This window comes from Manacus candei, unplaced genomic scaffold, assembly GCF_025592945.1.
Source record: "Manacus candei isolate 608988 ecotype Guabito, Panama unplaced genomic scaffold, ASM2559294v1 h1tg000043l, whole genome shotgun sequence".
NCBI lineage: Eukaryota > Metazoa > Chordata > Aves > Passeriformes > Pipridae > Manacus > Manacus candei.
Genome location: NW_026138091.1, coordinates 11,302,750 through 11,374,838, shown reverse-complemented (window position 1 = coordinate 11,374,838; position 72,089 = coordinate 11,302,750). Strand labels below are relative to the sequence as shown.

At 38.8% G+C, this 72,089-nt stretch overlaps 1 protein-coding gene across 4 annotated transcripts; it reads right to left on the bottom strand.

Annotated features, from left to right (window-relative positions):
* Window positions 1–23,006: 23,006 nt before the first annotated feature.
* Window positions 23,007–67,041, bottom strand: GXYLT1 (glucoside xylosyltransferase 1). Of its 4 annotated transcripts, XR_007905895.1 has the most exons (10): window positions 66,773–67,041; window positions 56,470–56,562; window positions 46,448–46,622; window positions 45,352–45,477; window positions 44,244–44,495; window positions 35,847–35,970; window positions 35,355–35,527; window positions 33,144–33,480; window positions 31,382–31,503; window positions 23,007–23,028 (listed from the first exon to the last, which is right to left on the bottom strand). XR_007905895.1 is itself a non-coding variant. In XM_051795545.1 (8 exons), exons 1-8 carry the CDS (start codon window positions 66,970–66,972, stop codon window positions 33,319–33,321), a joined length of 1,305 nt encoding a protein of 434 aa, XP_051651505.1. In that variant the 5' UTR covers window positions 66,973–67,041; the 3' UTR covers window positions 31,518–33,318. The 4 variants fall into 4 exon arrangements, 2 of the variants coding, with proteins under 2 accessions (XP_051651505.1, XP_051651507.1); XR_007905894.1 differs by lacking the exon at window positions 23,007–23,028 and having other exon boundaries at window positions 30,921–31,503; XM_051795545.1 differs by lacking the exons at window positions 23,007–23,028; window positions 31,382–31,503 and having other exon boundaries at window positions 31,518–33,480.
* Between the last annotated feature and the right edge of the window lie 5,048 nt (window positions 67,042–72,089).

Here is a 72,089-nt window from a genome sequence, read left to right as displayed (position 1 = left end):
AAAATTCCCCAGTATAACAATTTTTCATAGAATTACTCAAAACCAACAGCTTACTGAAGGTTTGAAAGGCATGTGTTCCTGGACAATGGTATTAGTGCATCGCATTGGCAGCTGCTGTGTTAGAGCAGCTGGTTTATCACTTTCCTTGCCCCATGTCAGTTCAGTGTACATGAAGAAAGAGATTTTTGAAGAACATTTTCTTTTAAGTTACTGCTGATCGGAGGCTCCAGAATAGGAAACTCGCATTGCAAATAGAGATCACACTGCTGGAGATCCATCCTTTCCACCATGTCTTCCACTGTGATGTTCCCCCAACCTACACACTTACTGTTCATCTCTTCTATTTGCTAATTTGCCTGCCAGCCTGAGAGTCATAAAAATTTCATTTGCACTCTTTGAAACATGCACATTCAGAGTTTTCTTCTTGCTGGGCAATGAAGTTCTCTTCCTAAGCTAAGTACACGCAAGCCTTTTTGTTCTGGGTCAGTGATCATATCTGTGACAGAGAGATCAGAAATCTTATCACTCAATCTTCTAACTCTTGCATTGCACCAAAAGGGCAGTCAGCAATCTGTTTGACAGTGGATTAAGAAGTAAGAACCTGAAGAGAGTCTCAGAACATAAATTTCAGTGCCCTGCTAGTATGCTTTGAAATAGGTCTCAGTGTATGTTTTCAGTCATATATTTTTAAAAATTCAATACACGTGGAGTGGTTTCTTTGCCCTTTCCTTACACACACGTGTTTATCTTCTGCTAATGGAAGTAGCAGAGGCATGAACAACATCTGTGCTGCAGGCACAAGGACTGTTCAGAGTCCTCAGCACTCCCAGCTGTGTTACTCACCGTTTTAGCACACTGCCAACAAAAACTCAGAGAATATTTCCACTTCATTCTGCACTTTTGCTTCAGAGGTGTAACGAACCTTCTTTCAGTCAAAGCCAAATATTTTACTGTGGATGCAAATTTTTTGCTAATGAATGAATAGCAGACATATATTTTTCATTTGATAAAGACATGCACTTAGCATTGTCATTTAAAAAATGTATATTCATATAGCCTTTTAAAAATAAGTGGCACCATTGTCATAGTTATCTTTTCATATGTTCAGCAGTGCCAGCAATTAACTATGAATGCAAATGTAATCAAGCACACTACACACTTCTAATAAATAAGGTAGCTTCTGTAACTCTATTGTGCTGAGAATGCTCTGTGGCTTGCTCCTAAAGAAGGTAAGGGGAGCCTTTTCCCAGCTAACAAGTGTGTTGATTCACTAGTGTACCACATTGTACTGTCTGCTGAAACTCATGGGGCAGATTGGCTCTAAAAAAAGGCATCCAACTACAACTATTGGAAGAAAAATGAGTATTTGTATGCATCCTCTCTCACAGACTTGGGGAGTAGAGGAACGTCTGAAAAGAGTGTGCAAGAATGGATTTCTTATTGCAACCTTTTATCTAGATGTCCCTTTCCCTGACCTCCTTGGTTCAGTCTTCACCTGTCAGATGAGACAGACTTTTGCTAATGATCTACGTGCTTAAGAAAAAACCCTCATAACCATGTGCACAATAGGAAACAGGACATACAAGCAAACCACAACTGACCATGACTTGATGATTTCACTTTGATCTCGCCCCAGTTTCCACTTCTCCTCATCTCACAGTGCCTCTTGCTTCTCTCAGATTCTCACCTCCAGGGAGGAGACCACAGGTCTTCTCAAAACCCCTGAGACTGTATATTGGCAAAAAGATACCAGAAATATCCAAGGTGAATTGCATAAAGGTAATATGATGTTGTTTCCTTACTATGTGTTGGAAAAATAAAAATATTTTCTTTCAAAATCTATTCGGCACTCTCACGAAATGCCCCATTGAGAGTCCTATTGTCCTTCAGAAAAGGCATAACACAAACAAGATTGGGCATACAGGCCCCTGCCTCAGACAAAACATGCTATGGAAGACTTGCATTGGGTTTAAACTAGCAATTTACTTTCCAGAGTTGCTTAGGTATTCCATATTTTTGCTGTGACAAGAGGATCAGTTAGCAGCCATGTGAGCACCTTGCCACCAGAAAAGGACTGATACAACTGACTCATTAAAACCAGGCCACCAGACACCTGTCACTTGGTAACAGTCTTCGGAGCAGAATAGGACTGGAAACTATGCTGGATTTTATCCAGTGGCCTGAGGGTAGAAGCACCCGTGTGTCCTGGTATTAGGTATTATTTTTCATTGATTTGACAGGAAGTCTGCTCTCTGTTCTGGCATATTGAAAAGCAAAGACTACACGAAAAGTTTCACCCTTGAATACATCCCACAGGGGTCTAAAGACCCAAGGTACTTGATTAGGCATGGCCAGCCAGCACATTCAAGTAACATAAATCACTGTAAGGAGCAAGTTATGCAAAATAGTTAAGTCCTTTATTATGAACTCTGTCTGTGAGGTCAAGATCATCACTGATTAAATTGTTCTTTTTTTTTTTTTTGGTCAGCAGGTTTTGTTTCTTCAGGTATATTGTCTATATCTCCCACAGCTCCCAGGGGTCATCAACAAGGTCACTGGCAGGTGATGAGAAGACTTCTCAGCTGGAGACAGATGCCAGAGTTCCTCATAAGACTCTTTGTGCAAATTCACTTAACAATTTTCTCATGAGGGATTTTTGTTTGTGTCTGATGAAAACTTCACTGTCAGTACCACCCGGACCAAAGACTTCAACTCATTTTTTATTTATCTGTGACCACAGAATGGAGGAATGCTTTTATGCACCCCTGCACCTCCTATTTTCAATCAGCTCTGGAACACAGTGAACACAACTTCTCCACTGCCATCTCTCCATTTCGAGAAGAGGACACATAATGACACATGAAAGAAATTCAGGCAGATTTTCCAACTGAATCCTATGCTTTTGAGGCACTAGCAGTAAAGAACATCTTCTCAATACTGCCATACACAAAAACGGTACAGGAATGATACCTTTTCTGTCTCTTTAGAAAAGAGAAAGAAAAAAGAAAAAAAGACAGTAACCCACAAATACTGACTCCACAACAGAGTTTCGTGTTTGATAAGAAAATGCCTAGAGAAATAGTGAAGTGCACAGTATCTTCTTTCCTTTAAACTTAGGGCATTACAAAATATCATTATTATTATTTTTCGTTAATGGTTTTGCATCATTAGTTGTCATCGTACTAGATTGCACTAACCAGTTATGCACCTAAATGTACGTAACTGGAAGCATGATGAGTAAATTTAAATTACTGCTTCCCTAATGAGCTCATCTATGTCTTCAGCTTGGTGAAATCAGTATTAACAGTCAGCTCAGGATTGTTTCCTTGGACTCCAAGAAATCTGAGTTGGTTCTATGCAGTATGTCCATTGATAGATGTAAAAACACTTTACTAAAACATGAAAATTCATTACTCAGAGATGTCTTGGTGGATACATATGTGTACACATGCCATGGTGTATTTTGTATGTATCAACCAGTAATTTTACTTTCTTAAAGAGGTATGAAGATAAAAAATAGTTTCAATGTCTGAGTTTATAGGTGTGCATAAAATGAATTGTTGGCAGTGCAATAGAAATTATGATAAGGTGTGTTTCCACATGTAATGGGATTTATACCATGTAATGGTATAAATTTTATGATTATGCATTCTGGCACATAAATAATGTATATTGTCCAAAGAGCCCTTGCAGATATCAGGTGATACTTCTCTGGTTTTGTAGCTTCCAGACTGCTATTGGATTGATGCTACTGTTGGAAAAACAGAAAACACTGCAAGAGCTGTTTTACTCTTTTCACTATTTTGCCTTTTGTACTAAAAAGACAGAGTGTGTGCGGAAACATTCAACTCTAGAGGATGAACCAAATGCATCATAATTTCTCACTTTTTTCAGTGATGATGCCTTAGAACTCTTCTCTGTCCAGAAATACGCATTAGAAATGTAGCAGTTCTTTAAATAAAAAGTTTTGCACAGATTATCACTACTGAAGAAATGTAATCTGCTTGATATTCAATATATATTTTCTCATGACAGTTTTATGGTACAATTAAATTTCATACTTTTTTCCTACCACTCTGAATACACATTAGAAAGCCAAGCATCATAATTCTAAATGAATTGGCTTGATTTGCTTGTTGAAATTCAGTTACTGCTTCTTTCTGTGCATTTCAAAGAAAGGTCATGGACTGTAACAGTATATTTAGAGTCAGCACAGCACATGGCCACTGAAGATCTAGGGCACATCAAAATTGTATTTCTAAGTCCAAGTTATACACTTCACATGGAAAATGAAATAATGTAGTTCTAAAATGGTTTATTGGAGTAACAAACTGTAGAGGAACAATAGAGCTAATAGAGGGTTACGGAGAGAGGCAGATTATGGAACACATTGTGTATTACCTGAAAATTATACTGATATTTAGATGGACATAATAACTTAGTGAGACTCATTTGAATGCAAAAGAATGAACATTGAATTGATATTAACTTTTAATGCTTGTCATTTTATGTTAATTTATATTTTCAAATTATAGTCAATTTTTTTGTAATCAGACTGGCTAATTATACCTCAAACATGTAAATTTGATATGATAGTAAAACCAAATTAAAAAAAATTCAACAAAGCACTTGGTTATAAAGACCTATAATTCACTAAACTGGATTCTGGCTTGAGTTTCTCCAACTACACAAAGCGTTATGCTTTGCACTAGCAAAATCATTCCATTTCTCTGAGATGATTTCTTTAGTTGGTTCACCAAGGTAACGTTGCTAGCACACTCTATTTGTATGACCTTTTCCTGATCACTGCTTTGGTAATTTTTTGAGAAAAGCCTTCATCTAACCTTGATATCCGCAAATGCAGTTTTCAAACATTTCCTCATTATGAAAGCATCATTAACAAAAACATATTTTTCTAGCACTGAAATGGTCTAGACTTGGGACTGTGAGCTCTGTTCCTAAACAGTTCTTAGCAAGTTATTTTTGCCAATCCTAAACATCTACTCACCTCCCAAAATCAAAATGGAGAACTAGAGCCTTATATTTTATATATCTAATTCCCTTCAGGGCAATTATTTTCCAATACATATTAAACAAAGTTACTGTGTCTAAGCATGCCAAATAGACAGGAGCTGATATGGAAGATGAGCTTTTTCTTTTCATAATTTACACTTTGGAGTTAGAGTTTATTTCATTTCTTTTCTTTTGTTTCCAGAATTGAAATAATAAATTCCTTCTGTCAACTCTGTACAGATAGTCTTTAAGTGATCATAACTCAAATGTCCTTACAAAACAAAAGTATTCTAGCTTGAATGACCTTCAAATTGGGAAATGCTGTGCGCAAAGCTTTATGTACAGTGTTGAGCTGATAACCTTGTTGCACCAGCCCCCTACTCATTTGAAGTTATTTGTTTTTTTGGTAAGTATTCATGTAATGGAACTCAACCATTTCATGAAATATTTTTTCCTTGTGTATGGGTGAGCAGATAAGATGATTAACATACACAGCAAATTGAAAATCCTTACTCCTTCATTAGGCCATTCTTTCTCCTCCTTCCACCTTTCTTTAGGGTCAGGACTTTATTCATGTTGTCTTTCACAACACAGATTGCAATAAAATCAGTAAGTTACATTTGAACATGGAAAATATTCACTCAAGCAAAACTCCGGTTAATTCAAGAGGGAGATTTCTGCTAAATAGGAATTGAAAGTTGAACTGTGGCTTTGTGGGTAAAAAATGCAGTTACTGCAAATAGCTAGGTTAGGTGAAATTTCTACCTCTGCTTCTATGGAAATGCTGAAGCCAGAGTCTGCTCACGCATTTATGAAGTATTTTACAATGCCATCATAATTCATCTTTACTCATCTGTACCTACAAGTCATGCAATGCCTTGAATGCACAAAATCGTAGATGGTGTCTCCTACAATGTCGAGAAAGAAGAAATTCTTCATTCTGCCTACCTATGAGAGCTTTCCAGGACAGCTTTCAGCAGTAGGATGTTACAGTACTACCCTTGCTAAGGCACTGCAGAGCTGAGGCAGACATGCTACAAGGTCAGCGGTCCTATGAGTTCACCAACTGTAGCCAAGAGCTACAGGGGCAGCTCTTCATTGGTGGGTTTCTACCACTGCCCACCAGGACAGCAGCAAAGCTGTGAGCAGCCTAAAAGCGATTCTCTTTCCCATCGGTAGCAAAACTGTCAGTCTGTGGCAGGAGCTTGGTCTGCCATATTTTCTTTAATCTTTTTATGTGTGTAGGTGGCCAAACTCACAATTGCAGCTAGATAATGATTACTGTCTCAGTCAATAGAGATTGTCCAAGAATCTGTATAAATGGCTCTGCTCTAGCATCTTTTATCTGCTCTCCAATTGGACCCATGAAATGCATGTAATCACACAGAGTACCCAGAAGGTTTCCATGCCCCCAGTGCAAAGCAGTGAAAATAGAATAATTTTGAAATTTGCAGATCATCCTTAAGAACAGAGCTTTTCAGCGGCTCAGAACTGATTTTTTTTATTAAAGAATCTTCCATAATAGCTAGTGCATACTTACAATGCTAGTTACTTTTTTGCAATTATGTTATTCAGAAATAATTGGATTTCTGAGGTTTAATTGGGCTCTAAATTAGCCATAGCTTTCATAAAAGCTATTACAGAGATTTCTAATAGCAGCTTTTCCTGCTATTTAAGCACAGAGTATTTCAATGAGAATGATTCACCAGTTTAAAAAGTCTTGGCTGTTGTGAACTCTAGCACAGGTTCAGATTAATTATGACAATTTAGGCACCATCCTTTTGTAATTAAACATTTGCTCAAAACAGTACCCAAAGTGCACAACTCTGTCAGACAACTGTTTGCCTTTTAGAAAAATACATTTTTGTTTTCCAACTCTTTGGAAGATTAAGAAGCTTTATGGCAGGTTGGCTCCCGAAGACCGAGTTCAGAGGCAGGGTCAGCGCCTGTTTGCTCTCACAGGTCTTTTCACCAGCCTACTTGGGAGGAGGCTGTGTGAGGTGTGCTGCTGATGTCCCTTCCCACCCGAGGGGTCCTATGCTCCATGTGCTGACCACTTCTGCATATGTGTGCTACCATCCCACTGCTGGAAAAAACAGAGAAGTAAAAATGCAGTCAGCTATTTTGGAGAATATCCTGGGGCAATTCCTTTGACTTTGTTGCAGATGACTGAGAGGTGATGATGAGGTGATTCAGGGTTAAGAGAAACAGACCTGACCTTTGTGCTTTCCTCTGGTTTGTGTCAGTGGCACCACTACTCCAGCGCAGCAGTATCTGGGATCCGCACAATCTTCACCATAACCTGTAGGCTAGGCTATATTTTAGGTATCACTTTGATTAAGGAAAGGTGCGTTGCCTTATCCAGTATCCCTCCCCAGGCTAGGACATAAGTGGGGAAGGCATCATTGTGGTCCAGGAGTTATGTTGTCTGGTAGGATAAGGACAGCAATCAAGCCACTGTGCACTAATTCCTGCTTACTGCCTCACCCATGCATGCCACGTTTGCTACACTACCTGGCTGAGAGAGGCTGGTTTTGCTCAGTCCTTCCCTATTTAGTCTAAGGTGAAAAACTAATGTTCTCCCAGATCCACAACTCAAGACTATGTTAATTGTCTAATACTGGACTTGAGGATGGAGTGTGACCTACCATGGGAAAACTCAGAAGGTTTGGGAAGGCAGACTGACTGGGCTTTGTTTTTTAGCGAACAAGTTAGCAAGTCTTTACCTGGTTTTTTTTTTCTTTGGAAAAAGGGTAATCTAAGAAAATTAAAAATGCATTGTGGTAAATTTGGCTCATTCTCTGACCCACTCACTCTTCTGATGAAGCTCACTCCTTTCCAGAGTATAGTGCCAAGGGAGACCAACCCTATACTTTTTAAATTATCACAGATAAACCAGAATACTCTTCCAGTGATTCATATAAGTCTGAAAAATATTTGCCCACATAGCAAAGGTTGGGATTCAGCCTCAGATTAAAACATAAGGATCTGGATGTCTACAAATGCATATTTACAGGTGAACTAGAGGGCCAAGCTTCCATCATATCTCTGCAGTTTTGGTCAATACACTCAAATGAGAAAAGGAGGATTCAGCCCAGTTTGCCATGCACTAAGTACAAATAAAACCTTACTAAATTGCAAGAGGAACTTGGTGAATTGAGTAAATTCACTAAGGTAAATGATAAAAAAAAATGTAATCGGAAGAGATATTAAAAACATTATTTCAGTATATGAACTTCTTTTGGTGCCTGTTTCATATAAGCAAAGATTTATCAATATTCATCAATAATATATTCACCTATGATGACTGTGAATAATGTGATGTTTAATATTCCCTAAATTTTCTAGATAACCTTAGTGAAAAGTCATTAATTATAATATTTATCTGTTACTCAAAAAATAACATGATATAAAAGGACACCTCAATTTTCCTCTTTGATGTTTCAAATACAACTAGGTCACATTAATCAATCAACAATGTGCTTATCATACACTGTAGTCAATTATGTCCCAACTATCAGTGACAGTTTTCTGGCTTGCAATCTGGACACATATACTGTCATGATAACTACGTTCTTTTCAGCTCTTTTGTATTTTACAACCAGTGCTATTTCTTGAGGCACATCAAAAATGTACAAAAAGGGCATCAGGTACTTCATAAGCCAAATTCCTTTCTGTGCTATTAGTGTATTTCCAAAGAATAAACTTTCAGTGCAATGAAATCCCAAAAAAATAGGATAAGCTCCCTTTCTCTGAAGAGAAAGTTACACATTAAATAAAACTGGCAGTACTACAAATAGAACATTTGCATTTGCTGATTGCAAGGTTGCAATTATAGCTCACCATTTTAATGAAGTCATAAACTATTTGAGCTTACTTCTTTGGTTTATTGCACCATGATAACCTTTTTATTTTGAATTGTAGACATATAAACTACAAATATTAATGATATCTCTGTGAAAGACATTATTATTACTGTTTGCCAGGACGTGATTTATATTCTGAGCTATTGGTAAAGATGAGTCAGTATCTCCCAAATGAACTTTGACACAGTTTCAAATAGAACTTCTCACCTTCAGACAAATCATATCAATCTTCACCTTCCTGTTTTTATTAAAATTACTCTGAATGAATGATACACTCATAGATCTTATGATGAAGTATTTCTTCATTGGAAAATGCTGATTGGCGAGTGGTGCAATTGCTTATTTCAACAATACCTCACTCTAATTCCCCTTGAAAAATATTTTTGATAAGAACAATTGAACATTTTCAATTTTGTGAAGGAGAATATTTAATTTTTCTTTTTAAAACAAACTTATTTTCAAATATTGAAAGTGAATTATTAACACAATATAAAGCAAAATTATGGGATAAACACTTCAAAAATACATTACCCAGAATTTTTATTTTAAGTTAATTTCCTGTTAATGAAATCTGAAAACACTTTTTAATATATTTGCTCAAAATAGGAATTTGTTTTAGATTGCGGAGTTTCCCATGAAATAGAATAGGCAGGTTCTGTGAGGCCACAAGCTCAGTCAGGCTAAGGACACAAGCACTGACTGAAGAACCTTCTTCCTCCCACAGAGGTGATGGCTTCTGCAGTACCATGCTCCAGGACTTCTTGAAAATGAGAGAATATGACATTCTCTATATATTTTTTTTCATCTTTCTTGGGTAAAGTTTGCTCCAACTGGCTCATAGATGGAGACTTGAGAAGGAAGAAGCTGTGTGAGTTCTCAGCCCTTCCAAGTGCATGATAAGACACATTTTACATCTTCCTTTTTAAGTGCCAGCAGCAGAATATGGAAACGAGAGTGAATTTGAATATCAAAAGTCATTCTCCAGTTTAACCACTCTTAAAACCTGTCACATAACATTCCCAGTAGTAATTAGCTACCCTGTTGCAACTCAGAAGCACAAGTACCACGGAGGTGGTTGAATGACCCTATCTGTTGCAAATTGTTAATTTACTCAGGATAAAAATAAAGAGAAAGGAATTTTTAAAAATGTTGTACACAACTAACAGTTCAATAATAGCTGTTTGCTCGGTTTTATTGTTTTTACATCATATTTTGATGCTCAAATACTCATTGGGATATTCAGAAGGTAATGCAGTAATAATTTATGAAATAAGAGGATCAGATATGCAACTGTTTTCCTAGTGGTGCATTTCCTATCATATTAGCAGTATAAAAATTGTAAAAAGCTGATGGTGGCAGTGGGTTCCCACTGAGACATACTCTATTACAGTGGTATCCGTGTCAGCTTTTTGCTTTTTAATCACAGCTTTGACATTCAGTCAAAGTGGTTTTCAGTGTTTTTCTTTTAAAAATCATATAAGTTTTCACACAGGAGCCCAAATCATTTAGATGGCATTCCTTCTCCTACATTAAAAACAATTAATGAAAGGAGTGCAGCAAACTTCCACTGAGGAAGATGCATGTACCAACACTATTTGTGTGTGCAGGCTGTAAAGAAAAAGTCCTTTCTTATAGCATAGCTTGAGTCCTAGTAGGTGCTGTGACAGGACATGAGAGGTTGTGAAGTATTCCTAATGGAATTTGAAGGTACATTTCTTTTGCCTTCACAAACATTGTTTTGCTATCAGTGCAGGAACACACATAAAAACTGCTAATAAAACCTGACCTTTTGATATTTAGTTAATGTAGTATACCCAAAACAAAGACAGGCAAGACCCAGAAATTCTGACCTATCCTTACAAAGGTAAGGTTAAAATGTTGATGAGAGAGATATGCTGATATGTTGGTCAGCTCAAATAACTGGACTTGGTGAAAAGTGCTCTTTCAATACCTTGAAAAAAAATCCTAATAGTTCAATATTTTTCTTATCAATTGTAAGAGAACTTTCTCTCAGACCTTTGCCATTGCCAACTGCCAGCAATGGCTCTTGCTCCAGAGTGGGCAGAAAGCTTCCTGTATAAAGCCTTGTTGGGACTGTAGTCATGCTTTGAAAGACATTGCATGCCCATAGGAGCAAAGAGTAGGAGGGGGGCTTTGACAGAATGGTGGTGTGAAGTGGCATAGGAACTGATTTAGAATTTCCTTATTTTCCACAATAATGCCTTTCAAGTTGAATCATCCTCGTCCTACAAAATCATTGGTTCTATTCTTCAACCTTTAGTTTCCTTTTTTTTAAACCATTCCCAGATATCTATTATATTACTACCTCCCATCAGAGACATCATCTTTCTTAGAGTAAACTGAAAATCACTGGTTATGACAAAAAGGAATTCCCATTAACAAGTCATCATCTAATCATTTTAGGATCTTTGTATCCTATTATCAGCTTTCTTATGAAGTACCATTTCTTAATGGCAGGGATTTGACTAATACCGTGTGAACTCTGCTAATAAAATTTGAAAGTTAGTAGCAAGTGTGTACTTATGGAATAAGGTATCATCTTTTTCATGCTTGCACATAATTTCAGCTTGTGATTTGATCAGATGCGAATGTTGAAAATTAATTTTCATGAAATCAACTGAGGAAGAAATAATAGAGTTACCAGCACTTTCTGCTGGATTAAAATGTACTGGCATTGAATTCAATAGGGCCTCAAAAGGAGTCAGATTTCTCTTCTCTGTGTCCACAAAATTTCTTTTGTGGGTGACAGGGGCAATCCATCCATTTAGTATTTTCTTTGAGGGCGATGGTACAGCTTGGATATGAAATACGTAACGCTTACTGTATTTCAGCTGGTTTCAGTGAAGGCCAAGCAGAGGTGAGAGTCCAGGTCCCTTCAGTCCTGGTCTTAAACCCCATGTAATGAACTCAATGCCTGATTAATTTCTGCCACCTCCCTCATTCTGAAATGCCATGTTTCTTTCCCCATGTTCCATCTGTTGCCAATCCAGGTTGACTTTACCTTAACCTGAGTTGCCTAAGACATCTGCCCAGGCTTTTCAGAGCGTAGAACTTACACACTAGTGTAACACATCACTTCATAATTAGAAGTCTACATGAAACCATGTTAAAATAAAGAAGAAATTTATCTCCTCTCTTTATTTTTGTTCCATATGGATTCCTCCTTGTATCTCTAATTCAGGGACAAACCACGACACAACATATTTATATTTAATAGCTCATCTTCCATTAATCTGAAGACACATTACTTATGTAATAGCTTGTGGAAAATACTTTCCAAGCCAGAAAAATTTAGCAATTTTTTTTCATAGTCTTGCAAAGACAAATATAGATTTTGGTCCCTTTCTCATTGATGATCTTCATACCACCCTTCCTCCCACCTTTAAAGAAAAAAGGCATCCATTTATTTTTAGAAAATAAAACCTTCTGTGGGAAACAGTCACTTTGAATCTATTTAAGAGATACATACTCCTCTAAAGAGTAGATATGAACTCACAGAAATAAAGTTTTGCTTTATCTTTTAATAGGTAGAGTGACTCCAAGATTCTGAATGAAGAAAACCATTAATAAATTTTAAGGGGGTTTTTTCTGATCAAATGACAGACCTAGAGATCCCTATCTGAAATACTATACATAGAATCACAGAACTTCACAGACAAAAATTACTGTTGACAGACTGTTCATAAGACAGCCTCACAGTGGCACAGTGCCAGGCACTAAGGTCAGGGACTGTCCTTTTGGTTTGTGTTTATACAGCATCTACCAGTGGCTCAGATGAATGACTGGTGTTCTTAGATCTGCTACCACGTAAAGAGTCATACATTTTTTATCAAGTACAATGCCACTGAGTGCAATAGGTAATATCACAAATGACAGCAAGTAGAGCAAAATTGTCCAAATGGGCAAGTTACTTATCGTCTTTCAGTATTCTTGGTATCTTTGCTACGGAAATCCATGTAAGGGGATAAAATAAGCACAGTAATGCTAATGGAAGTCTTTACTTTGGTTTCCATAAGCCTCACATCATGCTTTTACTTCCTAATTCACAACATCTGATAGTTCATAATACAGCCCTTATAGTTGTTAATTTGAATTAGTGACATTCTCCTACCTGATTGATTTTAAACCAATTTATATAGACCTGTCTGTTTAAGCTGTAAATGCTGTTGAAGATTACGATGGTATTACTGCAGTCTGTACTATTTCAAAGCTTATGGTGCTGTATATTACCAAATCCTTGAAAAGGATTTGACTTCTTCAACACCACTTCTAGTCGCCTAAGAGCTATCACTTGTGAAACAAGGCCCTGAAAGCCTGGGCTAACTGTGCTAAGTGTCAGAAAACATCATTCACTCTGCCAAAAAAGCTAGAGCATGAATTTCAAATATTCAGCATAAAAACAGAGAACACTTTTTTATTTCACTGACTTTCAGGTAGCTGGATTTCAGTTAATTACACTGAGAAATTATTTTCCTGATTTACAGATTCTGATAGTTTCACTGATTCATTGCTTAAACTCAACCTGTACTTTCCATTGTGATTCATGCATTTTAGTAAAGAATTACCTGTTTGAAACAAATACTGGTTTTGCACACATGAAAAAAATCCCTTGATAAATATAAGTCACTGCTCTGCTCTAACTGCACTAGGAAGATAGATTAGTGCTGTAAATTAACCCACAAGCAGACTTTATGCTTTCTTGCTCCTTAAAACAAAATTAGTGCATGGCTAAGTAAACCATCTCTGAAAATATGTAGCTCCAATTGCTCATCCAGGACAGAAAACATTATTAATAATCCTCAGCCTTGGTTTGAAAAGTTTAGCTAATGGCAATAGTCTATAGAAGAAAGGGAAGCAGAGCACCATCTGCTGTACAGCCCTGGAAATGTTTCAGAACAAAAACTGCAAGAAAACCATCCCTACCTTGAGTTTTCCAAATAGTTAGGATGATGATGAGCTTTAGATGGACACCGACTAAAATTAGAGAGACACATGAAGACCCAGGGTTCAGAGTAAATCATCAAAAGCTACAGGAAGAAAACAAAGTGTGGAGTGTTGTTTCGTGGAAGGGACAGTCACGGCTGTGATTTTTAAAAGTACAGAATTTGACAGCCTATATATGTATATCTATATGCTACTATATTGACATATCATTTGGCTCAGGCTAAAACACTGTTTTGAAAAACCACTCAGAAATTGTGTTAATATGCCTACATTTCAAGAAAAAGAAAAATTAATAGGCTTAGGGGCCACTGACCCACTGACAACATCTTTGTGCAAATCCTCATCATTTATAAGGGGTCAGTAGCCATTTGAAAATGAGCCTTTTGATGAGAAAGTTCTTTGTTGGAATCTCAAAAATCAGATCAAGCTTGGGCATGCCTGTCACATGCTGGAGAGAATGCAAGAGTTAGGAAAAGCAATGCCAGTGACTCCTGAAGCACCTAGCAAGCCTGAGGGTAACCTGTCATCAGGCACATTCAACAACAACAATAACAACAACAAAAAACAAACAAACAAAAAAAAGAGCCACTGATCAGTACAAGAGTGATGGAAAGTGATTGATTTCTGCCTTGTGAATAGAAAAGAAACTTCACGTCAGACTTTCAGCTGCCAAAGAGGCTTTGGTTCTTTGTTGTGTGAGAAGACTATCACAAAGATGAGGCATCTTCCCTGAGCTAGATGATGGGGATGGGGAGCAGAACGAAGTCCCCATAACCCAGGAAGGAACGATTGGCAAACTACTACACCACTTAGATGCACACAAGTCTATGGAGCCAGAGAACTCACCCAAGGGTACTGAGGGAGCTGGTGGAACTGCCCAACAAGTCACTTCCCATCATTTACCAGCAGTCCTGGTCAACATGCAGGTACCAAGGGACTGAAAGTTGATAACTGTGATGCCCATATACAAAAGGGGTTGGAAGGAGGATCTGGGGAACTACAGGTTTGTCAGCCTGACCTTCGTGCTGGGGAAGGTCATGGAGCAGATCATCTTGAGTGCCACCATGCATCACACACGAGACAACCAGGGGATCAGGTCCAGCCAGTATGGGTTTAGGAAAGGTAGGTCCTGCTTGACCAACCCAAGCTTCTATGACAAGGTGACATGCTTAGTTAATGAGGGAAAGACTGTGGATGTTGCCTACCTGGAGTTCAGTAAAGTTTTGACACTGCTTTCCACAGCATTCTCCTGGAGAAACTGTTTGCTCATGGCTTGGACAGGTGCGTTATTCATTGGGTCAAAAACTGGCTAGATGGCCGGGCCCACTGACTAGTGGGGAATGGTGTTACATCCAGTTGGCAGCTGGTCACCACTGGTGTTCTTCAGGGCTCAGTACTGGGGCCTGTCCTGTTTAATATCTTCACTGAGAACCTAGACAAGGGGATCGAGTGCACGCTCAGTCAGTTCACAGACAACACCAAGCTGGGTGGGAGTGTTGATCTGCTGGAGGGTAGGAAGGCTCTGCAGAGAGATCTGGACAGGCTGGATCAGTGGACTGAGGACAATTGTATGAGGTTCAACAAGGCAAAGTGCCAGGTCCTGCATTTGTGTCACATCAACTCTATGCAGAGTTACAGGCTTGGAGCAGCGGTTGGAAATCTGCTCAGCAGAAAAGAACCTGGAGGTGCTGGTCAACAGCCAGCTGAACATAAGCCAGCAGTGCACTCATGTGGCCAAGAAGGCCAATGGCATCCTGGCCTGTATCAGAAATAGGGTGGCCAGCAGAACTAGGCAACACTAGTACTTGGCACTGGTGAGGCCATACCTTGAATTCTTGTGTTCAAAAAGGTAGTTGGAGGTGCTACCTTCAGGTGCTGAAGGTATGTCCATTGTGGTGCTGCATCATGTCCAAAGAAGGGCAACAAGTGATAGTTGCACAAAACCTGCAAAAAAACCCTAAAACCAACACCAACCTGACAGTGTGATAGGAATAAAGAGGGGTTATGTATTTATTATAGCATCACAAGAGTAGCAAGAATGAAGAGGACCATCTGAGGAGCCTGTCAGGTAGATAGATACCAATGAATGCAGAAGCTGGAAGCAGAGTGCCTAAACATCTCTGTGACCTGGTGGAAAAGGCTGGTGATGTTCTGCTCATTTCAGCCCCACAGCTCACTTAGTGTGGTTTCAGCAATGCTAGGAGAAAGGCTGACTCAACACTTTCCTATTTCTAAAAGCAGTAGAAATGTTTTGATTTTTTTCCTTGAGCACTAAATAACGTCCATGATGGGAAAGGATAGTTCATTGCATTGACCAGCCAGAAGAAACACAAGGGGTTTCTGACTCCTTCTCTTAAGAGGAAAAAGTTGTACTTTGTCACTGTCCATGCCCTTCTACAGGTCTCTGTAAATGAGAAATTAGAGTTCCTTGCATAACTTACTTTACATCAACCATTACCAAGTCAGGTAGCTCTAATAATAGCCTGCAGAAATCTCCAATCCACTGTTTGGTCCAGTTTATAGAAGCATCTGGATAAGACCCCAGAATGAAAAGGTAGTCACGGTCTGGTCAGTAGGGAATCCTTAACAGAATGGAGCTGCCACTATCGTCCGAATTTGGACAGAGCTGCCTTTGTGTCATTGCCATTTTGTTTGGGCTTTGTAGGCTGTTCCTGTGTCAAGATACTGTTCATATGATGGTTGTTTGTTCTCAGAATTGATGCCCAGCAGCTGAAATTGTATAAAGCAGTAAAGAGCTGTTTTTTGCCATGAAGAACTAGTGAGCTAGGCTGACAGCAACGTGTGAGAAGAGGTTGAAACAAATGAGGAGCAGAGGGGAGGGCAGCAGACAGGCAGGTTTGCAGCCTCCATCACAGACTCCCAGACTACGAGCAAGCAGACTGGGTAGCAGTGGAAACGTTCCCATCAGGGTGACTCTAGGGATGGGATGGTGGGTCTGGGGCCCATGCTGGGTGCAGCCATGCACAGACCACACTGGGGGAGGCACAGGTGTATGGTGAAGGTGTGAGGCAGGTAGCGAGAACTGAGGATGTGGCAGGGAAGGGAACACATCAACAAGTCCCAGGAAGAGCAGTCTACTCCGGAAGTGGCTTGGTCAGCAGTACCCATTAGCCAGGGGGACAAGGGAATACACAGTTAAATGCAGAGAGGAGATTAAAAAGAATGACAGTCAAGGGAGACTAACAACTGGATTTTACTTTAACAGTTAAGCTGTCAGTGATTGTAGAGAACACTAGTCAAAAAGAACACCACCAAAAGAAGTCAGATTTCACCATAAAACTGAGACCTCAACATATGAAGGAAGCAGAACATTTCAGCACCCTTCTGTCTCTCCCCCTTCATAGGACACTTTCACAGAGTTCATTAAGTCCAAGACAGAATACAGGAAAAGCCAGTCTCCTTGCCTGAAGAAATGCAGTACTGTGATCTTTCACACCAGTCTGGTGTGAAAACCATTTTTTTCTTCTGTTCAGGTAACAAAATCAAAATATCATCATTCAGTTTATTCTGCAGCTATGAGAGGGCTAGGAACTTCTTATTTCTCATAGCTGTTGAATTGCAAGTTTTTTCACTTTTCTTAGTTTTTATCGCTTCACTGGAGTGAGTGACCAGTTGAAACTGTACACTATTAGACCAATTGTTTTCCAAAACAAACACAGCGTGAAAACAAAGAAGAAAAAAAAAAAAAGAAAGAAGGCTTTGGGCATCAAAAACATGGCCATGCTCCTTCTATTATACTCCAGACCACAGGAGTGTGTTAAATTCACCAAAAAATAAAACTATTGATATGTTAAATTAATATGAACTCAGTTTTGCACCAAGTAACCCCTATCAAAAATATATACGAAAAAGAAGTTCAAAGAACACAGTTTGTAGCAGTATTCTTAATACAACAAGTTTAGAAAGCAAACTAAAAAACCTGAGTTAAACACACATCTGATACTATTAAAGTTGCACTGTTGTGCTCTGTTTCCCCTGAGATTCTGCTGAATCTAGCGCTCATAGATGACTGTAAGCAGTAGTGGTCTCTTAAAATTAAGACCAAATGGTGAAAGAAATACAAAGCAGTTCATGAACTCTTCCTGTCCGCGGAACCAATTACATTATTAAAGACTGCCAAAACATTCTGTATTTTAATTGCTGTTTGAGATATCACTGCATCCTGAAAAATAAAGTTGTTTCCTTTTCAATTAGTGTCCAAGAGATATTTAAGAACAAAATTGCATGAAAACAACAATAGTTACCAGAGGTTTTATAGAGAAGAGTGCCACAATTACCTTAATTTCATGCATTTCCCAAAAGAGCAGAATGTCAAATTCTTCACCTATCCCATGTTCTCTACAATTCACAAACGTACCCCATTGATTTTCAGTCCATAGAGTGCAGGGTGAAGACAAACAATAATTTTATAGAGGAAATATTGATTTAAAACCATTGATTCAAAGCCCTAGGGTATCAAAAGATTAGTTACTTGTAAGGAATGCACTAAAGGTGGCTTTCAGCTACTTCATTATTGAAAAACACAAAGCAAATAAACCCTGCTATTCAAAGCAGCAAGATACCAATGCAGAGGCTGTTACAAAGTAAGTCGATTTGACCAGCAGAAAGAAACCCAAACAGGCATTGACAACAACTGTTTCAGTGACAAAACATAAGTGCTACATCTCCAGAGGAAAAAACCTGACTCACACCAGCATGACTATGTGACCCCCCTGTCATCAGAGCTGGGTGGACTGGGGGATGCTGCAGGCTGATCCCGCATGCAATGTGGAGAGGAGTGGGCATGAGGCATGTTGGATGTGCAGAGCTGCACGGTGAGGCATGGCCATGGGACAGGGAATTGCCAGCTGGTGTCTGCTCTGCTGGCAAAGGCAGTGGGTGCAAATACACAGTTCTGAATTCATTGGAGTTGGCTCTGTGGAAAACAAATTACCTGACAGTACCAAATTTAATCCACTCATAAACTACTTCCACAACCTCCTTATAAAACTCAGGACTGGAAATAGTGAGGGAGGGCTACCATCACTAGACCTTGTGTTTTTCTTTAACAGAGTGTAGTGGCATGACCCTGGCTGGACAGAAGGTACCCACTAAAAGCCACTCTATCACTCCCTCCTCAGCTGGATAGGAGAGAGAAAATAGAACAAAAGGCTTGTGGGTCAGGATATGGACAGGGAGAGATGACTCATCAGTTACCGTCATGGGCAAAACAGACTCCACTTGGGGAAAAATTAATTTATTACCAATCAAATCAGGGTAATGAGAAATAAAATCAAATCTTAAACACACCTTCCTCCCACCCCTCCATCCTTCCCAGGCTCAAGGTCACTCCCAAATTCTCTCCCTCCTCTCCCCTGGTGCAAGGAGATGGGGAACGGGGGCTGGAGTCAGTTTGTCACATGTCTCTGCTGCTCCTTCCTCCTGTGGGGGAACTGGGCACAGTACTTGAGGTATGGCCTCACCAGTGTCAAGTACAGGAAGACATTCACTGCCCTAGTTCTGCTGGCCACATATTTCCAATAAAGGCCAGGATGCCATTGGCCTTCTTGGCCACCTGGGCACACTGCTGGCTCATGTTCAGCAGCTGTCAACCAGCACACCCAGGTCCTTTTCCACCGGGCAGCTTTCCAGCCACTCTTTCCCCAGCCTGTAGTGCTGCATGGGGTTGTTGTGACCCAAGTGCAGAATACAGCACTTTGCCCTGTTGAGTCTCATGCAATTGTCCTCAGTCCACTGATCCAGCCCGTCCAGATCCCCCTGCAGATCAACACTCCCTCCCAACTTAGTGTCATCTGCAAAACTTACTGAGGGTGCACTGAATCTCCTCGTTCAAATCATCAATAAAAATACCAAATAGGACTGGCCACAAAACAGAGCCGTGGGAAACACCACTGGTGACCAGCTGCCAACTGGATGTAGCACCACTCACCACCACTCTCAGGGGCCGGCCAGTCAGCCAGTTTTTTACCCAGTAAAGATGGTAGCTATCCAAGCCACGGGAAGTCAGTTTCTCCAGCAGAATGCCATGGCAAGCAGTATCAAAGGCTTTACTGAAGCCCAGGTAAATGACATCCACAGCCTTTCTCTCATCCACTAAGTGGGTCACCTTGTCACAGAAGGAACCCAGGCTGGTCAAGCAGGACCTGCCTTTCCTAAACCTGTACTGGCTGGGCCTGATCCCCTGGTTGTCCTGTGCGTGACATGTGACGGCACTCAAGATGATCTGCTCCATGACCTTCCCTAGCACTGAGGTCAGGTTGGCAGGCCTGTAGTTCCCTGGAGTAATATTAGCAGTTATCTTTGGCCAGCAATTTAGTTACCTGGTCTTGTACATCTATTCAACTCTGGATCACAGTAGCTGGCATGTAGCGAATACTGTTTCCAAATTGCTAAAAATGAATGCAGATCTTGAATGGGACTATTTGGCAGAGAGTTGTTGAAGCTGTTGTTAGCCAGTTCTTATGAGCATACAAAGACAGTAACTTTTGGGAATTTCCTATTTAGCTTTGTTGGCATAGATGGATTCCTTTCCAGAAATGAAAGGCAGAAGGGCCTTCTATCAGTCCCAGAAGTTCAACATTTTTTATTTTTATCATGCATTACCTACACAAAATTATTTTGGCAAACTGAAACTGGCAGCCAGAACTAGAAATGCTGACTGAGGAGCAGAAGTAGAGGTTACCATAATTCACATATCAGCCCAAACTCTCAGATTGACAATACTCTACAGATTTAATGTGTACATGCTGTAACAGACAGTTGACCTGAAGCTAATTTGCTTTAGAATCACAGAAAATCTCAAGTTGTAAGGGACCCATAAGGATCATCGTGTTCAACTTCCTGCTCCTCACAGGACTAACTAAATCAAATGGCTAAAAGCATCATTCAGATTCTCCCTGTACTCTGGTAAGATTAGCACTGTGACCACTTCCCTGGGGAGCCTGCTCCAGTGACTGACCACCCTGTCAGTGAAGAACCTTTTTCTAATGTCCAATCTGAATTTCTTTGATCATTATTAGATCACCTTAGAGGTTACTAACAGAGTAACTAACACAGAGTGGATTTTTCAGATATACTAGCTTGGAGGAAAAAAAAATAGAATTACATTAGTATTTGCATCAGAAACCCTATTACAAGATGTTTTCCTGCCCAGTCAGGAAACACAACACATATCACTTACTATCTACTGATTTCTCTTTAACCAGAGACCAACACTTAGCATTTAAATAATTTTTAAAAATATGTTTCAGGAAAAAAAAAAAAAGTGTTCTTTCCTGGACATTTTTGCAAATACTTGGAATGGCAAGGAATAGATCGTAAATGGATCCAGCTTTGTCTGGGATTCCCCTTAGTCCACATTAGGAGTCTGCATTGTGGCACTTGCTTCTAAGCTAACTTCCTAGTCTCTATCAACAGGGAAAATCCAACTACTTTTAGAGTAAAATTTCCTTATATGTCTACCTTAGGATGAGTTGAATCATGTTGCAGAATTATGTACCATATTTACCTCCTTTCATTTAGAAGTGGCCCAGAATCATCAATTCAGATAAGTTTGATGTTATGAATCCAACATATGCTTTCAGTAAAGGAACTGTAACGTTTCCTGATGCACAGACTCCTTCATTAGGTAGTGTGAGAGCCTGAAATGTTAAAGGTTAATGGTTCAAACAATCGGACATTTGCAAAAGCAGCGGGTGCTTTGCTCTAATCTGCCCCCAGGGATCTACTAACAAGAACTTCAGGGAAGGATCATAACAGGTAGCACCAAAGAATATTTGAAAAGCAGCACCTGGCATATTGCATAAATAACAGCCAAAAATCCTTCTCTTCCATTACAAAGTTATGAGGTTCAATATCATTGCAGTGAAAAAAAAGAACTGAGTTGTACCTACATTTTAGCTGAAAACAACAGAAATAACTATGGGCTACTTCAGAAAAAGTTATCCAGTATAACTATACATAAGACCATTAGGAATAACAACATATTTCTGTATCAATACCAGTTTGTAACTCAAAGGATTGCCATATAAAAGGCAATCTACAGGCCAGTTCAAGGACACTGCAGACAAAAGCTAGAACACTCTGATGGAAGTAACACTGGCTGTACTATCATTAGGATTTTTTCCTTCACTGAAGCAGAAATGTCTGCATGGAAAGAACATCTCAATTCTTTTAAAGTTCATCATCTGTTTATTTCCTAGTAATTTGCTGAGATAACTAGACTGCTAACTTTAGGGGGAAAATAAACTGCAAGAAACAAACTCTGTTCTAAAGCAGGTACTAGCCTAGCCAGTGAGATTTATCCTTGGTGCAATCTGAAGGGAATGGGCATTATGTACATTCTCTGCAGATTTGGTTTTTAACAATTTTAACAACACGAGCACAAACCGACTTGCAGAAGGTTCCCTCTGAACATCAGAAAACACTTTTTTTACTGTGAGGGTGACCAAGCTCTGGCACAGGTTGCCATGGAGGTTGTGGAGATATTCGAAGATATCCTTGGAGATATTCAAAAGCCAACTGGACATAGTCGTGGGCAAACAGCTTTATGTGGCCCTGCCTACGCAGTGGGGCTGGATCAAATGACCTGCACAGATCCCTTCCAGCCTCAATTGTTTTGTGATTCTGAGATGTTTTTAGAAGTTCTAGGAGCTACTCTGAATTTGGGTTCTGCTGCTGAGGCTCTAAAAGGCATTTCCTATTCAGTTTACCAGCTATTTCACATCCATGAAAAGTTGGTGCACCATCCATCATTCAAGTCTCAGAAGTCACTTTTTTCTCTGTCATGTCTATGTTCAATCATGATATTAAAAAATTAGAAGATGGGGGACAGAGTATTCTTCTTTCCTGTGTGTTTGTACACATGTACAGGCAACTTTACGCACAAAATTAAGAGCAAAAGAAAAAGATAGATGGGGTAGGGCATTCATTTTTTGTTTGATTTAATACTGAAATCATAGCCTCTGTGCACCTCGTAGCATGACCCCGAAGGGAACAAATGACTAGGGCATCTCCTCTTTTTGACAAGACATCAGACGCCTCTCCAAGATATTAACTCTAAAATGAAATTATAGTATTTGTGCTTACCAAGGAGCTGATTTGAAAAGAAACCCTTCTTTCCACCACCCTCTCCCCAGTTCAGGGGGATGCAATGCTGTAATTTCTGGAATATATTAAGAACAAAAGCAATTAAAACTGTTTTCACTACTAATTATGTTGTTGATAATGTGAAGGTGTTCAATTAATTCTTCTCCATTCAGAAATAAAATACATTTGCATCACATAAGGATGTTGAAATACTTTCTTGTCCATTAGCAAATGAGAAGAAAGTTAAACAAATATTGACTAGGTATAAACATTTCAAAATCAGCAGATCTAGACAATTTACAGCAGAACCATGAAATAATTTCCTGAAGAATGCTCCTGTTAATAGGTGCAATAAATCTTAGCATTCCCAGAAAATTCCAGAAGACAACCTAAATAATATTATTCAAAATACTGAGTTTTCTGTAGTTAGACTGCTACAAGAGTATTGTCACACAAAAAATATTATAAAAGTTACAACACAATTAACTGGAAAATAATTAAAAGAAAATACTACAATCAGAAGTAATTAATGTGGTTACCACAAAAATAAAACTTGTCAAAAAAATATATTTATTCCTGAATATATTTTTTTCCACAAAGTTGAAATTATGCTATGCAGAGAAGAACCAGGAACATCAAAAACCTGCAAGATTACCTGGCCACTCTCAACAAATAAGCTTTGAGAGAAAATCATTATCAAAGAGCTGTTTCCAGTGATGTTATAAAGGACAACATTATTAAAAGCTTTCACTGGTAATTTGGAAGTAAATATAAAATCACGGCTGGTGAAGTTTGCAGATGACAATAACTGGTAAGATGATAAACAGTGATAAGAACACCAATTCCACAGATGAATCTGCATTACTGCCGTGAAACGATATCAGGCTGAGCTCATTTTAACAAAGACAAATGCCCCCCCAGCAAGGAAGGAAGATATAAGCCCAAGAACGGAAAGTATGCTAACATGAGCATTCAATGTACAAATTTCAGAAACTACTGAAATTTGAGAAATTACTAGGAAAATTTTATCTATGTATTAAAACTACCAAGTCCTTAACTATACTGAAATCCATATTTTATCCTATGCCCATAGTTTAAGGAGACCCCTGGAAAGTTCATGAAGGTATAAAAAAGAGCCAGAGAACCTAAATGATGAGTTTGAGTGAGAGAGAGTTCAAGAGCACAATTTGTTTGGCTTATCCAAAATGAAACTGAGAAGTGATTTGATTACTTCATTCAAGTATCACCACGAGAAGAAACTGCAGGATATTAAGGACCTCTTTATCCTACTGGGGAGAGGCATAAAAAGAATCCATGTCTGAAACTCAATGCCAGAAAAAAATCAAATGAGACACAAGGCACACACAGTGAGAACAATGAACCATTGCAACAAACAGGCAAAGGGAAGCATTTTGCTTCTTCGTGCCTTCAGACCAGGACTGGACATTTCTCTGAAAGGCATGGGTTAGCTGGACACAAGTTATGCTTTGGTCAAACAAATAATTGGGTTTGTTACAGCTGTAAAAAGGAGAAATTTGATGGCTTGTAATATAGGACAGATGAGACTAGATGAACTAACACACCCCCAAAGGCTAAACTCTATTACTTGATTTATCAGTTTTTTATGCTGCCATTCATTGCTAGGGTATCTGACCACTTTCATACTAAATCAATAGCAAAATCCCTAATGGACTTCAAGTAGCTCCTGGAACTTCTGCTTTTAGGAGTAAAACTGATTAGGGGAGGACTTTTGAGGAGGTCAGAAGGTCTGTATTTACCCTTCTTGTTGTAGACTGTGCATTACTGTATTACCTTTGTGCTTATACAGGATTTTGAAGCAGTGAGGTAGTGAGTTCAGTTAGGCACAGTACTGTTAAATGATTCTGTTCAGAAAACACAGTTAGGTTTGTCTCCTCTAATTGCCAAGGTGCCAGTGGGTATCATGTCAGAACTGTCTCCAATCTCCAGTGCTCTTTAGGGTAATGGACACTTCCTTTGCTGACACCAGGAAAAATGTTTGCATCCTCAGAAAGTCATAATTAAGATGAAGAGCGGTGATAGGCTCAAGGCACCATATAATCTATTTCTTAAAAATTACATATTTTCAGAGACACAATACCACTCTACGAGAACAAGCACTTTTACATCTAACAGTTATTATAAAGTTATGGTACAGGATGTGTTGTTCTTAAAAGATATGTATTTTGCAAAAAGGTATTAATTCAAACAGACTCTGCAAATTATAAAAATACAGAAGTATTTTTGTACAAAAATATGAAACTTCATCCCAATGTATTCTTTGACAAATGTACATTAATAAAGTGACTTCTAATTAATTTAGGGACTGCTTGACATCTAGAACATCAAAAATAAAGCATATTTGCTAGCTGTTTCATTTTTCTTACAATAACAAACTGTTGATGCTTTATTCTTCAAGTTCTTCAATTTTCATTAATTTCACCCTATCCTTCTGGCCAAAGAAAAATCAGAATAGGTAAACTGGATTACTGCAAATATAAGATATTGATCTAGTTTTTGAGCAATATCCTACCATCACTAATTTTTGCTTAGTTTATTCATTGTTTTTATGGACCAGTGAAGAAGGTACTTCTCAAAAACCTGTGTGTTTCAATTGCCTATTTGCAGCTGTTAATTTTTCAGCCAGAATCATTTTACATACTATGCACACTCTTGCATTCTGCAATTCCTCTAAAACTTTGTTTGGGTCTTTTGAAGTCATAAATCAATTTTCTCTCTTTGTACCTGCACAGAAAGAAGAGTTCATTGAAGATTGCTTTTTCTTCAGAGGTTGTCTAGCACCTACAGGAACAGGGCAGAGACCAAGCCCCTTGCTGCACACCCAGTGCCCTGGTACTTGTGTTTGCTCACACTGTTCTCTGAAGCCCTGCTGAGCCTGTCTGCCTCAGGCACTCAGAACGGCTCAGATCATCTCCTTTTAATTGTAATGGCTTCAACAGCCAAGCTTTCTTCCTGAAAGCATGCCTCTAGTAAAAAGCCCTTTATATCTACAGAAAAATAAAGACAATTAAAATTTTGTGTAATAGTCTACACAAAGCTGAAAGGGAAACTAAATTTATTCCCTGAGCTACAGCAAAGAAACACACAGCACTGCTTATGAACTGTGCTGGGTAAAGAATATGCTTAGGTGCCCAGCCACGCTCATTCAGTAGCACTGTGGAGAAAGCAGCACGCCTGCTCCAGGGTACCCTTTCAGCTGGGAATACAGTTACCTTATTCCAGCCAACAGTTCTGGAAGCAGAAGCCTTACTGACTAATGGGCATAAAAGCTACCGAGATCCAGAAAGATCATGAGGAGTGACACCAACTCCTGAAACAGACCTGCAGCAAGGAGACTGGAGGGGTAGTGGAGAAAGGAGGTAAACCAGGAAAAACAAGCAGAAAAGATCAGCACCCATGAGAGGCAGTAAACCCCCAATACACCAAGTTTACCCACAAGACTAGTGAAAAATATCAAACTGAAAAAGAATCATTTAACACACTTTGGGTAGCAAAATTGGGTTTTTTTATTTCTTGGGCTTAGACTTGCAATCCAAATTCACCTTGAATAATACTATCCACAGCAAAAAATGTAAAACCAAACAATAAAGTAAAACATAGCAGGTATGTTAAAATAAAAAAAAAATAGCAATAGCAGTGACTAGTCAGAACTGCATGAAATACTTGACAGGAGTTTCATGATATCCAACAGGCAAGCAGTTTCCTAGGCACCAGCTGCTCAGTGAGACGTAGTAGGTCAGCATTATAAGGCTAAAGCATCAGTTTTAATTAAATCTAATTTCCTAGTCTTAAATCAGGAGTTAAAACTGATTATATTGCTTTCATTTTCTTGGAAGCCTAAAAAACCCGTGTCCTAAATACTCATTAATTCAACCATAAAGATTTGCAGTTTAGGATACCTTCTACATCTACTTTTGTATTTCAAAGCAGTTCTTATGAACATTACAGACTAATTTAATGTGAATTGCTCTAGTAAAATGTGTGCAGAAATGACTGGCAGAACATAAACATTCATAAGACATAGACATAAAAGAAAAAGTGGACCTATTGTACCCAGATTATAATTCTGAAAATGAGGGCATGATATTAAATTACCCAAAGGAAGAACAGGAGAGAAAGTGACCTCCCAGAATATGAAGGTGGTAGAAAATGCTAATAAATTGCTCATCTCAGTTTAATAATTTAATATGAACTGCATAAAGTAGAAAGGCCACTTAGGAAGGCACACAAAGCATTTTTAGCTATCAGTATTCAATGCTAGTAATGAGAAAATTAAAGACGGCGCAAACTAGCAGCACTTCTCCAAGCAGTGAGGAATCCACAGGTAAGTTCCACATTTGTACTCCATGGCCTTAGAGAAGTCTGAAGAGCAGAAATGATATCTAGCAAACAAATTTCACAGTCTCTTTCCTCTCCTTGTAAAATTTTGTTTGGTTTCAAGTGGACATTATTAATGCAAACTCCCAAAATTTTGCTTTGCTCTAAAGAAGCAAACAAATCAATAAATTATATGTGGAAAACAGCACAGAGGGAAGGAAGGGGAATTTGAGAGAGGACATTAATAGGCATCTTGAAAAGCAGGCATAACACATAAAGACTATAGGCTTAGATTATATGATTAAAGGCTTAGATTATATGCTTAAAGGCTTCTAATGGACTTACTTTGGGAATATAATACGCCTTTCTTTTACTAGTTTGGCACTCTTAAAACAGCAACAAACTATATCAAACCTGAGAAGTCCTGCTTTTGCAGATCTGTTCTGACAAAATAGTGCAAGGAAACTGTCCTGTCATCTAATCTATGAGTAAGGCCCATGATCAGTGAAAACATTCCTAAATGAGGGTGTTAATGTGCTATTCTCCTCCAGCTTTGACTCAGAAAGTTGATTTTTGGTTGTTGGCTTTTAAGTGTCATGTGGAATTCTAAAGACAGCAGCCCAGGAACTAACAAGGAGAATCAAATAACCGCGTCATTTCCCCTCCCCTTTTAGCATGGGGAAACTTAAAACAAGCAGAACCAGTACCACCATACAGAAGCAACCTGGTAGTTATTACCAGTTTCAAAGAGTTTAGATAGGGTGATACTAAAAATCTACAGTGATAACTTACAGTTCCTTTCCTTGAAATTCACAGTAAACGAGGAATCGTTCTTTTAGGAGTTATCTGCCCATCCTTCCACATAAGGGGCTAACACAGGAAAAGTCAAATATTTATGGAACCAAGATGCAATCCTTACATCTACCAAACTGGAAATTAGATTCAAAGATAGAACGCTATTTGAAAATTGTTAATTATATTTCAGAAATCTGTAGTTCTCTGTTTTCTGTTGTGAAAAATTCTGCATTCCTTGGTATCTCACTTTTTTCCTATGGTTACAGCTGGAAACTAAAACAAGAAAATTGAATCAAATATGGACACCTTAGAGCAGCCTTCCAGTACCTGAAGAGAGGCTACAAGAGACCTGGAGAGGGACTTTGTAAAAAGGCATGTAGTGACAGGACAAGGAGGAAATGGCTTTAAACTGGAATAGGAAAGGTTTAGATTAGATATCGGATAAAAATTCTTTACTATGAGGGTGGTGAGGCCCTGGAACAGTTTGCCCAGAGCAGTTGTGGATGCCTCACCCTGGGCAATGTTCAAGGTCAGGTTGGATGGGGCTTTGAACAACCAGGTCTAGTGGGAGGTGTTGGAATTAGATGAGGTTTAAGGCTTTTCCAACCCAAGTCACCTCTAAGTGGAAACAGACTAGGTTTGTGCAACTAAGGTGGCACCCAGGTATGGGATAGGCATTTAAAATACAGATTTAGAAGAACTGACAGTCACTGCTTTGATTAAAGGAACTTGGAATCATATAGATCAAGTAGGTAGACTGCAGCCATGCATCTAGCATAAGAAAGAACAGAGATACCGATTCAGGGAAGAAACTACCAGATGATTCCTCAAGGAACATAATGACTTTTCTAAATGCTCAGAAATTCCTCTTATCCAAACATCACCAAACAGCAATCTGAAGAAAAAGAAAAACTAAAACCCAACCACAGTAGGAATACAGGTCCTTCTTTAATTACAGGTTTCTGCAAAGAGACCGGTAGTAATACCTCCTGTAATTTTTATAAGCATTCAAGAGAAAGAAGAGCTTTGTGCTTATCTTTTAAAAGCAGTGCAGGGAAAAGGGGGAGAAGAGCAGAAAGAAGCGCTGCAGAAATCTGCCAGCAAATATACAGGAAGATGCAGATTCATAAGTTTAAACAAGGACTCTCTAAAGAATTGACTGCAGCTGTACATAAAACACCCGCAAAACTGAAGAGACAATTGAACTTCAACTTAAGAATTTCCACTTACTTCATATTCCTTCAAGAAACTTAGAATTCTAACAGGCCCACAGAGGCGTAAAAAGGCACTGGAGAACTACAAATCTTAAATTTCATTATAACCTTGGAGGACAAGCTGTTCTTACATAGCTCTACTAAATGTTTAGAAGGGAGAGATTTTGAGAACTACCTTAAAAAGAGATTTTCTCCTCACTTCCTAGAGTGAAAAATTTGCTATTACCTCTGCAAACATCTTCTGTTTTTAAACCTAAGTAATAGTTTCAAGCAGACTACTAGGACTACAAAGCAACTGTGAGGCAGTCTGCCTTTCTACAGAAAATTATCCTGCATTATTTAAGATTTGGCAGTTAAATACAGAAAGTAAGTTGTATTTCTCTGTGCAGTTAAACTTAGATCAAAAAACATTCTTCTTTTTTCTAAGGGAACCTAAAGCATACACACTCGTGGTTAATTTTTTAATTTTTTACTTGCTGGGTTCATGCTTTGCCCACTTGGGCAACTTGAGCAATAACTTGGCTGTTATTTGTGCAAAACTCTGTAGGAATTTCAGTTATTTTTCTCAAATATGCAGAAAAATGTAGCTGGACGGAACCAAACTTCCAAAAAAAGAAACAGAAGATATTCAAAGAGATTAGATACAGATTTTAAAAATACTTAAGGTTCCTTTTGAACAATGCAAGTTATGACATCACTTCTGAGTGTCTGTCCACAGAAAATGCTCAGATTGACAGCCCCATAAGACAGATCTAAGATCTGTTCCAAGATCCATGGTGATGAGAAGTATCTTCTCATTACTTCATACTTCTACTGTCTCTTTGTATTCATGCTTAATTATATGCTGCTACTTTGGTCTGTGTTTGGTCCAGCCATCTGTGAGAGTCTATTCTTTTCCTGCCAAGTTATGAGAAAACAAGCACTGATAAATGGGAACTTTGTCTTTGAAGGAAGCATTTTGTATAAACTATAATTAATTGGTACCTCACTATTGGCTGATGGCCCTTCAAGGGCATTTGACGGAGAAAGTGAAGAGGAGGAGGATGAAGTAAGCCGCATTTTCATTTAGGAAAGACCCCCCGAGGTGTAGCACGCAGGCACAGGGAAATTCCAAGGTACCCACGCATGCGCAGAAGAGATGCCACCTGGATAACGGAGGGAGGGACCAAAGGCCTCTTAGCTGGGTGGTGCTGACCACACCTGCCCAGGTAGATGTCACCACTTAATTGTATAAAAAGCAGATAGCTTGTGCTGGGAGTGGAACTCAAGCTTCACACTGAAGGACCATGTTGCCTTTTGCGGGGATGGCCACCATCCTGTGAGCCTGCCGACACTCCAAGAACGCAGCTGCTGCTATGGGCAGCAGGGGGTTGGTAAGAGAAGCTTCGTACGCAACACCTGAGTGAGTGGGGGGTTGTACTGAGGGCTTATTTTCCTCCTCCTTCCTCTCTCTCAGGTTCTTGTTTTGTTGGCCACCTCTTGGTAATAAATATTGTTCTTGTTGAGCTTTCAACGGTGTATGGTTTCAGTTTCAGCATCCTCCCTGCTACACTCTTACAGAAGAATCCACTTCCTCTAATAAAATAAAAGTCTTACATTCACATTATAGTTCTCTGCAACTTATTTTAACACACAAAATTACTGAGGCAGTTCCAAATACCATTCATTCACAAAGTAGTGAAGTGGGCAGGGAAGCTATGATAATTATCATAATCACCTTAGATACCTCAGGAGAGAATGTTAAAAAATAACTATTCAAAACTGGTAATTTATTAGGACAAAATGGGACAAAGAGCCTACACATTCATTTAAGTTATACATGAGCATTCCACTTAATCGAGTAAAAAAAAAAAAATCATACCATCAGTAAATTGATATTGTTAAACCTGTCTAATAGTTAAAAATCTTTAAATTTGAAACAAAAAACAGACAGTGAAAAAAAACTCAAGACTTCTAAGAAGTGGAAATATCTATGTCTATGCATTTGGAGACACCTTTATAAACCAGGTAGAGGAAACTGGAAGTCTAGTGTTTTCCTACAGATAAACTAAAGAAGTAGCTTACCCCTTAGTTTCTCCTAATTTAATCTGTCACAAATACCATCACAGCCATATGTGAGTAAATAAGCAGTGTTTCATTGTAATTTTCACTCAAAAAAGGAGAGCCAAATAATGCAGCATATATGTCTGCAAAGACAAACAAAAAACAACTCCAAGATTTTTTTTTAAATACAAGCACACAGTACAAGTAAAAAAGAAAGCTGAAGACAAATTGATATAAAAATCAGTATTTATGTAAAAAAATAATGCACTGCATACTGTAAAATCAGTCAGTCACAGTATTCACCTTCACACAGATTTCTCCATTTTCAGTCTTCAAAAGGTTACACAGCAAGGAAAAGAGATCTACATGCAAGGCAGACTGCTTCCTAGTTTTCATCCCAGAAATTTACACCCTGAGCCCGCAGGGAGATTAGAAACAGAATATAAACTCTGCTTACAGTGTAGTGCGTTTTTGTACTGCTAAAGCATTTGCTCAACTCACATGAATCTGGAAATCAGAGGCATCCTACTTTTGACATGGAAACAGCCACAAAAATTAAGCTTCTAAAATGGGGTTGGGATGAAGGTGCAAGTCAGTGAGTGGATCCTCCATGTTCAACACACAGGAACTTTTCTGGAATCCAAAACCTCACTTTATGAAGACTTCATCTCACTTAGACAGGTTATCTAAGTTCAAATATACTTTACAAATACATTTTATACCATGTAAGCTTAAATATTTTACTGTAACACTAGAGTTCTGCCCTTTTCTTCATCATTTTCTCTGGGGAAAAAGTTTGTATTGCATAAACAGTACTTCTTTTTTTCACTAAGACAGTTGAAGAAAGCCTAATCCTTACCTGTTGCAAATCACTATCACCCTATTGACAGTAATGCATTCATTGCATTGAGAGTCTGCCCCAAAGCTATTTTAAAGCCATGTTATTTAAAAATATATGGTAACAGGATATATTCTCTAAGAAACCTATCTACTACACAGTCTGATGAAGCATCAGAACTCTTACTACAGCTCTTCACTTTTAGGTCCTACATACTCTATAACAATCATCAGGTAATAATTCCTAGTATGGAAATACAACAGCAACAGATTTCCACTGTTGGGTTTTTCTTGGCTTCCCAAATGCCCTATTAAAGCTGCAAAACCATGAATTTTTTAAAAAGTATCATAAGACAAGCAACTTCAAAATGAATTTTTACTTAAAACCCCCTCAACTCTGCTCTACCTTTTAGAGCTAACGGCTCTACAATGTTCAAAAAAATGTTTTTTAATATAAAGTCTCCGTATTTACCAATGGAGAAAACTAGTATCACATACTAGTTATCAGCTTCCCAGAAAATCCTATTTATAGCGTGCAGTTCACATCTGAGATAAACAAGATTGTCAAAACAGTACTTCAACATGTAAGAGATGAACACGTAAAGGCACATACAGATTGTCAATAATTACAACCCATTTTGTTGAAAACAGAGTATTTTCTGCACTTGTAAACAACTTTGTTTACATAAAGGCTCGCACCTTTAAAGTGAGGTTAGTGCTGCTGACTCAGTTATTGCTACATTCACAGTTTTAATATAATTTTAGACAATATATGAGGTACACTCTCAAACAGAACCATCTTCATTTCTTCCTTGTTTGTTTGATCATTAGATAACTGAATTATGGTCAGACTAAAAGTACTGACCATAGAAGCCAGTAACACTCAAATCATCAGAACCAAGATAAACATTAGCAGTGATTAAGCTTCAAAAGAGCAAAAAGTCACCTCTGCAGAAAAAAGTTCCTGTTCTTCATTATGTGAATATTTTCTTCATTTTTATGTATGCTAGTAAACTTCTGTCTGGGCACATTAAGAGCCCATTCAAGCTGTATTAAAATTCTTGCATCTTTTGACCAGTATATTACTTCAGTCTCTTGATATAACAGCTAGGAGTCAAAAGTCACCTTCCCTTTGATCTTCTGGCATACAAGTCTTTTATGCTTTTTGTTAGTTGTTTTATGAATACTTTGTAAACTCTTCCACAGTATGTATGCATGGTTTTCTGTAATTCCAGTTCTAGGGGCTGCAGCAGTGAGTGAACCAGATCATCTCCAAATGAATACTGTAAAGAGGTTAAGAAAAGAAAATTTAAGGTCAATACGGAAGATTGTCACTGTTCAGAGGATTAGAGTTTTATAAAAATGTTTCTGAGCATCGTATTTGTTTTCTGTAGGTTTATTAAATGTTTTCAAGCATTCAGAGCGCTTCTGAATGCAATAATTGCAAAACACCTCCAAAGTATAGAAATATTCTCTAGTGCTTTCAATAAGCATAACATGGAAGACTTTATTATTTTTAAATGTAAGCAAATGAACATATTCAGATAGTCTAGGAAGAAATTTAAAATTACCTTTCAAATTAAAAATTTTCAGATCTAAAATGATTTCTGGTTATTTTTCTGGTTCTATGGTAACTTTCTCAAATGGCATATAACCTTTAAGTAACGTAATTCTTATCAAATTATAACGAAAGCAGTATGAAAAGTGATAGATCTGAAGTTTCATTAAACTGAATGATGGTCAAACACATACTATGTTTAACATAGGTATGAAATAAAGCAGTCATTAATTCAACAGTGCTATATTTTTATAAACAAATTATAAGTTAAAACAGCACATTGAAGTAACATAATTTTGTTCATTGTATTACCATTGAATCAGCAGTGTTTTACATACTTTCTCTGACATGTTCATATACCAAATGGGATCATATATAACAGGAAATAATTTTTTCTTCTGTTTTTGACAATACTCAAAGGAAACAAAGAAAACATATTTTTATGGAAACACAATCACTTTCCCTGCAATGTATTCTCAGACCCCCAGAAGTACTTTTCTTCGGTTTTATATCTATATGACAACATGTAATAAAGCAACATTAAAATATACTATTGATTTTTGTAGGTTATACACACACAATAGCCTGTTACATTAAAATGTGCATCAGTGCTAAATTTTATGGCTCTTCAGTGAGTATACTGATGCAGCGATAAATAGTTTATTAGATGACTTATTTGCAGAATGAAAAGACGTCACTGTGCTCAGTATTTAGAGGAACAACAACATATTTATACACTGAATCTCTAGAAAAGGTCAAACACGGTATATAAAAAGTTTTTTACAATCCAAATCTAGACACAAATATTAAAATGTTGCAATAAATACTTACGAACTTTGGGAATATGAGGTTTTTCCTGCATTTTAAAATATCCAGAAAAATAAAGCTTCTGGTGATGGTTTGTTCAGCCTGGAGAAAAGGAGGCTGGGGAGAGACCTCATCGCGGTCTACATGTTCCTCACAAGAGGAAGATGGGGAGCAGACACTGATCTCTTCCCTGTAGTGACCAGGGACAGGACCCGAGGGAATGGCCTGAAGTTGTATCAGGAAAGGTTTGGGTTGAATATTAGGAAAAGGTTCTTCACCCAGAGAGTGGTTGGGCACTGGAACAGACTCCCCAGGGAAGTGGTCACAGCACCAAGCCTGACAGAGTTCAAGAAGCATTTGGACAGTGCTCTCAGGCACATGGTGTGACTCTTGGGAATGATCCTTCGCAGAGCCAGGAGTTGGACTTCAGTGATCCTTGTGGGTCCCTTCCAGTTCAGATATTCTATGATCTCCAAATGTTCATGTAAGAAGTTTACCAGACAATTCATTAAATGAATGAGAATACAGCCTTTTAAATAAGCACTGACACCTATGGGCAATGCTTTAAAATCCTAACTTAAACACAGTCTGCACTATGTTTCCAAAGATGCTCATCACAACAGGAGTATACTGGAACTCCATCCAAATAATAAAGAAGAAACCGATGAAACAAAGTTGCTTAAAAGAGAAAAAAATTACTTTGTTGCAATTAAGGTGAGTATCAAACAAAATACATGCAGCACTACAGATAAAAATACTTTAAAAAACGAGTACAATGCTGAAAATACTTACATTTTTTATTGCTTCATAGACAGCCCTAAAAGTTGGTTGTTTATCATCGTGGTACACACCTCTGTTTCCATGAAGAATAAATATACCTTCTTCTTCAGCTGCCTTACAATTGCTTCCATAGATGCAGTGGTCAGGTCGATAATTCCATTGGCAAGGAAAGACATAAAGACTTTCTGTGTGGAAAAATGAGATCTCTGGATTAAGTATCAAAATTGTCTCAGGAAATATACTAATCTATTTTTTTCTTAAGGCTGCTTCATAGATTTCTGTACAGTTGTTTTGAAATCTAACAGTTCATTGCACTCTAACAAGCTCCAGTGTTGTATCTCAATGTAAACTCTAGAAGTAAATACTTTCAGAGAACAAAAGGAGCACATGGTTCCTTGAATGCTTTCACAGAAAAGTCTGCTAAAAGAGTATTTTCCTAGATTTTTAAACATCATGGAAAAGATCAGCTTTCTACTGTTAGACTTAAAATCAATGTGGATTTACCTGGATTGTGAAAAAACATAATGTTCAATAGATCCTGATCACCCCATGTTATGTTCAACTTGTATTTCTTCAGCAGTGGCATAAGAATTTCTCCCCACTGTAACCGGACTGGTGTCATATCATTCTATGAAGCAAAAGGCAAAACAACACACATTCAAGAAAATTATACCTATAATATATAAGGAAATGCCTTACACAATCACAGTAATTTGCATTTCAAAGTTACAACTCAAATGTATAGATGATTTCTTCCTTTTAAACCAACAAACCCATCTAAGGAAAATAGTTATGGACACTTCCAATATGCTTTATTTCTCAATTATTAACTTAGAAGGAAAATTTGATGCATTTCCTACTTCTATTACATTAGATTTTTGTCTTCAAGATTTTCTTCAAACATCTTAAGCCAAGAGTTCTAAGAAATGGCAAGGGTTTTTTACGCAGCAGTAGGATATAACACCAAAACTTAATGAAGTGATGCAGCAAGCAGATGGGGAGTATTTAAATATCCACACTTCATGCACTTTCTCTCTTCATCACAGAGTGATAAATATACACAGGTTCTAATGTTAACTTCAAAAATTCAAACCAGTTCAATACAAAATTAATTCTTAAATAGTTCCAAACATACAGACAACAAATACAGGCTACAACATAGTGTACAAAAATACAAAGATCCTTCAAAGGTTTTCAAAAGAATTTTCATCCAGTTGAACTAATTTTTTTTAGTTACTAAACTTGAACTTCCACAGCAAAGGCATGACTTTTCACTAGTAAAAGTCAGTAAGATATTAAACCAACAACTGTTACTAAATGCCAAATTTCCTGATTTAGCAGAATCGCTTCAAATTGAAAGGAGGAGTTCTTCTTCTAAGGTTCTGGTTACGAGGGTGCTACTTGGAGTAAACTGGTTTACCGTTTACTCTTTTGGCCATATTACCGAAGAGATTAAAATCTGCAGTTTAACTGGTTACAAATTGCAAAGGTAATTTCTTATCTTTACACCATATTTAAGGTCAACTAGAACAGAAAAGGAACAAGGCTGCTCACTCTCTACCTTGTACTTCAGTTGTGAGATGGAATAACAAAAAGTCCCAGAGAAAATTCCTAACAAGTACATAATTGTACCCTTCATCCTTTTTAACAGGTTGCCAAAAAAAATATTAAATTAGAACTCCAGTATAGTTTGAGATTTGCATACAGGAATATCATATTAAGAGACAGATTACTAGGAGCAGAAAACTCAGTTTCTGAATTACAGAATCAAATACTTTCTTCTCTGAGCTTTACACTGACAAACTACAAAGTGCACAAGTTAGCAGTTCAGTTTTTATTCTTTCCTCAAATAATTTTAGCCATCGAATATGAAGGGCTTTTAGAACTGAAGACTAAAACAAGAAATACTATCAGATTTCAGACAAGAATTACTAAAAAAAAAAAAAGATCTATAGCTTATATTGTGTAAGAAACCAAACAGAATATTACAGTCCCTTCTGTCCTAAAAAATTTATGATTATGATTGCCTGCAAGTATTCAATGAGAGCAGGCATAAAAAATGCACAAGAGAATTCTTCTCTAGTAAGAATTATCATTAGACTCAGTGAAATGTGATTAAACAAAATAAAACACAGGCTTAACACCAAGCTAAAATCTTCCAAAAAGCAAATAAATTGGACTGAATCACAGTGCATAAAGATTATTCCCTCACCTGAACTTTGCCATCCATAGAATATTGACCAAAATATAACTTTAAGTTATTAAAGTCATTATTTAATATAATTTTCATTTCACTTGTAGAGTTTTAATAGCAGTATATCCCAAGAAGACGCAAAGCAGGAAACAGCATATATCACATAGCCAGACATCTAGAAACAACACTACTACACTACTACTGACAAATAATGCAGTCAGATTTAAGTACTGGAAACTGTAATATTTCAATAACCTTTGCATAAATAAAAAGGAGTTACACATTAATTTATTAACAGTGATGTATAATGACATCAGCATAGGAGTCACAGAGAAAGAGAAACTAATAGAAGTTATATGTTCTCCTTCTTTAAAATACTCTATTGTAACTTGTGGTGAGGTTAAACAGCTTGAGAAGTAGAATACTGATAGAACTGCTTTTCAGAAGTTTGTCAAGCAAATTTCAGAAACAATTCTATGATAATTTAAGGATTTTCAGAATATAAGCCTTCTCTCCAATATTCAACAACAAGCAATGAATGTTAAAGAGATTTAAGAAAAAAACACACAACGGTAGTGGGCATTTCTGTGATGCCATCATAGCATCATAGAATCAGTTGGGTTGGAAGGGACCTCTGAGATCATCAAGTCCAACCACTACCACTGTGGTTACTAGACCATGGCACTAAGTGACACATTCAGTCTCATCTTAAAAACCTCCAGGGACAGAGAAGCCACCACTTCCCTGGGCAGCCCATTCCAATGCCTGATTACCCTCTCTGTAGAGAATTTCTTCCTAATATCTAACCTAAACCTCCCCTGGCACAACTTGAGACCATGTCCTCTTGTCTTGCTGACAGTTACCTGGGAAAAGAGACCAACCCCCATCTGGCTACAACCTCCTTTCAGGGAGTTGTAGAGAGTGATGAGGTCTCCCCTGAGACTCCTCCAGGCTGAACAACCCCAGCTCCCTCAGCTTTTCCTCATAGGACTTGTGATCGAGTCCCTTCACCAGCCTTGTTGCTCTTCTCTGGACCTGCTCCAGCACCTCAATATCCTTCCTGAACTGAGGGGCCCAGAACTGGACACAGTACTCCAGGTGTGGCCTCACCAGCGCTGAGTACAGGGGAAGAATCACTTCCCTGGTCCTGTTGGCCACACCGTTCCTGATCCAGGCCAGGATGCCATTGGCCTTCTTGGCCACCTGGGCACACTGCTGGCTCATGTTCAGCTTCCTGTCAATCCAAACTCCCAGGTCCCTTTCTGCCTGGCTGCTCTCCAGCCACTCTGTCCCCAGCCTGTAGCGCTGCAGGGGGTTGTTGTGGCCAAAGTGGAGGACCCAGAACTTGGCCTTGTTGAACTCATCCCATTGGAATCAGCCCAACTCTCCAGCCTGTCCAGATCCCTCTGCAGAGCCCTCTTGTTTTCCAGCTGATCGACACTCCCCCACGACTTAGTGTCATCTGCAAATTTGCTGATGATGAACTCAATCTCCTCATCCAGATCATCAGTAAAGATATTAAACAGAACTGGGCCCTACACTGATCCCTGGGGGACACCACCAGTGACCAGCTGCCAACTGGATGCAGCACCATTCACCACCACTCTCTGGGCCCGGCCCTCCAGCCAGTTCTTAGCCCAGCACAGAGTGCCCCTGTCCAAGTTCCTAACCCAGCACAGAGTGCCCCTGTCCAAGCCGTGGGCTGCCAGCTTTTTCAGGAGTATGCTGTGGGAGACAGTGTCAAAGTGATATAGACAGGTTCTTATGAACTCTCAAAACTCTAGTTTTATTTGAGCAGAAGAAAATGTGTAAGAACAAAATATAAATAGAGACCATCAAGGTGTTTTCCTATATTTTGGAGGTTTTTGTTTGTTTCTTTGTTTAGATGCTGTGCTTTAAATAGTTTGGTCATTACCCATTTGGGTACCAGAAAACTTCTGCCTGACCAAGGCTAAAGTCAGACTTAAAAGAGCTGTCACATTTAGCCTTGTATTACCTTTTTCTTAATTCTAGTAAGAAAATATAAAACTGAGGAAAAATTCTCAAATCATAGAGCAATATCTAAACCAGTTGCAGCTGTATCCCACAAACAGTTAACCAACTTAGAGCCAGCCCTCTTCCTTCTGGTTACATAACTCTATCCTGCTTTTGCACTAGCAGTGTAGTGCTAACACTTACTGAATCTTTTTGCAAGCTGATTTACTTCCATAACCCAGAAGAAGGATATCTTTTTTTCTACTGTTACCAAATTGAATTGAATCAGAGAAAGGACCAACAAACACCAGAGGCTAAGACAAAGTAAATGAGAAAAGCAGGAAAAAGGTGGTAAGAGACAGGAATCTTGCTTTTAGAAGCAATTAGTTCTTTCTTGGAACAACAGCCCTAAGCACATCTGAATGGTAAAAAAAGAGTTTATAATGGCTTAAGTCATAGAAACTCTGATTGTTTATTTTTTTCCTAAAGCATACCCATGAACCTCTACTTTGCACACTCTATTTGGACTTAATTTGTTGGGGGCTTGTTTGATTTTCTAAGAACTTTCTAAGAACAAATACCACCATATCTGTGGTATTTGCTACATCTCTTCCAGTTTAAAAAAATAACTACATCTATATGTATACAAATACAAAAGAAGTTACCTACTACTCTCTCTTCCATATCCTAAATACTCTTGCGTGTTTTACATTCCCATTTTATAACTGCTCCTTAGCAAAGACAACATGCAGGCACTAACCATCAGAAGCTCCTTTATGGATTCTAGTCTCATGCCCAGTTATGCACTGTTTTATGACCACACTATATTCAATAACACATACATGTGTGCATATGTGTCTGTATAGATCAGAGAATATGCTGAGTTGGAAGGGACCCATAAGGATCATTGAGTCCCGCTCCTGGTCCTTCCCAAGAGTCACACCATGTGCCCGAGAGTATTGTCCAAATAAATGCACACACACACCTGTGCGCACAGTGCATATATTTGTTCCGTGTATATACACAGAGACTTAAAACAACAAGACAGATAACATAGTCAGGACCAGGAGTAACAACTTCCATTAGGCACCACAGATAGCCAAAGAGCTAGGATTGTCTAAAATGACTAAACTTGACAGTCCTAAGAAGACTGAGGCTCTAATAAGTAAGTGGATAAAAGACGATTTAATGCTGGAGCAATACATGGAACTACGGGTTTATTGCTACCCAGACAAACACTGTAACCTTTAGCTGAAGTCTCTGATTCTACTTTTTTATTTATCCATCTTCTGGCTCCTCCTGACTTTTACAAATCAATGTGACAAAGAAGAAAGATGCTCAGAGGCCTCAAGCAGCTCAGTCTGTAATTTTGGGCTGAAAAAACTACAATAGACAAAGAACCCACAGTTTTAAATCCACAGCATTAGAGAAATATCCTGATTCCTTCCACTGTTTAGATAAATGCTCTAGCCACTACAGTGTCATATAAAAAAGATCTAGAGACAGCTTTTAAAAGATACAAAAATTCCCAGACATTATATACTCCTTGAAGAATTTGTTGAGCCTCCTGAATGAATATAAACAAATTCAGACATTCCTATAAAACAATGAAGCATTTTCTAGTTCTACTGTATTTGACTGGAATAGTTCACAGGACACAACATGGAACAGTTACCTGTAAGGTCCAAAAGCATCTGCAGTGTTGTTGCAAGGGGTATTAGCCCCTACCTCTGAATTTAGGACAGACCCTACAGCTACCCTCTCTCTTCCAAAGGGTTGAGATTAGTAGCTCCTTTGCTACTGTGTATAGACTCAACTACACTAAATCTTTTTCAAAGTTTTGCTGTGAGGTTGCAATTTTTCCTAATGACCAAGCCTCCTTTTATTAAGCCATTCAAGGAACCTGAAGAAGAAAACAGTCTCTGTGAGTCTCCATGAACAGTAGAGTTTTTGTAATAAAGCTTGTGCACTTTTGGGGCCCTGTTACACTCTGCAAGCTTGTGGGACCACACTCTAGGTACTAAGGGAGAATAAACTAAATGGTTCCCCTACTGAGTGGTCTCTAAAGCTCTCAATAATCAATATTGTATAACAACTAATTTCCTCCTTAGTCATTACCCAGGCTGCACTATCTCACTATGATAGAGGAGGAGAATGATCAAGCACTATCACTCCTAAATTTCAGGTAACCTAGTAGGTCTCTTGATTAGACATCCCCAAACTGTTCTGGCTGGACTGAAAATGCTACCACCAACCTGATACTACAGGACACTTTCCAAAAAGTAAAAGGACTAAGGCAGCAGTATGGTTTAGAAATCATGAGGTAATCTCCTGTCAGAGGCAATTCTGAGCCTATTTTACTTTTTACAATCAAGCAAGAGTGAAAGAATATTTCTTTAGGTGCACTACTAAATGTTTGAGTCCTAAATGTTTGAGTCCTAAATGTTTGTGAGCCACAGCGCACACAAAAGCACTCCTAGACAAATATGAAGTTCAGAAGACATATGAAAGCAAGGAACAGAAGTATATGCATCACACATGGAAGCAGAAGTCTAAGTTTGAAGTGACAGTAATGCTCTAGAAAGGATGCCAAAGAATTATGACTAACTATTACGAGTAGAAAATGATGTATTTTTAACATTTAAAACAACTGAGCATGGGAATGGGTTAATTGTCTTTTTTATTATTTTTGTTAACTAAATTTATCAAAAAGGGCTTTGGATCATGTGCTTTGCTATTAGGAAGCTTTGCTTTGTTCCTGCCTCCCTTTCTCAAGTGCTGTTTCCTAATTCTGAATATTTAGTGTAGTAGCACTGGGTAGCTAACTCCAGTCTCAGTTCCTTTCCCTTAATTGTATGATCGTTTAGCCTGCAACTCATCAAGTAGACTTGTTTTTAGTACAGCACATACTGAACAATCTGAGTATTAAGATGAATGTTTTCAGAACAATTCAAGAATTGTTTTTGTTCTGATTCCCCATAAGAGTTATGACACACTATCTTCCTCACTACAGAAAGAAGTTCAGTGGCCCACTTAGCCAGAAACTGTCCATCATGTTAGGTATACTGAAGTTTGCCAGCAAGATCATGAGAAAAGCATACAGATGTATGCCTTGCCTTACTGTGAGGTCTTATAAATCAGATATTCACTCCTGTAATAAAGAGCAATTATAAAAAATTCACTTCCTCCAAGGTTGGTTTTCATTGAACAGTCTGACATGTTTCATTGCATAATAAATACACATGGCAATACCAGGAATACATAGCAGATATTTTTAGGACTTGGAAAATATTCCAGCCCTCTAGAGCCAAGGGAAAGTGGCAATGTTCCATTTTGAATTTCAAAATACTCATTAATTATTTCACCTACATAAATCTGTATATATAAACCTAAATTTGAAGAAAAAACCAGTTTTAGGTGTTAAGGAGAAAGGACTTCATATTATTCTCTAGAAAACAATAGTTAATTTTATTGACAATTTTATTAGCCTACATAATATGCATACTTTTGAAAATTTTAACCCAAATTTTAGTAAAGACACATCAAGTTTCCAATGAATTGATAATCTAAGCTGTACTGAGAAGCCCAACTAGAATTTTGGTACAGTATGAATAAAAGACCAACTTTTTTTTTTAGTGTGGTAAACACTACAATAACACACTACGCAGGACTGCATTGTCAGAGGTTAAGACACACGCAGTATTCAGTCTCATGTTTTTCTCATTATACTTTTCAGTATTTTCATTTCTCCATATGCTATAATCAGTAAAACAAACAAATAGAGTAGACAATGCAAGATTTCACTGATGACATATACAGAGAAGTTTTCTTCTTGGAGAAAATACAGCTATATACTATAGCTTTCTACTTTAACTGCAACTGAGATAATTCATTCCCCATTTTTCTTAAATTCTCTGCATTTTCCTAGCAACAATACATAGCAAGATTTTGAAGATGAAAGCTGCTTATTAAATTGAAAACAGGGGAGAAGTAATGTCTATTGGAAGTTTGTATTGTCCCTCTTACGGATGCACTTCCAAAAGTTTTTGACTGCATGACTATTTTTCCCTAATCAAACTTCTCTTAAGCAGAGATGCACTGTTCCCCTAAGCATAATCACATAGCACTGTTTTTGTCCTTGTGTTTCAAGTATGTAAGAAAAAAACTTCCCATTTAAGAAGCAACGTCCATTTCTACTGCTGCATGCACTGCTTTCATGCATGTAGTAGTAAATACTATCATGATGAACTAAATTGTCTACAAAACTATGACTTCATAGTAAATAAAAAGATACTTAGGGTGATAACCACCTGGTTACAATGTAAAAGATCAAAATTTGGAAACCTTCGTTTTAAACACCTTACTAAATGTTTTAGCACCACCTCCTGGTCATACAACTACACATGGTACAAGTTTATTTTAACTTTTTTCTGGGATCGCTACACTGAATTAAAAATGCTGGCATATCTACTGGTAAATGTAATTTAGAGCAAATTCTACCAAGTCAAGGATCTCTCAGAACTAATAAAAATTAAAACAATCAAGCACGCTTGACATTCGAGAACTCCAAGTCTTACATTTAAAAATAGTTATATTCTATTTTAAACAGTGTACTTTGAGAAGATTATTACAATTACAGGAAAAAGATTCTGAAAAATACACATGAATTTGAAACAGGATTAGAATTAAAATACTTAAGTCCACAGAAAATGCAATAAAGCCAACACACATACCTTGAAATATTTTCTTCTAATACGTGTCATATTCATTAACATGACTCCAGAATTAATTCCAGTTACTCCATAATAGGGATGTCTAGCAAAGCGATTATACCACCCAATACGAGGCTCTTCGTGTTCTGGTGCCATTGCAGCGATTTGCGTGGAGTTGAACTTTCCCAGAAAAGACCAAATATCATCAACAGGCCTCAAAAACAGGATGTCGGTATCAACATACAGTAGTGAATCCACATTTTTGAGGATTAACTGTGAGAGAAAGAAATTTAAAACCAAACTTTTTAGTTTTATTGAACTTCTCTTCATAAAACAGAAGTTGCTGCCATTACACAATAAAGTTTAACACATTTTTGCCATATGCAAATAAACTCATTTTAGGTTGACAGTTTGCAGTCAATGAATTTGCCATCACTCCTCTCATTTTAAAGAATTTTTGTAAAGGAAACAGAGGTTTTATACAGAATAGTAACGCAAAGGCACTCAGTCTACATTTTATATGCCAGGTCTCCTCAGGAGTAGGTTTGCAGGCCAGGTGAAACATTACTCTAACAGGAGCTCCTATCTTGCTCCCGTTCCCTTGCTTTCCCATGTAGATAACCAAAAAAGGGAGAGATGTAAAAGCCCCAGAAGAGACAGCGTTTGGGAGACAGCTGCTACTGCTCTAATTCATCAAACCTGAAGAATGATTTCTGAAGTGTCTTAGACGAGCAAAATTAAAAAAGGCTGCACAAAGCACTGGCAACAATAGCCCATTTCTTGTTTCATTTTCTCTAACACTTCTCAGACCCACGCATGCAGGAAACTTTTCAAACAAATGAGCAGATGAGGCGGGATAAATCCTTCTTACCTCTGAGAGGATGACATGACCTATACCTCTCTCTGAGGATACTGTGCCATAATGCAGCAAGTGAGAAAAGGACTTTTACTCCATAGGGTATTAGTGCCACAGAAGGTGGTTAAATTCACAGGATTTTTTAGGATGTCATAAAAGTAACTTTCAGGAGTAGTAGTAGTCCTTCATTTTAAACCAAGAAGATATCAGATTAACAAGGACAGCCTGGTCCTTCATAAACAGACTTCATTGTCCTATTACAGAGTAACTTACTGGCAAAAATAGCCTTTGTGAAGCACATGGTTTAAACAATTTCTTCCATTCTGCTGCACTCTCAGTTGGAAATGTTATTGGATATAACGTGTAATTAACTTTTCCTTCATAGGGGAATTCGTCAAGCTATATGAAAAGAAGAAATCACAGAAATTACTTCCGTTCAATTCTATAAATCAAAAATAAATCAATCCCCTATTCAGATTCATAATTGAACACAACTACAACATCTCTTTTTCATAACAGAAATGCTTCTTGAACTACAAAAATCTGTCAGCTAATCAAAATAATCGAAAAAAAAGGGCACCTGCAGGTCACTATGAAGAAAACACATCATACCACATCATATGCAAAAGGAAGAGGACGTAAAATAAATTAGCATTTACAAAAAGTAAGTACATTAAATAAAACTCCTCCCCTTGACTAGTTTCCGCAGGAGAAATAACAGGAAGTCTTTCTAAATTTAAAATAACTTACTCCATTTTTGCCAGTTACTGCTCGCATAACATTAGCATATACACATAAGCATGTATAACACATTCACGTCACAGGTAATATGACATTTTAAGCACAAAAATAAAACCTTCCAGTTATAGCCTAGTCCACTTCTAAAACTGTTACTACAGTCATAATGTTATATTCATTAACTACAATTTACTAAAATCAGACATAACCATATCTACCATTTTCAAAAACTGATCTTTCAGTTTGTCTCAACAATTCAAGGCTGACTCATGCTGTAAGCAGAGGGACAAATCTCGAATTTTTTCTTGTAAAGCCAACTTTAAATAAGCTCACACAAGATAACAGATAACTGGTTTGTATTCAGAACATAGGTTTGTATTTAACAGATTTAAGGTGACAAATCAGGAAGATTTGGTCTATCTTTAGGAGGAACTTTGATATCAGCAACTGGCACTGTTCCACAGGAAAAAACCCTCAAAAATCTCCATTCAACATTACAAATGTCTTATTTTATTTCTAGACCCCTGCATTTCTGTCACTGTATCAAACAACTATTACCCAAGTAGAGAAATTGCAATATATTACTCAAATTGTGCTACAGATTGATTGAATTTGTTCTTCGAATACTTACTATGCCTTTGAAACGCTCGTGTAATTGGTCCTCAGCAAAAATATGAAAGTGGAGAGGTCTGATGCTGAAAATAATGGCTGATCTCAACATAGTAACAGTTTCTTCCAGTCTTTCACCACAGGCCACCACTGCTAGATGCATTTTCTCAGAAGGATGTGTTTTCATATAATCATATCTGATACAAAAATATTTTTTCATTTGACATCATTTCTAGCACACGCTTAAAGAAAAGCACTACTACTTACTGCAGGAAGTAACTTAACAAAATACCCTTTATCATACTTAAACCAGCAAAATATAACTCAAAGAGAACGTGCAAACTTCAGCATTATACCTCATATAGATTACGTTAACCTCAACCATTCTCGTATTCACTCCCACTATCCCAGCCTACAACGGAAAAACCAGGCATAGAAGAGCTATACAGAAACTACACAAACATTTACTTTCTTAGTAACTTTACTATCCATTAATAGCAGGGAATTTCATCAAAATAGCTATTTCAAAGGAAAGACTACATGAAGTTACATTAAAATCTGTAAGGGTGATAGCATATTCAGTCTACACGAGTTGATTTTTTTTCCCTTTCCCTGGGATAAAAATGACAAATACAGCAGAGTTAAACTCAACAGCAGAAGTGAGATAACCTCTACTTTCAGGAAGTTCTGTTAAAAACATTTTTGACTGAGCTAGGCGTTTTATCCATTTTCTGCTCCAGTAAGTCCTTCTTTGCCAAACCCGTGCTTCAGCACTTCATCTAAGCACTGACAAAACACAAAAAGTTTTCTCCCATACTTCCATCTTGCAGGAGTATAACTTGGGTAGGAAGAGGCAGCAGACTAATAGCTCAGGTGGCTTTGTATTGTGGAATGCCCTCGTGCTCCCAGTACTGAAAAATCCCTCAGGTACACTGACCACATACACTGACCACCACTTGAGGCTAAACCACTGCAAGGTGTAGGGACTGGGAAATCCTTTACTCCTGAAGATACCTGTGCAACAGTTATGGTGCATATTGGAATGTCTTTTACAGTGTACATTTTGAAGTTATTTCATTACTTTAATACAATAGGCTAAAATTATCATCAAGTAAATATCATTAACTCGGTGGCAAACAGTGGGCATAAACCATATTCTCCTGGATTTCATATATTTAATTAGTCAGAAAAGCTTCCAAAGATTTTAAACATACATCAACTCAAAGGCCATCTTCAAAACAATATGCACTGAGCTATTTGCACAGACTATGGGAAGAGGGGGGCTAACAGAACTAAGAGTATCTGAAGGTTTAAAATGCAAGTTTAATGCCAAATTATGCAGACAAAACCAATACTGAAGTTAGAAAATGCTTTCCTAAACTAGTAACAATAGAGAAATGCTTGGCAAACCGCCTATTCTTAGAAACTCAGAGACACTTCAAAACAGAAATTAACAGATGTGACTCTTAGCACAATCTCCATCCAATTTATGTAACTGTGCACATATAAGTTTTCCTTTAAATTGACAATAGATAGTATGTAAATACACCTTTTTTTCTTTAGGGCACAGAAGAGCAATACACATTATTTTCAGTTACATGAGGCAAAATACAGGCAAAGTTATCACTGTAAAACTGCTGAATTTTAGTGCCATAAATAATTGCTACATTTAAAAAACATTCTGAGGTTTGAAAGAATTTAATGCTATGGAACAAAAAAAAAAATACAGTATTACAGGGATTTAAGATTAATACAATTTTAACTAAAACATGCAGCTAGTCTGAAGTCAAGGTTTGGGGTATTATTAAAAATCCCATGGATGAAAGACCTCATAGGTCAGATTCAGATCCAAAGCAGGGGACATAAATGAAGATGCTAACATATGAGACTGTGTCCCAAGTCTCATTAAAGTCAACAGAGATATAGTGAGCAGGTTATGGAGTATAGACAGTAATTCATCTTATTTCAAAGTAAACACTTAAGGCTTCAATCAATTTTTAACATAGGTGTAGTGCCATTTAATAAGCTCTAGAATATTGCACCTGATCTCCAGGTGCCATTCCAAAAAGACTGAGTGTTTCAAAGATGATATTGTATCTACTAGTCCTAATGAGATTTCTAGGATACCCAAGTGCTCCTCGATTAACACTAACCATTTACTTCTCAGCAACCAAATGGCTAGTCACCTGGATCACCCTCTATGCTCTTTCAATTCTAATGACTGTTTAAGACCCACTTGACATAGACACCAATATGCAGACATCTATATTCAGACAGCTTAATCTGCAGACTGAAACCTTTTATAAGTCTTGCAGCAAAATCTGGAAAATTAGTTTAGATTAACACACACACAAAACATCCTGAAATGTAACCAAGGCATGCCCATTCAGACTTTTATACATAAAGCTAATTTAAACATTACACCATGTAGTAAGTAGTAATGTAAAAAACACAATGCAAGCTGAATATGATGAGGGCAGTTGAAACCCACAAGTAAGTACACTGCTACAGTGTGAGCAAGCTGCAAGCAGCAGATTAGCCTCATCACTAATCCACTGACAAGGGAATTACAATAATTAAGCCCTGAAGTCATGAAAGCCTACAGTGATATTACAAGGTCATGTTATAAATAAGGGCAAAATGAACACAAACTGCACAGCTGCAAGCCAAGCTCCTGAACCACATGTAACACATGGCTTTCCATGAATAAGGTATGGCAAAGATTATGCCAAAGCAATTCTAAAATGTACTGAGATTCAAAGACTGTATTTTATTACTTCTACATCTAGTGACATCTGTGAATAAAAGAACATTTCAAACCACACAACAAAAAAATGACTGATTGTATTAAAATGCTTTTACAGTTGTTTTGTTCATACAATCTCTGCTATATGAATTTCTGACTCAATTTTTTAAATCTGTGCTTAAAAATAATTCTTAAAGGCAAAAAAAAAAAAGTTAGAAAGAACTAACAACAACTGAATTTCAGTGTGTACAACACAGGGAACAGCTGGACTCAAATCCACAAGTTCACAACAAAGTTTTATCCCTGAAACAGATGGAGCAAGAAACTGTTGGAAAGAACAGGCCGCCATCCCCTCTGGGGACTGTCCACTACGAAGGGATTGAGACGTATTAGATCTCAGAAATATATTAAGGTAGAAGTTATGAGACTCCAGAATTGTGGTTCTTACTGCAGACTTTTAGTGAGAAGAGACATTTTTTAGTGATTATAAGTTGCATTTGACTTCCTTGCATAGAGACCACTGAGAACTAGAGCCTCCTTTTCAGTAACCAGGCCTCAGTGCTGCTCCTCTCCCTGCATATACACCTTCCTCCACTCCCAGAGGGAAAGCCTATCCTTCATCCAAAGACACTAACTTCTTACTGCTAACCCTCAGTTGGCTCAGCTGGGAGCGTCTTTCATCAATTTTTCCTCTTCCTGACACTAGAGGCAGCATAAAATGTAAATTGTCCACCAGAGCTTATCAACTTGAGCTCTATAGTCTTACCTTTAATACGAACGTGTCCCACCCACAGAGACAATTATCTATCCTATGACTTGTCTCACTCCCTTCTTTATTATTATGTCTACATGGCTTTGGTCTTTCCCCTAATTCCTTTCAAAATTATCTGCCTTCAACTGCTCCCTTCTCTAGTTCTCCTTTCTGAATTTTCCAGCCTCTGTAACCCTTCTCCCCATCTTTCTCCACTCCAGTTAGGCATGCAACTACCTCACTTGTAGCCTGGGAAAGGAGAAATATGCTCATTTAGACATCCCGGTGTCTGGTATGACCAAGTGACATAAGATCTTTTAGCAATAAAATTTTCTTAGCAGTTCAGTAGCTGACTTGACAATAAGCAAAATAAAATTTATTTTACAAGAACAGTAACTTTTCTGAACCTGAGCCAGTTTGGTATCAGAGTATCACAGCTCTGGTATGAACCCTTATTGAACCTCAAATACAGGTTCTGAAAGGGTTAAGACACTTTCAAAAGTGAGATACTTTAAAAAAAATTGTTGAGAGGCAACATGGAAAACACAAAAAATACAAATGTAGATTTTTATATGCACATTTCTAATTACTAATAGCCTGTTCTTTTGGTATGGGAGAACTTAGTGGAGAAGTCAGAAGAAGCAATAGAGTGAAATACAAAGTGTATTTTAGTAAGTATTTTGGATAGACTCACAAAGAAAACTTGACAGCCCTACTTCCTAGAGAAAAAAAGACCTCCAGTAATGTGGGAGTCCTAGCTCCTGCAGGGAAAGAAAAACTTCTGGTAACTAAAATGCAAAAGAAAGAATGCAGCTGTAACCCAGTAGAAGATACTGATCTGGATGCCTTGACAGGATTTCAGTCTCTAGGGACAAATAAAAGAACTTCATTTGTCTGAGGGTGCTAATTATACATGAGGGGTAGGGATAGTAAAAATAAATGAAATAAAGCACTTGAGACAGAGGTCCATGCATACTCCCATGTGTTTAGAAAACATTTAAAACAATCTACTTGGACACCATATACTTTAAAACATGCTGCTCAGAAGCGGCATAAAGTGAGGTACAAGCCTTGCCCTGAAGTATTTCTGTGTCAAGTGTAGACCTTCATTCTATACTGATTAATTCTGCTGTGGGGTTAATAACCTCTGAGAGGAACATAGCTGGATATGCTCAATAAACTTGCTACAAGGTTTTCCAGAGTCTATCTGTCAAGACATTGCCTGCTATTTAAAGATGTTTACCATGATGCATTGTATATTAAATTAGCTTTTCTAGGTCAATTAAAATTATGAAGCTATACTTTGGTAGTAGGCTACAAAGGTATGTTTTGACAGGTTACTCTTCTAGAACCTTCACTGCATTCCAGCTGGACTTCTTGGAAAAAACAAACAACTCAAATTTTATTGTCACTAAAATACCCACCAGCTCCACAAAAATCTTAGCTCTGTCCTCCAAACTCGACACAAGGTACCACAGTGGGAGTCACTTGCATTTGTTTAAGGTAGGGTTCTCCTATTCTCACATAACACATGAATACAGGTGAGAGGGTACCAAACCCTCAGGAACACCTTGTATACAACTGAATCTGATTTGTGATCATTAAGCCTATCCCAATCCCATCCTGCTTTAGTGAGGTCACAGAACATCACCTGCTTCTGCCGCATACATACACTGCTGCCTTCCAGGCTCCACACCTTCCAGGGCAGCCACTTGTTACAGCATGACCTGGGTACCTTCAAAGAAGTGTCTGTGCGAACAGGGCAATTTTTTCCCCTTTTCTTAAGCTACATTTAAGTATAGACACACTGTTATTAAGCAAAGGCACAAAGTAGCCACAGTCCCCCTTACTTCTTTGTTACAAACTTGGAGCACTAGGGTTCCTGTTTTCCCCATGTGCTGATGTACTACCAAGAACATTCCTAGTGGTCAACGTGAAGCTCCCTATACAAACACGGTGGTAATCAAGCTGTCCTCTCCTATTGCCTTAACATGTCTGGGGGAGCCAAGGAAGGAAAGGTGAGCATCCAGAGCAGAGTTGTATGAAGAACTGAAGCAATAAATTGACCTCCATTGTCCTTTTAAATTTTACTCTGGTCCATTCATTGAGGAATTATCATTTTGAATTTAATTGCATGAGTTTTGAACTATGTAAAAATATTTCTCACTTTCTGAGAAAATTGCCATCATCCTAACTTGCACCACTAGTTTTTATGTACCCCCACTGTGTTACATACCAGTAATACAAAAAAGTAAGAATTATTTCGTAGGTTACACAAAACATTTTAAAAATTATTCTACATCAAGTTTTCCTACACTTGTTCTGAAAAAGCTACAGCAGCCTTGCTTTTCTTTGATCTTTTCTCTGAATCGTCTATAACATGTGAGGTATCCAGTATTCAGCTTCCTAAACGAGGTCGCTTAATAAAGTCTCTCAGTCCTTCCATAACACCATTAAACAATGTTTCCTTGATATTATAACCAAATGAACTAGGTTGTCAGGCTCAGCTGTGTTAAAGTTGTTTACACTTACTAAAAGAACAAACAGAAGCCTCCTGCAAATGTGTTTTCTTCTTCGGTATAAAGAGCCAATCACATTATCAGTGCAAATATTTTACCCATAGAGGTGTTTTCTACAATTAGCATGGAAGTAAGAAGGTAGCAAAGCCTACAGTGATTAAAATGCAGCTGTTAAATCATTCCCACACTTATTAGAAGTAGGATGAAGGTAACTACAGACATTATCTGGAGTTTAAAGTGATGAAAATTCTAGTTTTTACTCAGCTTAACTTTCTACTACTGCGCTGAATTAAAAACATGTCATAATCAGAGCTTATTTTGTAAAAGTATGCTAATGATACCACTGCATATGACATCCAAATGTAATCTATTCAATTGCCAACTCAGTAGATTAGGTTTGAAGTTACGATATATTAATAATTTTAAATTGACTACAAGTCTGAAATCTTATCCTCTAATGAGCTAGCTAGTTTAGAGAAGTCCCTTTTTTCAGAACTATCACCATTCATCTCACTATATCCACACCACAAGAACCTCAATATACTCAAAAATTAGTAAAACTTTCTTTTTTAGTAAGCAACACAAGTTAAAATCCACTTAGAGTCAACATGCAACAACTGAAATCAGGCTGGTCAGATAGCGATAGTAATAACCCTAAGAATTTCTTCTTAATCAGTCCCAGTAGGAAATAAGCAGCCATTCCAGCTAGATGACACTGAACACCTTGAAAGGTGAGATATGCATCATCTAGACCATGCAAAATTTGAGCCTGTTACCTTTATCAGCATTTTTAAAATTTTGATAAAATCCATACCACTGTATGTAAAAGCGATCTCATGCTTCCTGTGTCAATGTGAAAGCTAACAAATACTCTGTGTCAGAAGCACAACACAAAACATTCTCTCTCAATAAAGTTGATAATCAGAATGGTGGTAAAAAATGTGGGGGCAGAATAGCTACAAAATTCTTCCCACATACAGAATAAGCAACTGATCTTATACTGATTAACTCAGAGACAAGATCCTTATTATCCATTATTACAATCAGCACCTGCTCAGAGCTCATTGATTTCAAATGAACTATCGCATGAGTTATACTGAAGTCTATATATACACCTCTCTCCTAAAAATTGTCCAGATTCCTCTATATGTCTCCAACACTTCTAGCATATGTACTTGAATCTTACAAATCCAAAAAACATTAGTTTTCACTTTATACACTTGGAGCTACTCAGAGCAAATGATGTAGCAAGCTGCATTTCAAAAATGTCTGTGCCAAGTTCTTTCTCTCATGGACTAACAAATCCCCGTGGTTCTGATATCCAGGAAAAAAAAAGATCACTGGAATTTCAAGTTAGAAACAGAGAGGTAACAAGCTAAGTTTTTTTTGGCAAAAATGCTTAAAAATGAAAAAGCTGAAGGACTACCTCCCAACATATTAAGAACTTCATTGGAAAATGGAAAGGAGACATTCTAACACTGAGATAGATTTTATGACTGTACTATTGGCAAAGATATTCTAGCTGTATGATCTGCTTTTCTCATTTGGTTAATTTATTGAAACAGCAAGAATAGAACATTAGAAACTCCATTCACAAACTGATTTATGATCTGGTTAAACAGTGCTGTTCTCTTCTCATGGATTAAATCAGGCCAAATAGATTAAAGATATGTGCTAGTTTTTCTCATATCCCTCTCCCTATCATAGTGTCTTCATAGTCCAGCTTTATTCTGTACCTCACTACAACAATCACACCTATGATGAACACAAAGGTTTAGTCAACCAAGGATGAAATTATTTGGAATAAAGACATTATTATGGTAGGACAATCATTTCATTTCAAAAGATACCCAATCTAGAACCACAATGTTGACTCTTTACAGACAAAGCTTTCAAAGATTCTTCATGAAGAATCTTCTATTGGCCCTACACATACAATCTCAGAAAAAAGAATGCTAGACTTCACTTGCTGTGGTTAATAAATTTGCATGCAAGTACGTTCATTCCTCTTCCTCCAAAAATCCTACTGCAAACCTGAGAACAACTACTAAGTATCACTTTTAAAGTACCTCTCAGCTTCTCAGTGCACCTAGTACAATACACATTCTTCCTTTGAGAGTCAAACAAAACTCTTTCTCCTTCTCTCTGCCATCTTTCCCACTACTTCTCCTACACAAACTCACTGCATCTCTCCAACATCAACTGAACTCATTAAACAGAGTAAGAATAAGTTTGGGGTAAGCATGCTGGCCCACTCTGAAGTTAGAGCATCTCACTGAGGAATTCAGCAAGCACCAGAGTCAGCACAATATATGGGGATTAATTTAATAGTAATATATTGATAAAATAATCCAATTCAATCAGAAATTATTAATCTGAACATCACACCCCCTTTACTCATTTAAGTAGCTTTTTTTCTTTCAATTTCAAAATGAAATGTTAAACACAAAATTCTGCAAATATTAGGGGTTCGCCATAGCAATTGTTTCATCATGGAAGTGGACTCATCCAGTAATGTCATATCAATGCATACTTTGACTTGTCTTCACAGCCACATGTGGCATTCTTAATAGGAGAATACAAGTTACAACCTAAGGTATGTGTAAATAAACTGCATGGGGTCTTCCACTTCTGGTTCCAAAATCCCACTTGCCTCAAGCCTGACAGAAAATCCAGAAAGGAAGTTTTCTGCTATTTTAGTGCATTACATTGAATGTATTGTGGAGAGTTCATGGACATCATCATGGTCAATAGGGTCAGAAGAGAGCAAGATCCTGTCCTCTTTCAGCAACAGACAAGAGTTAGACTGGCTCAGAGGATTAAATGAAGCTTACAATCACATCCTGTCCCTCCATTAAGCATAAAATAAGCCCCAACATCCTCAACCACAACAGCACTGATATTTGTTTTATCCCACCATGCTAAACTTCATAAAGCCAGACTCCCAAAAGCTAACCTTTGAGGAAAAAAGAAGTTAATTAAGTCCATTCAGACAGCTAAATCTGAAGTCAGGTGAATCACTATGGATTGACACACTGGCTACCAAGGGCAGCGAGAAAAATTCAGCAGTCCCAAATTACAGGTACAGTTCACTAACAGACTAAAAATCAATCTAAGCAATCTCTTTAAGGAACTTCTTGGCAACTGATGATCTTAAAAAGCACTGACAACACACAAGCAGAGAAGAATATGGGAACAGGTGATCTAAAGTCTTTCCCACAATCAAAATTTTCAAAAACACATTAAGTCTTGTGAAGCTAAACTTTTTCCCCTTTGCTTCCCCAGAAATATTCAAGCTTTATACTAAGAAGAAAAGGTAGATCTGCTGATCTGAAAGGATTATCAGCAAACTTTTAAATATAAGAAAAGTTGACTTAAATTTTAGTTATACACTGAAGAGAGCTATGCAGGTTAGAGAATGTCAGGGAGCTTGTTTCTTTTCAAGCTGCTTCTGTAATCTGGCAGCCTAAAGCATATGAACCATCAATCACATTAAGACATTTAAACTTATTTTCAAAGATGCAACTTTAAGGACACAGTCTATGCTTTAACATAATGTATCTTAAAGAACATTCTAAAACGTTGTTTCAGTGCTTTTGGATGAAGCACCCTCCTCAAATTCTATAAAACATGTAACTTAAATAAAAAAAAAATCCGAATTTAACTACTAAGTGTATCTGCCAGTTTTTATTGCAAGTTACATCATGGGTATTACTGTGCAAGTTTTATTTTAGGAAAATAATTTATCATTAACTTTTCAGACTATATTCAGGCAGGCTTTTAATAGATGTTAGCAAGTTTCTATTTAATGAAGCAACACAATTGAAAAAAAACTACTCTGTAGTAACACTTGGGTCTACAATTTTAAAACACAATGTACCAGGAAAAACCAAGCTAAAGGAAACCACAACATCAGCAGGTGAAATGAATGTGAAGCAATCAAAATATTTTGCTTTGTCATCTTGCTAAAAAGCAGCTACACCTGTCTGCAATCAAATAATAAAGTACTATTTAATAACAGATCCTACCTAAAAGCAGCTTCCCAAAAGCAGTTCATTCCACAAACATCAGAGGGCAGCATCCAATAGGAATTCCAGAAAGATACAGACAAATTCTTACACCTAACAGAATAAGACAAAAATAACCTATATAAATGTTACTGATTTTATGGCAAAGTTAAATGTATTATCTTCTAGTTCAAATACAACTTGAACAGCTAATTACTTGACAGAAAACTGGCTGTGCAATGCAACTTGAATACAAAGGAGGACGTATTAGGTGCCAACCAGGAGGATTTTTTAAGGAAGAAGGGTCCCATCCTTTAGCCTTTCCTCTTCACATATTTTCACAGAGAAAAAAACAAGAGGGGCTATGATTTTTGAGGGTCATTCTCTGTTCTTGGCTTAAATTAAGTCCCGTAGGTAACAGAGCAAATTGCAACACTTACTGCTAGAAAGAACTCCTTCACCTCTTCAATATCTTTGTCTACTCAAAGCAGAGGAGCAACTATATCTTTTCATTTTCAAAGTTACATATCCATTTAACACAATTCCTATTCATCCATGACTCTATTCAGTGCAAACCTGCAAGTTTGATTTTTAATAAAAAATAGGGCTTTGCAGCACCAAGGAATTCCACTGTTTCAGAACAAAAGGTTAATGCAATACAGAAATGATCACCACATTTGGCAAGTTTTTTCCTCCATACTAATAGCAAGACTAATAATTTATTGACTTGTGCTACACTAACAACTAAAAAAACATGTTTTACTAGTTCACCATTACATTTATGCAACAGCAATATAGGAAATATTTAAAAATAGAAACAGCAGCATATTGACAAAGGTTCTGGTGAGAAAATCAACATCAAGATTGCACATCTGCAATGAGCAAGCAGAATATTGTAAAGCAAGGGATATACTCTTGTGTGCCCTTCTCTGGTCCCTGCTCTGGTGACACAAAGCCAGTAGTGCTTATTCTCCCTTGAAAGTTAATATCTGTGAATGAAAGACATGTGCAAGAAGAAAACCAACACAAAAGCTGCCAATGCAAAGGTATTTAAGGACTATAGCTCAGACCTCTTCTGGAAGCTGGCTTTGCAAGTTTGAAATGAATCAGCATCATCTTAGTAGCATCATCTGGAATCTGTAAAGGCCAATGTTTTGCAAATAATGGCACCAGAAAATGGCAAGCTGTGTAATTTCTTCTTTTTATAACACATGAGAAAAACGACTTGATAAACATAGAGTTTCACAAAGCCTCATTATGTGTTGGGGGGGAGGTTCGATGCAGTTCTTTGGTAGAGATCACAGGAAATCCTTGTATTCTGTAGATACATGTTTTCAAGTAATTTTATGTCATGACTTAAGAACGCTCACCACAAATAAATAGTGAGATACAAAAAATGAAAATAGACTGTGACTAAGATATCTGCACTCATCTTTACTAAAGTAAATGGTATAAAACCACAATGGCATACAACCACTCCGCTATATTCTTTCTTGTATAAATCTTTGTGGCTTTTGAAGTTTTTTAAAAACTTCAAGGCACATTAGGACCTTGTACTTATCTGAAGAGCAATCTTTACAATCTCTACTGTGTAGCTTTTTAAAGTAACTGTTTCTCAATACTTTTAGGATACATTAATAGACAATCGCTCAAAAACAGTTTTCTGGTTTGGAAGATTATTGTCTTCTTAGAATCATAGAATCATAGAATCAGCTGGGTTGGAAGGGACCTCTGAGATCATCAAGTCCAACCCTTGATCCACTACCACTGTGGTTACTAGACCATGGCACTAAGTGCCACATCCAGTCTCATCTTAAAAACCTCCAGGGACAGAGAATCCACCACTTCCCTGGGCAGCCCATTCCAATGCCTGATTACCCTCTCTGTAAAGAATTTCTTCCTAATATCTAACCTAAACCTCCCCTGGCACAGCTTAAGACCAGGCCCTCTTGTCTTGCTGACAGTTACCTGGGAAAAGAGACCAACCCTCACCTGGCTACAACCTCCTTTCAGGGAGTTGTAGAGAGTGATGAGGTCTCCCCTGAGACTCCTCTTCTACAGGCTGAACAACCCCAGCTCCCTCAGCCTCTCCTCATAGGACTTGTGATTGAGTCCCTTCACCAGCCTTGTTGCTCTTCTCTGGACCTGCTCCAGCACCTCAATATCCTTCCTGAACTGAGGGGCCCAGAACTGGACACAGTACTCCAGGTGTGGCCTCACCAGCACTGAGTACAGGGGAAGAATCACTTCCCTGGTCCTGTTGGCCACACTCTTCCTGATCCAGGCCAGGATGCCATTGGCCTTCTTGGCCACCTGGGCACACTGCTGGCTCATGTTCAACTTCCTGTCAATCCACACTCCCAGGTCCCTTTCTGCCTGGCTGCTCTCCAGCCACTTTGTCCCCAGCCTGTAGCACTGCATGGGGTTGTTGTGGCCAAAGTGCAGGATCCGGCACTTGGCCTTGTTGAACCTCATCCTGTTGGAATCAGCCCAACTCTCCAGCCTGTCCAGGTCCCTCTGCAGAGCCCTCCTGCCTTCCAGCTGATCGACACTTCCCCCCTAGCTTAGTGTCATCTGCAAATTTGCTAATGGTAAACCCAATCCCCTCATCTAAATCATCAATAAAGATATTAAACAGAACTGGGCCCAACACTGATCCCTGGGGGACACCACCAGTGACCGGCTGCCAACTGGATGCAGCACCGTTCACCACCACTCTCTGGGCCCGGCCCTCCAGCCAGTTCCTGACCCAGCACAGAGTGCCCCTGTCCAAGCTGTGGGCTGCCAGCTTTTCCAGGAGGAAGCTGTGGGAGATGGTGACAAAGGCCTTGCTGAAGTCCAGGTAGACACATCCACAGCCTTCCCCTCATCCACCAGGCGGGTCACCTGATCATAAAAGGAGATCAGGTTGGTCAAACAGGACCTGGCCTTCCTAAACCCGTGCTGGCTGGGTCTGATCCCTTGTCCTCGTCTTATTATTACAGGGTATTCCTCTTCCAGTTGTCAACAACAGTTTTCTTAGCTGTCTTGAGCTATTATCCTATCCAAACTACCAAGGCAAGAGACAGGGTTGAAGTAATGCCTAAGTCATTTTTCTGACACATTAGGCCTCTCCAATATTCCATTCAGCACAACAACATTATCAGCATGGGATTCGAGTCATAAATTTCACATTTAAAACCAAAACATTACTAAGATATGTATGTTTGTAACTTCATGTTAGACTAAGACTATTTTCCTTTCAACAGAAGTCTCTCTCAATTGACCATAGGTTTTTGCATACAAAGGATTAAGAGACTGGAATAATTTTCTTCTTGTTATTCACAATAAGATCATTTCAAATGCAATTCATGAAGATATTTTCTTATTTTTAATAAAATCTGAGGAAAGCTTAGACTACAAACAATTACTTTACAAACTAGGGAGATGCATTATATCTGTTCATCAAACAGGCAAAGTCATTGTCACTTCAGCAAGGTTACTAACTAGTCAGACAGGAATGGTCACTTTCACCACTAGGGAGGGATATTTTGTTCTCATCTATTATAGTTATGTGATTAAAGGACAGTCTCTCCACAAAGAGAAAGCAAAAATAATGTCAGGTGAAAGAAACACAGCAGTCTAACCCAGGCACATGGAGCACCTTGACCCAGCCCCAGTTCAGGGGAGCATGAACCCATGCCCAGTGAGCCCATGAACCAGGCAGAAGTTCCACCAGATGAGACAACAGGAAAGACTCTCCAGAGCACCTCACCAACTGCCTAATGGGAATACAGCCTGCAGGGGTGTGAGGCTCACTGTGGGATCAAGGTGAACTAGGGAGGAATGAGAACACAAAAAACAGTGAGAAAATAAGAGGGTCCAGTCACATGTGAACAGGTTGCCAGTCAATATGATTGGCCATGTTGTGTGCCTGATCACCAGCCTTCTTATTAAACTCAGTTTCTGTTTTCCTGGGTGACAGGAGTGGCTCTGTTCCATGTGCATGTACACAGGTCAAAATGCCCACAAACGAAAAGATGGCCAGAGATCATAGGGGCCAACAAGCCTGCAGTGCCAGGAACTGGAGAGACATGTGTGCAAGTAGCATGTAGGTGTGTGCACGCTGGTGCACACCAGCAACCAGACAAGCCTACCAGTAGAGCAAGAGGCTTGGGAGACAGCTATCAGATGGGCCATAAGACTGGGCCAGGCTCTGCAGAGAACAGAGGGTCTGAGCTACCAAAAGAACCTCTCTCTTACACAGCCACAAGAGATTAGGGTCTGAGGGATGGCTACTGGAAGTTCCAGAAGGTCTAAGCCAGCCACCTGGGGTTTGAGGATTGGCTAAGTTTAAGGCTATAGGTCAGGGCCAGCTATCTGAAAGACCCCTTTGCATGAGGCAATCCTGTGGCCAGCTGCCACAAGGCTAAAGACAGTAACTGGAAAGATCCATAGTGTATTCATCTTTACATGTGTGTGCACATCCAAAGGGTGTGAGTACCAGCAACTGAATTGGGTCTGCAAGGCTCATGGGTTTGCACACCCAGGTTAGCAACAGTGGAAAAGAGAGGACCAGGAGGCAGTTCCTGAACAGAATGAGTGTCTAAGATCAGTTACTGGAGGGATCCACATTATAAACCTTAATATATTTTTCACCAAAGCCTTTCACCCTCATCAGCCAGAGAAGGGAACAGGATCAGGACTTGTCTTGTGTAAGTGATGTTTTCTCTGCACTGATCTCTGTGGCCAACCATGTGTGTAAGCACTAAGAGCATATGTTCCTATTAAGAATAAATGCTCAGCTGGCTGGACCCAGGAATATAGAAATGCAGCAGCCTTGCCTCCATCACACTACTGAAGTGGACAACTCCTAACATCCATAAAATATAAAAATATAAATATGTCAAAAATATAAAAATGAAGAAATATGAAGTTTCAAAAATCACTGGTGTCACAGACATTGATCTGTTTGTCAATTCAAGGTACCTCTTCTTTAAGAAAAAAGGCATTTCATAACTGCCTTTATCAGGTAATTTAGCTTCAACATCACTGGATAGTAAAAATTTTACTACTACAGACATAGAAAAGGTGTCTGTATTGTGATTTGAAAACTTTTCAGAATTAAAGGAAAATTTTAAATTATTGTGCAAAATACATAGCAATGCACAAGTTGCAGTCATGAAGACTGAGGCCTTGTGCTCAGGTGAGTCAAGTTTTAACCATAAGGAATTCCACAACAATCAGCAGTAATCTCTTAATGAAGATCACAGTTTAAAGAATACTTTTTAATCCATGTGGCATCTTTTATACCACTGTAACTTCACAGCAAATTTAGCAGAATGTCCAAATGGTGAGGGTTGCAGCCATGAGTACTGTGTCCTTGTCAGTACTGCATTAACAACCCAGGTCTGATCAACTGCATGAATCAATCAAGAGAGACAGCCTGGTGTCTTTCCTATGGCATAAGCCACAACATGCAGCAAAACAGGTAAGCAGCATTTTTTAGTTCCTTCCTGTTCATAATCACTCAGGAATAAAAATTTGAGATGATGAAATGCTCAACGCAACTCCCAAATACACTGAGAATTTCTGATTCTTCTCAATAGCTTTTCCTGAACATTTGCAGCAATATCACAAATTTGTCATGACATACTTTGTCATAGAGGCAATGGCTTTATTACACAGGAGACAGTAAAAGCAATGTTAGATGTCTGACAAATGCCAAACTTTTTTACTGGAAAAATCTCAATAATGTTTCATTAATTTAAAATATTTCTATGTAGAATAACATTTGCTAGTCAACTGCTTGACAAATTCGGCAGATTTTTAAAATGAATTTTCAATTTAAAAGGATGAAACACTCAATGATTTGAAGTTTAACTCATATTTTGTAATTCTTAGACAGCTTCTGGACCAATTTCTCAAGAATAGCTGAGAAGCAGACTGGTGAAACTGCTGGTTAAGCTCTGATAGAGACAAAACCAGCTCTGTACAGGCCAAGGAAAGAACCAATTACCTGTCACAGCCACCCTCCTCTGCTAAGCTCATGGATATACTTCCTACACTTTTCCATGCACTATAATCCACTTAACTCTCCCCTTGCCAGGATAGTTAAGAGAGCAAGAGACTGATACAGTCAGATATCTGTGTCACACACAGCAAAACAGTGTGGCCAGCTGCAAAAATGCTAAATTACAGCACAATGGAAAAACGTTTCATTTGAATAGAGTCAAATTCATTGACCTTGCTAACATCACAGAACTGACAACAGATTGATTCTTTCTCTATTTCTCAAACTTGCCATTAGAATAGCACTTTTTTGGCCCTGAATAGATGAACATTATCTGCCTAACTGAAGTGGCAATATTGATAAAATTAACTGAAGGTTCACTTCTCAGTCTGCTAATTAACTCATCTGAAAGCATGTGGAAAAAGACTGACTTGAATGGATACTCCACCGACAGCGGATTACAGCACTATTTAACAACATACTGTAGCAAGTATATGTTTATGTACTCTGGTTTTGATTTTTTTTTAATTTAATTTCATTTTTTTTCTTAGCCACCTTCTTCATCCATAAATCATACTAGCAAAGAAAAAAAGGCTGACTACATATACTGCCTTTTGATTTATTTTGTATTTTCTGAAAGTAGAAACATCAATATGCTTTCATTTTTTTCAAGTTCAGGTCCACTGCTCACTTAGCTACTACTTATGACTGTACTGACTATTCATTACTCCTTTTCTCACTAAAATGAATAATAAATAGGACAATTTACCTTCACTGCACAGCTAAAACCCAACCTTAATTTAGTTATTAAATTCTTAAAAGGTTTTTCAGCTGTTTAGACCAAGTTTCAAGATACAAGCCTTTAGTTTTCAGTCCTCTTGTTCCTCAGGCTAGATTAGCATTTGAAACAAACAACTCCTTAACAAACTGATTACCCAAAAAGTTCCCCTGAATTATTATGCTTATTGGAGGATCATGCCTCAAGCTGTAATTCTAGTTTCAATATGGTATTTCCTTTTCAATTATTTTCTACTTAAATGTGTCATCACTATTGCTAAATTCTTCCAGGTATAGTATTCCAAAGCCTTATTCAAAGCTTGCAGTTTTCATGTTTGCATGTTCTGAAAACTGACAGAAAATTCAACTTCCCCATCCCAGAGCATGATCGAGTTCTTTCTGCCCTTATGGGATATACTAAACCAGATTATTCCGAAAAAGAAAACCCTTCTTGGCTAAAGAGAAGAGAAGAACACTACTGAGTGCATAAATGCCTTCAGATGATAGACTTGCTTTGCTGAAGTGTATTTTAAAGCTGTCAGAGAAAACAGCTGAAGAAACCCATTTATGAAAGTTACTATTAATGCATATAAAACATTAAACTTTAAGAAGGATTAGAAGGTTATCGGAACACATTTTTTTCTATAAGGTTATGGACCCTTCAGGATATTACACAATCACAAGATAGTTAGAAGTGGGCATATAACAGCCATGTGGCCATTGTGCTCAGTCTCCACTGAAGGAACAGCTGAAGCATAAAAACTGAAAGACATCAATATATTCACTAAGATGTGCATGTATCACTTACACAAGTGAACGTAATGCAGTTTTAATACTTTAGAATAACTGAAACATGCATCTAAGGGAGTATTCAGTGGGGTATTTCTTAACTGTCACAGGACAGAATTTTTCCTTAAACAAAAGCCTTTAAGGGACTGTTCTAAGGGACTGACTCGCCACTAGATTTTGCACACACTGTTTGCACAAACAGCATGTTTCCATAACTTACAACAGGGGATGTTCTTCCTGAGCCTTCAGTTTGACAGCAGTCTACAGGCAAAGAAATCCCACAGAGGTGACAACAGACACTGATTTTGCAAGGAGATATGCCTCCATGACACTATACACAGGAATTATTTGTGGCACTTGAGACCTTTAGAAAAGAACTTTCTCAGTTTGTAAAACTTTTCTACTTTGCAACACAGGGATGATTTATATCTCATCTGACATCACTCCAGCAAGAAGCTTCTTGCACATTGCTGGGGTTCTTCCCCACTCATATCTTTGATTTAAAAACTACACTTTGGTACAAATACTGAAAGAGTACAGCTTTTAAAATGAACTTGGTTCTTCTTCTGCTAACCAGGAGCATGATGCACTTGGAAGTCATTTCAATGTTTAGTAAAATTATTTAGATTATCATCTTTTATTGACTTAATACAATTTTTCTTCGTGTAAACTGCATGTTTTCCTTAGTAAAACAAATATCATACATACGTTTTTTCCTCACATTTCTATTAAAAACTGATTTATTAAATGTCCTAGTTAGGACAGCTGAGATCAGTTCATCATGGTGGGTGTAACCCAAAACTGTATTCTATAGCCTTCCATGTCATTTCCCAGAAACTAGACTATTGTTGTCAATAGACTATTCGCACCCTCTGCCCATAGAGCCTGACTCCTCAGGCTATAAACTAGGTGTTAAGAGGCCTGTGAGATAGAAGGATGTTTCTGTCCTCACACCCTTTGTGAACTCCCCGCCCTGAGGAGAGTACCAAGCATTCCTGTCTGAACTGGAGGATATATAATCTTGGAGTTTTGGAACATTTTCCAACCCACTCGTGGGATCCAGAGGACGGCTGCATCTCATCGCTCTCAACCAGATTTAGACCACCACTGGACTGCGATCACCAGTTCTGGCCAGACTGCAGCAGCTCTCCCACCAGCAGGTTCTTCCCCTCTCCCTTTACTTTGGACTCAAACAGGGCCCAAGGAACACCATTTTGTTCAGGCCCCAGGGTACTGGGTTATACATTTGGGTTTTTGTGGGGTGAGACCAATTGTTTGTTTGTATTATTGTACTTACTGTATTATTTTAATAAATTGTTATTCTGACTTATAATCTCTCCTTTGAGTTGAGTTCATTCCCCCTGCTGGTTAACTTTTAAACCAGCACATTAAACCAATAAAATCTTATATAAAACTGTTAAAGGTAACTCTTTTATTTCAGTTAGTGTTCCTTAGAACCAGTAGATTTCAACTGTTCATGAGTTTTTAATCATGAACTAGAAATGAGAAACAATCATCCTCACATTTTTTTCAAGTCATAATCTGTATTAATTTGAACTAAAGCAAAAGTACAGGGAAAAAAATTCTAAGTAGTTACACCAGTCAAAAGCTGGGTTTCGCGTTTCAGCTGACTCCACCCCTAGTAACTAAGAATGCTGTTTCATAGTATTTTAAGATTATTAAGTCACAGCTTGTCATCCTACTATCCTCCATAGTTCCTTTGCACCAGCACTGACACTTTCATAATTACATGATGAAGCAATTCAAAGCGCTGAGCTGGCAAAAAACTAGATGGTTTTCAGGCCGGTCAACATGCCAGATCAACTCATTTGTGTGCTCAGACAAGCAAAAGCAGTGTAAGTAGTGGGGGACGCCAGAGGTTGTGCAGCATTAGGAAGGAGTGACCATCTCCAAACCATTAAACTCACATTCTTTTAAATTGCTTTAGAATCTTAGCAGAGCTAGAGGTAGGCTGGCCCAGAAAGGTCTGGCCTGAATTCCTCCTCCAGTTTCAGTAACAGATTCCTTGTCACTTCTCTTTTCCTGGCATTAGGATTCCCATTGCCACTAGTGAACAGTATTAGGAAAATAAAACCTGAAGGCAAACTACTAATTTTCATTCCATAATCTCACTCACTGCTTGACCACATAAAAATTTCTGGTGATAGGAGGCAGGCAACAGAACAATGTGACTCTGCAGAGTGCGAGATGCTCACACTTACATCCCTTTAACTGCAGAACTGAACTCGCCAGTCTCTGTGAGAACACTGGCTGTATTAAGGTATCCCATAAAAAGTTTTGCTTCAACGAAGTTATATTTGATAACTCTATAGTTACCAAATTTCAGAGTTGAACGAGCACCCTGAAATTTTCTTCGCTTGGAAAAAAGAAACGCACCCTTCCGCCCTGTCCTATCAGGAGCGGCCAGGGACGCGCTCTGAGCCGCGGGGACGCGCACGGGGGCGGCATTGGCCGACGGCAACGCCACTTCGGAAAGTTTGCCTGGTCTGTTCCAGGCTTCTCCAGCCGCCGTTCCCCGGTGCCCGGCCCGCGGGGCGCCGAGCGGGAGCGCACGGAGACACCGCCGCCCGCCCCGCCAGAGCGCCTCCCAGGCCCGGCCCCGGACAGCCAGGGGCGCCACGGCCCCGCTCCGCCCGCGGCAGGGACGGCGCCCGGCGCTCCCGCCTCCCGGCCCGCCCCGCAGGAATGCGGGGGGAACCACCGCCCGTGCCTCCCCCGCCCGGCCCCGGCCCCCGCGCCCGGTACCTTCGGGCCCCCGCCTCGCCCCGGCCCGCGCTCCCCGCCTGCCGCCGGACGCCGGGCGCGGCGGGGTCTCGGGCCTGCGGCTCCCGGCCGCCGCCGCCGGGCTCCTGCTCCAGCGAGAGGGCGAGCTGGCTGAGGCCGTAGAGCAGCGAGCAGACGCCGCAGCCCAGACACAGCAGCGCCACCCGCGCGAGCCGCCGCATCCTCCGCCCGCCGGGCCGCGGATCCTCCGCCAGCGCGAGCGCGACGGGCGCGGCGGCGGCGCGCGGGGGGCGGGGCGGGGCCGGGGGGGCGGGGCCGGAGCCGGTCGGGCCGCGGGGCGGGGCCGTCGGGGCGGGGCCGTCGGGGCGGGGCCGTCGGGGCGGCCACAGTCCAATTGTCCCGAAAGTAAAAAAAGCCTCTTCCTCTTCTTCCCCTGCCACCGCGGCCCCGCGCTCAGCCTGGGCTCGCCCCCGTTCAGGTCTCCGGAACACGTCCCTGGGCAGGAGTCGAGAGAAGAAACGTCCCAGGCAGAGACAGCGGCAGCGCTGACGTACCAGGAGCCCGCAGGGACAGCGCACAGGCTCCTGTCTCGCCGTGTCTTCGTGAAGGGCAAAAGTGGGGCTAAAGTCCCCTCAAAATGACACTCTTTTCCCCTATGCTCAATGTTTCTGTTGCGATAACTTCGATTTTCCTGTATAAAAGCTTCACAAATGCCTCTCCACAAGGATATTCTATAAGTACAAATAGCTAAAGGGAGGGTGCCAAAAGGATGGAGCCAGGCTCTTCTTGATGGTACCAAGCAATAGGACGAAAGACTACAGGCAGAAACTGATGCACAGGAAGTTCCATGAACATCAGGAAGAACTTATTTACCATGCAGGTGACCGCACACTGGAACAGGTTGCCCAGAGAGGTTGTGGAGTCTCCCTCATTGGAGATACTCAAGAACCATCTGGACGAAATCCTGTGCCATGTGCTCTAGGATGACCCTGCTTGAGCAGGGAGGTTGGACCAGACGACCTACTGTGGTCCCTTCCAACCTGACCCATTCTGTAATTCTGTTATTCCCTCTCATTCCTTAGGCAGCCGTAGTTACACAAGCGTCCTTTCTCCTTGTACAGAAACAATAAGAGCATGCAAATCACTTTGGACTTCAGTGTCCTTCCCTCCTCTGGCCTTGGCACAGTACTCTGGCCCGGGGAGCAGGTGGGTGCTGCTGGGCCAGGAGGATGCTGGGCTGGAGAAGGTTGGTGAACTGAGCCTGCAGGATTTGTTTGTGGTCACTAGCAAAGAGAGGGTTATTTTGGCTCACCAAGTCATGCTTGTGGACAACAAGATATAGGTCTGGGAAGTGGCAGAAGAAATAATAACTATACATCCTGCTAGACAGGGGGAATATTGGTTGGGTTTCAGCTGAATCCAGTACAGTAGTGCATCCCCCCTCACAGGCTCAGACCACTGAGCAAAGACCTTACAGCCTAATTACTGTTGCCAAGGTAAGTATTTTAGAGTCATCACCCAGTGCTGCTCCCTCAGCTTTCAGGTTTAAAAAGAATACAAGTTTGGAATAATTCTGCTTCCTTCTTTGTCCTCACAGTGCATTTGGCTCACATTTTCTCTATGGACTGAAAACACCCTTTTTTAAAATAAAAGATGATATCCCCATTTAACTGCATGAATTCAGGACCCTGAATTTTAAGAAAAATGCCAACATGATTTACAATAAAGCATAAAAAAATAGTTCTGTTATAGATTGTGTGGCCTAAGGGTGAATGTCATATGTGAATGCCCATAAAACCTCAGCCATAGCTTACTGCTGCTCTTGGCTGTGCTTAAAAGAAGGGGGAAAAAAGAATGCCAGCTGACAACTCTGGTAGTTGGAAGAGAAGCAACACCAAAATTGTTCTGCCAAAATTATTCATTGCCTCTTTCTCAAAATAAAAGAAGAAATGAGGAGAAAAGGTAGCCCTCAGAAAATACTGGATACTCAACTCTGTTTGCAGTGCAGATACCAGGATGATTACTAATAGATACAAGCAGGGAAGTTGTGACTGAGAAAAGAAGTAGAATTCAAGAGAAGTAAGGAACTAGGGGGCACGGGGATGATGAGAATTCAGCGCCAAAGATGGCGAGGTAGAGATGGGAGTCAGAGATGAAATGGGGAAGTATTCATGAAAAGAACTCTTTCTAGAGTTTGTTTAATGAAGTAAGGGAAATTTATGTCAGTGAGATCCATGTGCTGGCTTCCACTAGAGAAAGAACCAGCTCCGAAAGTCCCACTCAAAGTCTTAGCTGGGCTTTCTGCCCCTCTGCTCTGTGTTCCTCATGGCTTTCGACCACAACTTGCCATTCAGCTTCCCTGATTTTGTGTTTGCACTCAAAATCTGGCTCATTGTTCTCATTGCATATCTACCTGCTGAATTTGTGCACTGTCCCACTTCACAGTCCCTTACATACACTACCAAGTCCATATGCCAGGCAATGAGTTACACAGAGAGTCAGAGTGGAGAGATACAACCCACTATTTACTGACAGCAAGCTTAAAAGCAGAGACCAGTTAGTCCCTACTGAGGTGTTACGCTTGCCTTTTTTGTGGAAGAGTGTTCCAGCCAGGGAAACTGAGGTCTGAAAGGTCTTACAAAAGGCACAAAGAATGAACGTGGCAAATGGGCAGCAATAATGCTCTCATGCTTCAGAAGAAGAAAGTATACTCTTGGATGAGAAAAGAAGAAATAAGGAATGCTAAAGAGAGGCAACACAGGGAGAATATCTTAATTGTTATTATCAATCATGTCATTACCGAAATAGGAATTTCCAGGATTCTCTTCATTCAATGCTGTCCAATAATACATTAATAATTGATCAGTGGGAATGTATCTGCGGTGCTCTAAAAATATAATTAAGGTAAGGTCAGAGAGAAAGTTAGTATCTTGTGTTAAGCTCTGTCATGCTACTGGGAAGCAAAAAACAGCTAAACTTGCATGCACACAAGTCTTTTTTCACACTGCAAAATCTGTCTGTTTAATCAGGTGGTGTGATAAAGATAAAATGCTTCTAACTACAAACTCAGACCTCTGAGTAAGGAAGATAAGCAAAAGTGACTGAAATGCTGTACCTAGGTAGTATCACTGAGAAAAAAACACCGTCGGGTATCCAGTTACCTCATTCCACCTATAAATTCTTTAAAGATTAATAATTATGTATCTTTATTACTCACCATGAATAGTTAATGAACAATATGTAATATATTAAGCTATAACATTTGTTAATCTTTAGTAACTTAAAACATGAAGAGGTATAATCAGGTGTAAGATTCTCTCCTTTTAATAACAATTTTAAATCTTTAAATTCTTTCTTGACTGGAATTTAGTTACTTAGTTGTGGTAACTTTTGTATATTTAGAATTCAATTCTATTTACTACATTCAGAAATTAGTTGAAACTCAGAAAACAGCAAACTTATTAAACTATTGGTGCTATATAAGTAGTGAGAACAATCAATTTTTTTTAAAAATCAGCATCTTATACTTCTGCAAGCATGTTCAAGGGTCAGAAGGGCAGTTACTGTGTGCCAGAAAAGGAAAAAACATTCTAAAAATTCATTAGATCAAGATATAAATCAGATCAACTTAATTAAAAAACCCAGTCCTAATCAGACGCATCTGTATCATTCCCCCTGGTTTTGTTCTTTCAGGAAGTTAAACTATTAGTTAAGCTGGCAGAGCAATAAGATTTTCTGCTGACAGCTTTGTGTCAACGCTGCCTCGTGCAGACCAGTTAAGAGTTTTTCAAAGGCAGCAACACTTTCTTTGATGTTCATGTGCCCCTTCATACAAGCTGCAGTGTCAACACTCGGCTATGATAGATTGTGAGGTTGGCTAAGTAGGAAGAAACTGCTTTGCTGCCATGTGTTGTACATATGGTATCATCGGACTTCTTGGGACAATGACCCTTTTCTGGGTGTAACACTGTAAACCAATGTGAGACAACATCAAGAATGGAGAAATAAAGTCCTAATGTTTGTCTGTCCACATAATTTTCTCTAAGGGTTGCTTTAGTTCTGTAGTTGCTAATTAAAAAAAAAAAACCAAACAAACAAATCAGATCAGAGCAACCAAATGGGGTAGTTGTTCAATGCATTTGGTGCTTGAACTATAATGAAGAGATAAAACACTAATATTGTCTCTTGTACTGACTACTTCTTTTAAAACTGAATAGAACAGCCACATCACAGACAACTGCCTAAGGTACCAGCATGTTATACTTGGCTAACAGCCTTGGTCATGCCTGAAGTTCATGGAATTACTCAGGGCAAGCAGTCAACCTGCCTTGCAGTGCCCTGTGCAACACCCTGGGCTGTGCAGACATTACACTGATTTATCCAAGGTGTCAATAGAGTCATGTTTTCAGCCCATTCCACTGTATGAGTGGCAGCAGAGCCAGCAAGTAGTTGGAATATTGTGTTGTGCTGAACTTTGAGCCTGAAATAACCAAAATAACTTGAAGTGCTGCTGAGTCATGGTTGCACTTACGCATTATTCAGCCTTCCTTTACCCATTTTTTATCTGTAACTTTAGAAATTTTCTTTTTTACTATTTTATTTTTTTTCAAGACAAGAAAGGGTAAAATAAAATCGGATGCTGTCCTAAGCTATCTTCAAGCACCAGGCCCATATCTGTGTGGGAATGCTGTGATCTCCCATGGCTGCCAAAATATTTGTGTGGAATTTAAGAAATTTTTTTTTTTGATCTTCAGACCCATAATTGTGTAGCAGTCCTGTTAAATAGTCAACAGTGGAAAGAAATTAGTAAAAGGGTGATAGAAGGGCTTTAGAACTTGATCTCCTCTTTTGAATCCCTTCTGTTCTTTTAAAATTAATGAGTAAGACTAAATTAGACCCCTTTAACTAGTGACAATAGCCTCATTCTGGTATCTGATGCCAATTTAGGCAGTATTTCTGCAGTACCAAACTTGGTAATTATGTCAACAGTCTCCTAACACTTGCTGCTTGCACATGGGGATCTATGCCCAACACTGGCAGGGTGACATTAAAAGCATCCTGTACCTGAGGAAGTATCAGCCTCACACGCTGCCTCCCTGGCGTGGGGATGAATTCCCATACTCACGGCCAGCACTGTACTTACCTGCTGCACAAATGCAAAACTCTGACAATCTTTACAAGGGAATGAGCTTCATTTAAGAATGCCTTGTAGAACCTCTGTGTCATGCTGCAAAGCAACACAAATGACAATTCAGAGAACTGAACACAGGAACTGTGTGTAGCTTGAAGATAAATTGGCAGAATCCACATAGACCACAGTTTTACAGCCGGCTTTAGT

What these genes read in the sequence shown, in the direction of transcription:
- GXYLT1 (XM_051795545.1), bottom strand. Translation starts at nt 66,972, where the DNA reads ATGCGGCGGCTCGCGCGGGTGGCGCTGCTGTGTCTGGGCTGCGGCGTC. An exon ending in CACAAAGGCTATTTTTGCCA is followed by an intron (nt 44,496 to 45,351) that starts GTAAGTTACTCT and finishes TTTCTCTCACAG; the next exon opens with TTAATCCTCAAAAATGTGGA. An exon ending in TCTATGAAGCAATAAAAAAT is followed by an intron (nt 33,481 to 35,354) that starts GTAAGTATTTTC and finishes ACCTCTTTACAG; the next exon opens with TATTCATTTGGAGATGATCT.